The sequence below is a fragment of the Pseudophryne corroboree genome, unplaced genomic scaffold (genome assembly GCF_028390025.1).
Source record: "Pseudophryne corroboree isolate aPseCor3 unplaced genomic scaffold, aPseCor3.hap2 scaffold_1193, whole genome shotgun sequence".
Classification (NCBI taxonomy): Eukaryota; Metazoa; Chordata; class Amphibia; order Anura; family Myobatrachidae; genus Pseudophryne; species Pseudophryne corroboree.
Genome location: NW_026967818.1, coordinates 95229 through 167317, shown reverse-complemented (window position 1 = coordinate 167317; position 72089 = coordinate 95229). Strand labels below are relative to the sequence as shown.

The 72089-nt window shown below is 47.4% G+C and overlaps 1 protein-coding gene across 1 annotated transcript; it reads right to left on the bottom strand.

Moving 5' to 3' along the window:
* Positions 1-15839: 15839 nt before the first annotated feature.
* Positions 15840-50162, bottom strand: LOC134990741 (zinc finger protein OZF-like). Its single transcript, XM_063950715.1, has 2 exons — positions 49740-50162; positions 15840-17952 (listed from the first exon to the last, which is right to left on the bottom strand). The coding sequence occupies exons 1-2, from the start codon at positions 50086-50088 to the stop codon at positions 16790-16792; spliced, it is 1512 nt and encodes a 503-aa protein (XP_063806785.1). The 5' UTR covers positions 50089-50162; the 3' UTR covers positions 15840-16789.
* Positions 50163-72089: the final 21927 nt, after the last annotated feature.

Sequence of the window (72089 nt, the reverse complement as noted above, 5' to 3'; positions counted from 1 at the left end):
GTATGCAGTAGTAACGCTCTGCAGGGAGCACTTAGGTTGTATGCAGCAGTGACGCTCTGTATGGAGCACTTAGGGTGTATGCAGTAGTAACGCTCTGCAGGGAGCACTTAGGTTGTATGCAGTAGTAACGCTCTGCAGGGAGCACTTAGGTTGTATGCAGTAGTAACGCTTTGCAGGGAGCACTTAGGTTGTATGCAGTAGTAACGCTCTGCAGGGAGCACTTAGGTTGTATGCAGTAGTAACGCTCTGCAGGGAGCACTTAGGTTGTATGCAGTAGTAACGCTCTGCAGGGAGCACTTAGTTTGTATGCAGTAGTAACGCTCTGCAGGGAGCACTTAGTTTGTATGCAGTAGTAACGCTCTGCAGGGAGCACTTAGGTTGTATGCAGTAGTAACGCTCTGCAGGGAGCACTTAGTTTGTATGCAGTAGTAACGCTCTGCAGGGAGCACTTAGTTTGTATGCAGTAGTAACGCTCTGCAGGGAGCACTTAGGTTGTATGCAATAGTAACGCTCTGCAGGGAGCACTTAGTTTGTATGCAGTAGTAACGCTCTGCAGGGAGCACTTAGTTTGTATGCAGTAGTAACGCTCTGCAGGGAGCACTTAGGTTGTATGCAGTAGTGACGCTCTGCAGGGAGCACTTAGGTTGTATGCAGTAGTAACGCTCTGCAGGGAGCACTTAGGTTGTATGCAGTAGTAACGCTCTGCAGGGAGCACTTAGTTTGTATGCAGTAGTAACGCTCTGCAGGGAGCACTTAGTTTGTATGCAGTAGTAACGCTCTGCAGGGAGCACTTAGGTTGTATGCAGTAGTAACGCTCTGCAGGGAGCACTTAGTTTGTATGCAGTAGTAACGCTCTGCAGGGAGCACTTAGTTTGTATGCAGTAGTAACCTTCTGCAGGGAGCACTTAGTTTGTATGCAGTAGTAACGCTCTGCAGGGAGCACTTAGGTTGTATGCAGTAGTAACGCTCTGCAGGGAGCACTTAGTTTGTATGCAGTTAGTAACGCTCTGCAGGGAGCACTTAGTTTGTATGCAGTAGTAACGCTCTGCAGGGAGCACTTAGGTTGTATGCAGTAGTAACACTGCAGGGAGCACTTAGGTTGTATGCAGTAGTAACCCTCTGCAGGGAGCACTTAGGTTGTATGCAGTAGTAACGCTCTGCAGGGAGCACTTAGGTTGTATGCAGTAGTAACCCTCTGCAGGGAGCACTTAGGTTGTATGCAGTAGTGACGCTCTGCAGGGAGCACTTAGGTTGTATGCAGTAGTAACGCTCTGCAGGGAGCACTTAGGTTGTATGCAGTAGTAACGCTCTGCAGGGAGCACTTAGGTTGTATGCAGTAGTAACCCTCTGCAGGGAGCACTTAGGTTGTATGCAGTAGTGACGCTCTGCAGGGAGCACTTAGTTTGTATGCAGTAGTAACGCTCTGCAGGGAGCACTTAGGTTGTATGCAGTAGTAACGCTCTGCAGGGAGCACTTAGGTTGTATGCAGTAGTAACACTCTGCAGGGAGCACTTAGGTTGTATGCAGTAGTAACACTCTGCAGGGAGCACTTAGGTTGTATGCAGTAGTAACACTCTGCAGGGAGCACTTAGGTTGTATGCAGTAGTAACGCTCTGCAGGGAGCACTTAGGTTGAATGCAGTAGTAACACTCTGCAGGGAGCACTTAGGTTGTATGCAGTAGTAACACTCTGCAGGGAGCACTTAGGTTGTATGCAGTAGTAACGCTCTGCAGGGAGCACTTAGGTTGTATGCAGTAGTAACACTGCAGGGAGCACTTAGGTTGTATGCAGTAGTAACACTATGCAGGGAGCACTTAGGTTGTATGCAGTAGTAACGCTCTGCAGGGAGCACTCTTAGGTTGTATGCAGTAGTAACGCTCTGCAGGGAGCACTTAGGTTGTATGCAGTAGTAACCCTCTGCAGGGAGCACTTAGGTTGTATGCAGTAGTGACGCTCTGCAGGGAGCACTTAGTTTGTATGCAGTAGTAACGCTCTGCAGGGAGCACTTAGGTTGTATGCAGTAGTAACACTCTGCAGGGAGCACTTAGGTTGTATGCAGTAGTAACCCTCTGCAGGGAGCACTTAGGTTGTATGCAGTAGTGACGCTCTGCAGGGAGCACTTAGTTTGTATGCAGTAGTAACGCTCTGCAGGGAGCACTTAGGTTGTATGCAGTAGTAACGCTCTGCAGGGAGCACTTAGGTTGTATGCAGTAGTAACGCTCTGCAGGGAGCACTTAGGTTGTATGCAGTAGTAACGCTCTGCAGGGAGCACTTAGGTTGTATGCAGTAGTAACGCTCTGCAGGGAGCACTTAGGTTGTATGCAGTAGTAACGCTCTGCAGGGAGCACTTAGGTTGTATGCAGTAGTAACGCTCTGCAGGGAGCACTTAGGTTGTATGCAGTAGTAACGCTCTGCAGGGAGCACTCTTAGGTTGTATGCAGTAGTAACGCTCTGCAGGGAGCACTTAGGTTGTATGCAGTAGTAACGCTCTGCAGGGAGCACTTAGGTTGTATGCAGTAGTGACGCTCTGCATGGAGCACTTAGGGTGTATGCAGTAGTAACACTGCAGGGAGCACTTAGGTTGTATGCAGTAGTAACGCTCTACAGGGAGCACTTAGGTTGTATGCAGTAGTAACGCTCTGCAGGGAGCACTTAGGTTGTATGCAGTAGTAACGCTCTGCAGGGAGCACTTAGTTTGTATGCAGTAGTAACGCTCTGCAGGGAGCACTTAGGTTGTATGCAGTAGTAACACTGCAGGGAGCACTTAGGTTGTATGCAGTAGTAACGCTCTGCAGGGAGCACTTAGGTTGTATGCAGTAGTAACGCTCTGCAGGGAGCACTTAGGTTGTATGCAGTAGTGACGCTATGCATGGAGCACTTAGGGTGTATGCAGTAGTAACGCTCTGCAGGGAGCACTTAGGTTGTATGCAGTAGTAACGCTCTGCAGGGAGCACTTAGGTTGTATGCAATAGTAACGCTCTGCAGGGAGCACTTAGTTTGTATGCAGTAGTAACGCTCTGCAGGGAGCACTTAGTTTGTATGCAGTAGTAACGCTCTGCAGGGAGCACTTAGGTTGTATGCAGTAGTGACGCTCTGCAGGGAGCACTTAGGTTGTATGCAGTAGTAACGCTCTGCAGGGAGCACTTAGGTTGTTTGCAGTAGTAACGCTCTGCAGGGAGCACTTAGTTTGTATGCAGTAGTAACGCTCTGCAGGGAGCACTTAGTTTGTATGCAGTAGTAACGCTCTGCAGGGAGCACTTAGGTTGTATGCAGTAGTAACGCTCTGCAGGGAGCACTTAGTTTGTATGCAGTAGTAACGCTCTGCAGGGAGCACTTAGTTTGTATGCAGTAGTAACCCTCTGCAGGGAGCACTTAGTTTGTATGCAGTAGTAACGCTCTGCAGGGAGCACTTAGGTTGTATGCAGTAGTAACGCTCTGCAGGGAGCACTTAGTTTGTATGCAGTAGTAACGCTCTGCAGGGAGCACTTAGTTTGTATGCAGTAGTAACGCTCTGCAGGGAGCACTTAGGTTGTATGCAGTAGTAACACTGCAGGGAGCACTTAGGTTGTATGCAGTAGTAACCCTCTGCAGGGAGCACTTAGGTTGTATGCAGTAGTAACGCTCTGCAGGGAGCACTTAGGTTGTATGCAGTAGTAACCCTCTGCAGGGAGCACTTAGGTTGTATGCAGTAGTGACGCTCTGCAGGGAGCACTTAGGTTGTATGCAGTAGTAACGCTCTGCAGGGAGCACTTAGGTTGTATGCAGTAGTAACGCTCTGCAGGGAGCACTTAGGTTGTATGCAGTAGTAACCCTCTGCAGGGAGCACTTAGGTTGTATGCAGTAGTGACGCTCTGCAGGGAGCACTTAGTTTGTATGCAGTAGTAACGCTCTGCAGGGAGCACTTAGGTTGTATGCAGTAGTAACGCTCTGCAGGGAGCACTTAGGTTGTATGCAGTAGTAACGCTCTGCAGGGAGCACTTAGGTTGTATGCAGTAGTAACGCTCTGCAGGGAGCACTTAGGTTGTATGCAGTAGTAACGCTCTGCAGGGAGCACTTAGGTTGAATGCAGTAGTAACACTCTGCAGGGAGCACTTAGGTTGTATGCAGTAGTAACACTCTGCAGGGAGCACTTAGGTTGTATGCAGTAGTAACGCTCTGCAGGGAGCACTTAGGTTGTATGCAGTAGTAACGCTCTGCAGGGAGCACTTAGGTTGTATGCAGTAGTAACGCTCTGCAGGGAGCACTTAGGTTGTATGCAGTAGTAACGCTCTGCAGGGAGCACTCTTAGGTTGTATGCAGTAGTAACGCTCTGCAGGGAGCACTTAGGTTGTATGCAGTAGTAACGCTCTGCAGGGAGCACTTAGGTTGTATGCAGTAGTGACGCTCTGAATGGAGCACTTAGGGTGTATGCAGTAGTAACACTGCAGGGAGCACTTAGGTTGTATGCAGTAGTAACGCTCTGCAGGGAGCACTTAGGTTGTATGCAGTAGTAACGCTCTGCAGGGAGCACTTAGGTTGTATGCAGTAGTAACGCTCTGCAGGGAGCACTTAGTTTGTATGCAGTAGTAACGCTCTGCAGGGAGCACTTACTGTAGGTTGTATGCAGTAGTAACACTGCAGGGAGCACTTAGGTTGTATGCAGTAGTAACGCTCTGCAGGGAGCACTTAGGTTGTATGCAGTAGTAACGCTCTGCAGGGAGCACTTAGGTTGTATGCAGTAGTGACGCTCTGCATGGAGCACTTAGGGTGTATGCAGTAGTAACGCTCTGCAGGGAGCACTTAGGTTGTATGCAGTAGTAACGCTCTGCAGGGAGCACTTAGGTTGTATGCAGTAGTAACGCTCTGCAGGGAGCACTTAGGGTGTAAGCAGTAGTAACGCTCTGCAGGGAGCACTTAGGTTGTATGCAGTAGTAACGCTTTGCAGGGAGCACTTAGGTTGTATGCAGTAGTAACGCTCTGCAGGGAGCACTTAGGTTGTATGCAGTAGTAATGCTCTGCAGGGAGCACTTAGGTTGTATGCAGTAGTAACACTCTTCAGGGAGCACTTAGGTTGTATGCAGTAGTAACGCTCTGCAGGGAGCACTTAGGTTGTATGCAGTAGTAACGCTCTGCAGGGAGCACTTAGGTTGTATGCAGTAGTAACGCTCTGCAGGGAGCACTTAGTTTGTATGCAGTAGTAACGCTCTGCAGGGAGCACTTAGGTTGTATGCAGTAGTAACACTGCAGGGAGCACTTAGGTTGTATGCAGTAGTAACGCTCTGCAGGGAGCACTTAGGTTGTATGCAGTAGTAACGCTCTGCAGGGAGCACTTAGGTTGTATGCAGTAGTAACGCTCTGCAGGGAGCACTTAGGTTGTATGCAGTAGTAACGCTCTGCAGGGAGCACTTAGTTTGTATGCAGTAGTAACGCTCTGCAGGGAGCACTTAGGTTGTATGCAGTAGTAACACTGCAGGGAGCACTTAGGTTGTATGCAGTAGTAACGCTCTGCAGGGAGCACTTAGGTTGTATGCAGTAGTAACGCTCTGCAGGGAGCACTTAGGTTGTATGCAGTAGTGACGCTCTGCATGGAGCACTTAGGGTGTATGCAGTAGTAACGCTCTGCAGGGAGCACTTAGGTTGTATGCAGTAGTAACGCTCTGCAGGGAGCACTTAGGTTGTATGCAGTAGTAACGCTCTGCAGGGAGCACTTAGGGTGTAAGCAGTAGTAACGCTCTGCAGGGAGCACTTAGGTTGTATGCAGTAGTAACGCTTTGCAGGGAGCACTTAGGTTGTATGCAGTAGTAACGCTCTGCAGGGAGCACTTATGTTGTATGCAGTAGTAATGCTCTGCAGGGAGCACTTAGGTTGTATGCAGTAGTAACACTCTTCAGGGAGCACTTAGGTTGTATGCAGTAGTAACCCTCTGCAGGGAGCACTTAGTTTGTATGCAGTAGTAACGCTCTGCAGGGAGCACTTAGGTTGTATGCAGTAGTAACGCTCTGCAGGGAGCACTTAGTTTGTATGCAGTAGTAACGCTCTGCAGGGAGCACTTAGTTTGTATGCAGTAGTAACGCTCTGCAGGGAGCACTTAGGTTGTATGCAGTAGTAACACTGCAGGGAGCACTTAGGTTGTATGCAGTAGTAACCCTCTGCAGGGAGCACTTAGGTTGTATGCAGTAGTAACGCTCTGCAGGGAGCACTTAGGTTGTATGCAGTAGTAACCCTCTGCAGGGAGCACTTAGGTTGTATGCAGTAGTGACGCTCTGCAGGGAGCACTTAGGTTGTATGCAGTAGTAACGCTCTGCAGGGAGCACTTAGGTTGTATGCAGTAGTAACGCTCTGCAGGGAGCACTTAGGTTGTATGCAGTAGTAACCCTCTGCAGGGAGCACTTAGGTTGTATGCAGTAGTGACGCTCTGCAGGGAGCACTTAGTTTGTATGCAGTAGTAACGCTCTGCAGGGAGCACTTAGGTTGTATGCAGTAGTAATGCTCTGCAGGGAGCACTTAGGTTGTATGCAGTAGTAACGCTCTGCAGGGAGCACTTAGGTTGTATGCAGTAGTAACGCTCTGCAGGGAGCACTTAGGTTGTATGCAGTAGTAACCCTCTGCAGGGAGCACTTAGGTTGAATGCAGTAGTAACACTCTGCAGGGAGCACTTAGGTTGTATGCAGTAGTAACACTCTGCAGGGAGCACTTAGGTTGTATGCAGTAGTAACGCTCTGCAGGGAGCACTTAGGTTGTATGCAGTAGTAACGCTCTGCAGGGAGCACTTAGGTTGTATGCAGTAGTAACGCTCTGCAGGGAGCACTTAGGTTGTATGCAGTAGTAACGCTCTGCAGGGAGCACTCTTAGGTTGTATGCAGTAGTAACGCTCTGCAGGGAGCACTTAGGTTGTATGCAGTAGTAACGCTCTGCAGGGAGCACTTAGGTTGTATGCAGTAGTGACGCTCTGCATGGAGCACTTAGGGTGTATGCAGTAGTAACACTGCAGGGAGCACTTAGGTTGTATGCAGTAGTAACGCTCTGCAGGGAGCACTTAGGTTGTATGCAGTAGTAACGCTCTGCAGGGAGCACTTAGGTTGTATGCAGTAGTAACGCTCTGCAGGGAGCACTTAGTTTGTATGCAGTAGTAACGCTCTGCAGGGAGCACTTAGGTTGTATGCAGTAGTAACACTGCAGGGAGCACTTAGGTTGTATGCAGTAGTAACGCTCTGCAGGGAGCACTTAGGTTGTATGCAGTAGTAACCCTCTGCAGGGAGCACTTAGGTTGTATGCAGTAGTAACGCTCTGCAGGGAGCACTTAGGTTGTATGCAGTAGTAACCCTCTGCAGGGAGCACTTAGGTTGTATGCAGTAGTGACGCTCTGCAGGGAGCACTTAGGTTGTATGCAGTAGTAACGCTCTGCAGGGAGCACTTAGGTTGTATGCAGTAGTAACGCTCTGCAGGGAGCACTTAGGTTGTATGCAGTAGTAACCCTCTGCAGGGAGCACTTAGGTTGTATGCAGTAGTGACGCTCTGCAGGGAGCACTTAGTTTGTATGCAGTAGTAACGCTCTGCAGGGAGCACTTAGGTTGTATGCAGTAGTAACACTGCAGGGAGCACTTAGGTTGTATGCAGTAGTAACCCTCTGCAGGGAGCACTTAGGTTGTATGCAGTAGTAACGCTCTGCAGGGAGCACTTAGGTTGTATGCAGTAGTAACCCTCTGCAGGGAGCACTTAGGTTGTATGCAGTAGTGACGCTCTGCAGGGAGCACTTAGGTTGTATGCAGTAGTAACGCTCTGCAGGGAGCACTTAGGTTGTATGCAGTAGTAACGCTCTGCAGGGAGCACTTAGGTTGTATGCAGTAGTAACCCTCTGCAGGGAGCACTTAGGTTGTATGCAGTAGTGACGCTCTGCAGGGAGCACTTAGTTTGTATGCAGTAGTAACGCTCTGCAGGGAGCACTTAGGTTGTATGCAGTAGTAACGCTCTGCAGGGAGCACTTAGGTTGTATGCAGTAGTAACGCTCTGCAGGGAGCACTTAGGTTGTATGCAGTAGTAACGCTCTGCAGGGAGCACTTAGGTTGTATGCAGTAGTAACGCTCTGCAGGGAGCACTTAGGTTGAATGCAGTAGTAACACTCTGCAGGGAGCACTTAGGTTGTATGCAGTAGTAACACTCTGCAGGGAGCACTTAGGTTGTATGCAGTAGTAACGCTCTGCAGGGAGCACTTAGGTTGTATGCAGTAGTAACGCTCTGCAGGGAGCACTTAGGTTGTATGCAGTAGTAACGCTCTGCAGGGAGCACTTAGGTTGTATGCAGTAGTAACGCTCTGCAGGGAGCACTCTTAGGTTGTATGCAGTAGTAACGCTCTGCAGGGAGCACTTAGGTTGTATGCAGTAGTAACGCTCTGCAGGGAGCACTTAGGTTGTATGCAGTAGTGACGCTCTGAATGGAGCACTTAGGGTGTATGCAGTAGTAACACTGCAGGGAGCACTTAGGTTGTATGCAGTAGTAACGCTCTGCAGGGAGCACTTAGGTTGTATGCAGTAGTAACGCTCTGCAGGGAGCACTTAGGTTGTATGCAGTAGTAACGCTCTGCAGGGAGCACTTAGTTTGTATGCAGTAGTAACGCTCTGCAGGGAGCACTTACTGTAGGTTGTATGCAGTAGTAACACTGCAGGGAGCACTTAGGTTGTATGCAGTAGTAACGCTCTGCAGGGAGCACTTAGGTTGTATGCAGTAGTAACGCTCTGCAGGGAGCACTTAGGTTGTATGCAGTAGTGACGCTCTGCATGGAGCACTTAGGGTGTATGCAGTAGTAACGCTCTGCAGGGAGCACTTAGGTTGTATGCAGTAGTAACGCTCTGCAGGGAGCACTTAGGTTGTATGCAGTAGTAACGCTCTGCAGGGAGCACTTAGGGTGTAAGCAGTAGTAACGCTCTGCAGGGAGCACTTAGGTTGTATGCAGTAGTAACGCTTTGCAGGGAGCACTTAGGTTGTATGCAGTAGTAACGCTCTGCAGGGAGCACTTAGGTTGTATGCAGTAGTAATGCTCTGCAGGGAGCACTTAGGTTGTATGCAGTAGTAACACTCTTCAGGGAGCACTTAGGTTGTATGCAGTAGTAACGCTCTGCAGGGAGCACTTAGGTTGTATGCAGTAGTAACGCTCTGCAGGGAGCACTTAGGTTGTATGCAGTAGTAACGCTCTGCAGGGAGCACTTAGTTTGTATGCAGTAGTAACGCTCTGCAGGGAGCACTTAGGTTGTATGCAGTAGTAACACTGCAGGGAGCACTTAGGTTGTATGCAGTAGTAACGCTCTGCAGGGAGCACTTAGGTTGTATGCAGTAGTAACGCTCTGCAGGGAGCACTTAGGTTGTATGCAGTAGTAACGCTCTGCAGGGAGCACTTAGGTTGTATGCAGTAGTAACGCTCTGCAGGGAGCACTTAGTTTGTATGCAGTAGTAACGCTCTGCAGGGAGCACTTAGGTTGTATGCAGTAGTAACACTGCAGGGAGCACTTAGGTTGTATGCAGTAGTAACGCTCTGCAGGGAGCACTTAGGTTGTATGCAGTAGTAACGCTCTGCAGGGAGCACTTAGGTTGTATGCAGTAGTGACGCTCTGCATGGAGCACTTAGGGTGTATGCAGTAGTAACGCTCTGCAGGGAGCACTTAGGTTGTATGCAGTAGTAACGCTCTGCAGGGAGCACTTAGGTTGTATGCAGTAGTAACGCTCTGCAGGGAGCACTTAGGGTGTAAGCAGTAGTAACGCTCTGCAGGGAGCACTTAGGTTGTATGCAGTAGTAACGCTTTGCAGGGAGCACTTAGGTTGTATGCAGTAGTAACGCTCTGCAGGGAGCACTTATGTTGTATGCAGTAGTAATGCTCTGCAGGGAGCACTTAGGTTGTATGCAGTAGTAACACTCTTCAGGGAGCACTTAGGTTGTATGCAGTAGTAACCCTCTGCAGGGAGCACTTAGTTTGTATGCAGTAGTAACGCTCTGCAGGGAGCACTTAGGTTGTATGCAGTAGTAACGCTCTGCAGGGAGCACTTAGTTTGTATGCAGTAGTAACGCTCTGCAGGGAGCACTTAGTTTGTATGCAGTAGTAACGCTCTGCAGGGAGCACTTAGGTTGTATGCAGTAGTAACACTGCAGGGAGCACTTAGGTTGTATGCAGTAGTAACCCTCTGCAGGGAGCACTTAGGTTGTATGCAGTAGTAACGCTCTGCAGGGAGCACTTAGGTTGTATGCAGTAGTAACCCTCTGCAGGGAGCACTTAGGTTGTATGCAGTAGTGACGCTCTGCAGGGAGCACTTAGGTTGTATGCAGTAGTAACGCTCTGCAGGGAGCACTTAGGTTGTATGCAGTAGTAACGCTCTGCAGGGAGCACTTAGGTTGTATGCAGTAGTAACCCTCTGCAGGGAGCACTTAGGTTGTATGCAGTAGTGACGCTCTGCAGGGAGCACTTAGTTTGTATGCAGTAGTAACGCTCTGCAGGGAGCACTTAGGTTGTATGCAGTAGTAATGCTCTGCAGGGAGCACTTAGGTTGTATGCAGTAGTAACGCTCTGCAGGGAGCACTTAGGTTGTATGCAGTAGTAACGCTCTGCAGGGAGCACTTAGGTTGTATGCAGTAGTAACCCTCTGCAGGGAGCACTTAGGTTGAATGCAGTAGTAACACTCTGCAGGGAGCACTTAGGTTGTATGCAGTAGTAACACTCTGCAGGGAGCACTTAGGTTGTATGCAGTAGTAACGCTCTGCAGGGAGCACTTAGGTTGTATGCAGTAGTAACGCTCTGCAGGGAGCACTTAGGTTGTATGCAGTAGTAACGCTCTGCAGGGAGCACTTAGGTTGTATGCAGTAGTAACGCTCTGCAGGGAGCACTCTTAGGTTGTATGCAGTAGTAACGCTCTGCAGGGAGCACTTAGGTTGTATGCAGTAGTAACGCTCTGCAGGGAGCACTTAGGTTGTATGCAGTAGTGACGCTCTGCATGGAGCACTTAGGGTGTATGCAGTAGTAACACTGCAGGGAGCACTTAGGTTGTATGCAGTAGTAACGCTCTGCAGGGAGCACTTAGGTTGTATGCAGTAGTAACGCTCTGCAGGGAGCACTTAGGTTGTATGCAGTAGTAACGCTCTGCAGGGAGCACTTAGTTTGTATGCAGTAGTAACGCTCTGCAGGGAGCACTTAGGTTGTATGCAGTAGTAACACTGCAGGGAGCACTTAGGTTGTATGCAGTAGTAACGCTCTGCAGGGAGCACTTAGGTTGTATGCAGTAGTAACCCTCTGCAGGGAGCACTTAGGTTGTATGCAGTAGTAACGCTCTGCAGGGAGCACTTAGGTTGTATGCAGTAGTAACCCTCTGCAGGGAGCACTTAGGTTGTATGCAGTAGTGACGCTCTGCAGGGAGCACTTAGGTTGTATGCAGTAGTAACGCTCTGCAGGGAGCACTTAGGTTGTATGCAGTAGTAACGCTCTGCAGGGAGCACTTAGGTTGTATGCAGTAGTAACCCTCTGCAGGGAGCACTTAGGTTGTATGCAGTAGTGACGCTCTGCAGGGAGCACTTAGTTTGTATGCAGTAGTAACGCTCTGCAGGGAGCACTTAGGTTGTATGCAGTAGTAACGCTCTGCAGGGAGCACTTAGGTTGTATGCAGTAGTAACGCTCTGCAGGGAGCACTTAGGTTGTATGCAGTAGTAACGCTCTGCAGGGAGCACTTAGGTTGTATGCAGTAGTAACCCTCTGCAGGGAGCACTTAGGTTGAATGCAGTAGTAACACTCTGCAGGGAGCACTTAGGTTGTATGCAGTAGTAACACTCTGCAGGGAGCACTTAGGTTGTATGCAGTAGTAACGCTCTGCAGGGAGCACTTAGGTTGTATGCAGTAGTAACGCTCTGCAGGGAGCACTTAGGTTGTATGCAGTAGTAACGCTCTGCAGGGAGCACTTAGGTTGTATGCAGTAGTAACGCTCTGCAGGGAGCACTCTTAGGTTGTATGCAGTAGTAACGCTCTGCAGGGAGCACTTAGGTTGTATGCAGTAGTAACGCTCTGCAGGGAGCACTTAGGTTGTATGCAGTAGTGACGCTCTGCATGGAGCACTTAGGGTGTATGCAGTAGTAACACTGCAGGGAGCACTTAGGTTGTATGCAGTAGTAACGCTCTGCAGGGAGCACTTAGGTTGTATGCAGTAGTAACGCTCTGCAGGGAGCACTTAGGTTGTATGCAGTAGTAACGCTCTGCAGGGAGCACTTAGTTTGTATGCAGTAGTAACGCTCTGCAGGGAGCACTTAGGTTGTATGCAGTAGTAACACTGCAGGGAGCACTTAGGTTGTATGCAGTAGTAACGCTCTGCAGGGAGCACTTAGGTTGTATGCAGTAGTAACGCTCTGCAGGGAGCACTTAGGTTGTATGCAGTAGTGACGCTCTGCATGGAGCACTTAGGGTGTATGCAGTAGTAACGCTCTGCAGGGAGCACTTAGGTTGTATGCAGTAGTAACGCTCTGCAGGGAGCACTTAGGTTGTATGCAGTAGTAACGCTCTGCAGGGAGCACTTAGGGTGTAAGCAGTAGTAACGCTCTGCAGGGAGCACTTAGGTTGTATGCAGTAGTAACGCTTTGCAGGGAGCACTTAGGTTGTATGCAGTAGTAACGCTCTGCAGGGAGCACTTAGGTTGTATGCAGTAGTAATGCTCTGCAGGGAGCACTTAGGTTGTATGCAGTAGTAACGCTCTGCAGGGAGCACTTAGGGTGTAAGCAGTAGTAACGCTCTGCAGGGAGCACTTAGGTTGTATGCAGTAGTAACGCTTTGCAGGGAGCACTTAGGTTGTATGCAGTAGTAACGCTCTGCAGGGAGCACTTAGGTTGTATGCAGTAGTAACACTCTTCAGGGAGCACTTAGGTTGTATGCAGTAGTAACGCTCTGCAGGGAGCACTTAGGTTGTATGCAGTAGTAACGCTCTGCAGGGAGCACTTAGTTTGTATGCAGTAGTAACGCTCTGCAGGGAGCACTTAGGTTGTATGCAGTAGTAACACTGCAGGGAGCACTTAGGTTGTATGCAGTAGTAACGCTCTGCAGGGAGCACTTAGATTGTATGCAGTAGTAACGCTCTGCAGGGAGCACTTAGGTTGTATGCAGTAGTAACGCTCTGCAGGGAGCACTTAGGTTGTATGCAGTAGTAACGCTCTGCAGGGAGCACTTAGGTTGTATGCAGTAGTAACGCTCTGCAGGGAGCACTTAGGTTGTATGCAGTAGTAACGCTCTGCAGGGAGCACTAAGGTTGTATGCAGTAGTGACGCTCTGCAGGGAGCACTTAGGTTGTATGCAGTAGTAACGCTCTGCAGGGCACAGCTGTAAAACATTTTTTTTCTGAGATCACAATCCCGTTGTGAAAGGATCTCATACATTTGATAAATAAAACCTGTGTTTAAATCCCTTTTATATTTCACTTGCTTATATCAGTTATTGCTGTACCCATATACCCATACATAGGTAGTGCTGGTATATAAATGATTTTATATCTTTCATTCATTTGTCTTTCCAGGCTGACAATCAATTGCCTTATGTCATGTCTATTGAAAAATCTATCTTAAATAAAAATAATAAAAGTTATGTTTTAATTTATTAATGAAACATAAAGAAAAAAGAGTGCGCCACACATTAAGGCTTCTTTAGATATAAACCCACTAGTGTTTTTTCTAAACCCCCTAACCAGTCATCGCAATTTGCTTAATGTCGCACCTCCAACCAGATTAGCTAATCTTTGGTATTAACACTTTCGGATTATTCCCTCTATCAGTTGGTTCATACATAGAAGGATCATAAAACAATTATCATTTGGGCCTGTGCATAGTCCCTCAGACTTAACGTCTTCCCTGGAAATACTTGTGGATGGAGACCTTCATTCGCTTTGCCAGGATTCAAGGGTGGTCAATCTGTTGAAATCAGAGCACTACATTTTGGCCACTGTGCTCGATCCTAGGTTTAAAGCCTACATTGTATCTCTCTTTCCGGACACAAGTCTGCAGAGGTGGAAAGACCTGCTGGTGAGAAAATGGTCAGCTCAAGTGGAACGTGACCCGTCACCAGCTCCTCCTTCATTTTCTCCAGCAACTGGGGCTGCGAGGAAAAGCATAACATTTCCGAGCCCACCCGCTGGACACAAAAGTAACAATACAAGTGACACATTAACAGGAAATTGTTTCTGTCATCATAGCGACAATTATCTGGAAATAAGATAATACACAGACACATAAAAAGACTCAACGGAAATCTTTTGTTTTTAAACGACTTTATTTCATATCTTTGATACACAGATTTTTCTCTATATTTTACACTTAAAAAATACTTTACTCTGCACAACATGGATAAAATATCCTTAAAGCACAGAAACAATTCCAGTTACATTATAGTATTGCAGGTAAGCAAAACAGATACATATCAGGAGCCAAAACCCTATGGGGGTCATTCAGACCCAGCCGCAATAGCGGCCCGCAGCAGTTTGCTGGTGGTGGCAAAATGCACATGCGCAGCGGCCGCGCAGACACGCACATTGTGGCCGCATCCCTGAGGGGTGAACGCGGGCAGGCCAGGACCATTTTCCAGGGGCTGCGTGATGTCACATCTGCGATCATCTCTGATTAACCCCCTATAACAGTGTTTTTCAACCACTGTGCCGTGGCAGACTAGTGTGCCCTGAGCAGTCTCCAGGTGTGCCGCCATAGAAGCACAGCCAGGCCCGTCAGTGTTTTGCAGCTACTGTGACCTTGGAACGATCAAGACTGGTGGGTTTAGTGGTTGCAGAGCCAATTCTAATTTTGGGCCCAGGCAGTGTTGGGCTCTTCTTGCTTTCTCAGATGTGGCTCAGGCGTTACCTACTGAGAAGCTGCGACATGACATCCTAGGACACGCAGCTGCACCATGCATCGCCATTATATTTGAGTGTGCCTTGGCAATATTTAAATCTTGTTCAGTGTGCCGCGAGTTGTAAAAGGTTGAAAATCTCTGCCCTATAAGCTTCCAGAGTGCACCTCATATCTCATCTTTTCCAAGTTACTACAAATGATATGAGATCGGTAGCAGCACTACTTTCAGGATTATTACACAGAACACACATAAAGGCTGACACAGCAAATAACAGTAAAACATACAAGGGATTAATTAGAAAAAAGGAAGCATGATCATCATTATGTCTAATTATCAACTGGTTCTGTGCGGGACTCATACACCTCTTTACTGCCTCCAGCAGCCCCTGGTACTGTACTGCGGCCACCTACCCTGTCTCCTCCCACTACTGCCACCCGCCCTGTCTCCCCCCACTACTGCCACCCGCCCTGTCTCCCCCCACTACTGCCACCCGTCCTGTCCCCCCCCCCTACTGCCACCCGCCCTGTCTCCTTCTACCACCGTTTTCCCCCACTACTGCCACCCACCCTGTCTCCCCCCAACTGCCACCGCCATCTCCACCACTACTGCCACCGCCTTATCTCCCCCAACTACTGCCACCACCCCTGTCTCCCCCCCACAACTGCTACCCGCCCTGTCTCCCCCCACTACTGCCACCACCATGTCTCCTTCCACTCCTGCCACCCACCCTGTCTCCCTCCAACTGCCACCGCCATCTCCACCCCTACTGTCACCACCTTATCTCCCCCAACTACTGCCACCACCCCATCTACCCCAACTGCCACCCACCCCGTCTTCCCCCACTACTGCTACCCGCCCCGTCTCCCCCCACTACTGCCACCGTTCTGTCTCCCCCAACTACTGTATCCGCGCTGTCTTCCCCCATTACTGCCACCCGCCTTGTCTCCCCCCACTACTGCCACCACCCCATCTCCCCCCTACTGTCACCCACCCCCACTTCTGCCACCACCCCATCTCCCCCCTGACATCTCCGCACTGTTTGGGGATTCTTAGTACTGCTGGTAACAGTCCTTCATCTGCAGGTGGAAGAAAGCAGGGCAGTAAGGAGGCAGAAGCTGCTTCTGGTGCCATGTTATGTGGCAGGAACGGGCTGGTTAGGTAACAGCATGGCTGCTGCATTCTGTACAAGCTACAAGCGGTGCAATTCTTTTGCTGGGAGACCCAGGTAGAGGACATTGCTGTAGTCTACGCATGATGCTACAAGTACATGTATGACTGTAGGTAGATCTTCTGAGGGAATTACGTGCTGGAGTCTGGCTATGTTCCTCAGATGAGGATCTGATAGACATCAGTATCTGCCACAAAGTGTCACTCCACCATCCAGGACACCAAGATTCCGCACATGATCAGCATTATGTAACTCTGAACCCCCAAGTGTAAGTCTGGTTGGTTTGCAAAGCTGAGCTGTAGCCCTGTCCTTCTACCATAAAGACCTGTTTCACCAGGACTGAGTCACAGCCAACTGGCATCACCCACACCTGGTGCTCAGCTAGACAACCATTTAGGATTGGGACTGGGTTCTGAGTACCTGGAGCAAAAGATAGGTCATCTGCATAGCAGTGGTAGATGATGGCATGACATCTGATTATTTCACCCAGTGGTATTACGTATATTGCAAAAAAACATAGGAGAGAGGATAAGAAACTTGAAGAACGCATGGAAATAAGTATACTCCAGAAGATTAAAATTGTTCCTCACCTGAGTGATGTCTACTGTGTGCAATAAGAGCTGATTTATTTCTCAGAGTATGAAAATGACCTCTCACCTGTGTGACTTTGCTGATGTGTAACAAGATTTGATTTTTGTGTATAACATTTCCCGCACACAGAGCAAGAAAATGGCTTCTCACCTGTGTGACTTTGCTGATGTGTAACAAGTTGTGATTTCTGTGTAAAACATTTCCTTCACTCAGAGCAAGAAAATGGCTTCTCACCTGTGTGACTTCTGTTATGTCTAATAAGAGCTGATTTATGTGCAAAACATTTCCCACACTCAGAACATGGAAATGGCCTCTCACCTGTGTGACTTCGCTGATGTATAACAAGATGTGATTTTTGTGTAAAACATTTCCCACACACAGAGCAAGAAAATGGCTTCTCACCTGTGTGACTTCTGTGATGTATAACAAGATCTGATTTCCTTGTAAAACATTTCCCACACTCAGAGCAAGGAAATGGCTTCTCATCTATGTGACTTTTCTGATGTCTAACAAGTTGTAATTTCCGTGTAAAACATTTCCCACACTCAGAACATGGAAATGGCCTTTCACCTGTGTGACTTTGCTGATGTGTAACAAGATGTGATTTGCAGGTAAAACATTTCCCACACTCAGAGCAAAAAAATGGTTTCTCACCTGTGTGACTTCTGTTATGTCTAACAAGAGCTGATTTGTGTGCAAAACATTGCCCACACTCAGAACATGGAAATGGCTTTTCACCTGTGTGACTTCGCTGATGTGAAACAAGATGTGATTTGCAGGTAAAACATTTCCCACACTCAGAGCAAGAAAATGGTTTCTCACCTGTGTGACTTCTGTTATGTATAACAAGATATGAATTCAGTGAAAAACATTTCCCACACTCAGAACATGGAAATGGCTTCTCACCTGTGTGACTTCGTCGATGTGTAGCAAGATGTGATTTGCAGGTAAAACATTTCCCACACTCAGAACATGGATATGGCTTCTCACCTGTGTGACTTCTCTGATGTTTAACAAGATCTGATTTGTATGTAAAACATTTCCCACACTCAGAACATATCAGTGGCCTTTCACCTATCATACCTGTGTGTGGGTTAATAGGCTTTGTGTTCTGTGTAAAACATTTGGCATCTGTAGAACAGGGAAACACTGTATCTACTGTCAGAGCTGTAACAGATGCACCAATATCAGAGTGATCAGGAGAACATTTCCCAGGATCAGAGGGATCAGCTGATAGAGCTGGATGTATAATTGGGGTAATGGGGTTAGCACCTGGAGAATCCTGTCTACTGTCATTATCTTTTATGTCACAATCCTGGGATAACATTAGATGTCCTTCTGAGATATTCCTGCTTGTGTGTCCATCTGCTGGAAATAAAATACATTATGGAAATGTGAAATTTTCTGTAACAACATTAATCTTGTAAACAATAGGAGAAGACGACTCTCTGGGACACTTAATTGTAAATGTGTGTGTATAATAAAACATAACGTTTAATGAAGGCTTTATAATATTGTGTCTCAGATGATCATTGTGTCCACCCTCCTGAGAACACTCACAATAACAAATGTAATATTATAATAAGACTTAGATATCTCTCTCTCTTGTACTGGTAACTAACCATGAAGTATAAATGGAGATGTAGTCACTCGCCAAGTCCTATGTCAGCACCAATGTAAAACAATGGATGGGGAACATATCGTATGAGTTGGAGATTCTAGATGAACAATAACATCAGTCATATGAGCTGATGGATCAGAGAAATGTCTCCTAACGTTACTCCTGGAAGCATTGGTAAGGTAGCATTCCTTTACATGTGTGCTCATACGCTGGTAAGCCTGTACATGTGTTACTCACCCTTATATAAGGTATATTACTACAGCAGAGTAGGTGTGGAACAAGGTACTTTACATGCAATACACCATATGATACCCTGTAATCATCATCATCCTCTGCTAGGTTATAATCTACTTTCTCTTACGTCCTAGAGGATGCTGGGGTCCATTTAGTACCATGGGGTATAGATGGGTCCTTTGGGAGCCACTGGCACTTTAAGAGTTTAATAGTGTGGGCTGGCCCCTCGCTCTATGCCCCTCCTACCAGACTCAGTTTAGAAAATGTGCCCTGAGGAGCCGATCACAGCTAGGGGAGCTCTTAGGAGTTCTCTTAGTTTTTTATTTTCTAGAGTTAATTAGGTTACAGGAAGGCTGCTGGCAACAGCCTCCCTGCTTCGTGGGACTTAGGGGGGAGAAGGAACCAACTTCATGAAGAGTTAATGGTTCTCTACTCCGCTGACAGGACACTGAGCTCCTGAGGGTGCTGATCACAAGCCCCACGAGGCGACTGCTCACTCCCGCAGCACGGCCGCCACCCCCTAATAAAGCCAGAAGAAAGAAGAGTGCTGAGTACAGCGCCGGCGTCCCGGTTAGCAGCAGGGTATGGCGGTACAAGGGTGGGAGTGCAGCTCTGACAAGCTGCGCTACAGGAAGGCTCAGCAACCCACAGTGTAGGTGTTTTGAGGGGTGTCCTGAGCCAGCGCGGATAAACCCTACACTGGTCACACAGCTAACAGGCGCTAATCCCCCTGTTATCACTAAAATCCTCAGGCCAGTATAAACAAATTAGTTCGGGAAACCGCGCCATTACAAGAGGCGGGGCTTCCTCTCAGAGAGGATCCAGCACTCACCAGCGCCATTTTCTCCCTGCAGATCCTAGGAACTAGGACACTGACAGGGAGCGCTGCCATCCATATTAAAGTCAGCGCCGGGCTTTTATCATAACTGCCTACAGGGGCGCTGTGTGGCTGGCTCCTTATACTCTGTGACTCTCTGCAGGTACTCTGGGGGAAACTGTGTCTGACATTTTCCTGTGTGTGTGTGTGTGTGTGTGTGTGTGTGTGTGTGTGTAAGTGTATATCCACATTGCCATGTCTAAGGACTCTGTGTCCTATGCTGCAGAGTGTGTATCTTCTCCTGAGGAGTCTATTCCATGTACTCAGGACTGCAATGTGCTGTCTCAGCCTTCAGAATCCAAACCCCCATGGGTGGATTCTTTAAGGGGAATGATATCCCAGATTTCAACAAGGATGTCACATACTGAGAAAGAGACACAGTTTTTGAGACAATCTGTAGTGGGTTTGAAGTATTCAGCTCCCACTACATCTAAAACCCCACCTACATACCCCAAAAACATACACTTGCCCAGATAATGCAAGCTGACACTGATACCGACTCTGATACAGGGGACAGTGATGGGGATATGCAGGGGGGGGGGATGCATCCATTGCTAAAGGGGTGCAGCTAATGATTGAAGCCATTAGGGATGTTTTGCATATTTCTGAGAAGGTTCCAGAACAAGTAGAGGAATCTTATATTACAGTAAATAAGAAATCCTCACTTACCTTCCCTGCTTCTAAGGAGTTAAACTCTATGTTTGAAAAATCCTAGAAAAACCAAGAGGAAAAATTCCAGATCCCTAAAAGAATTCTCATTGCTTTCCCTTTCCCTAAAGAGGATAGGAAGTGGGAAAACCCACCTATAGTAGACGCTTCTGTATCTAGGCCGTCTAAAAAGGTGGTTTTACCTGTCCCTGGTTCAACCGCCTTAAAGGAGCCAGCTGACCGCAAGATTGAGACTACGCTCAAATCACTCTACACTGCTACAGCTGTGGCTTTAAGGCACACTATTGCTTGTGTGTGGACTTCTAAAGTCATAGTAAAGTGGCCAGGCACCTTACTAGAGGACTTAGAAACTATGAATAGGAGTGACATTGACTTGTTTTTACGTCACATACAGGATTCTGCAGGTTTCATGGTGGAGGCCATGAAGGACATTGGCCTGCTACTTCCATGGCTCTCTCGGCACACAGAGGACTCTGGCTACGCCAATGGACTGCGGATGCAGAATCCAAGAAAAGTGTGGATAACCTGCCATTCACAGGTCAAGCACTATTTGGGTACGCATTGGGTGCGTGGATTTCCACGGCGATTGCGGGTAAGTCGACATTTCTTCCCTCCGCAACAGCCCCAGCTAGGAAATCCTATCCTACACCTACACTGCAGTCCTTTTGGACTGCAAAATTAAAAAAAATCAAAACCCCCTCCCACCTTCTTTAGAGGAGGTTGGGGAAGATAAAAAAAACTTGCACCAACAGGTTCCTAGGAACAGAAACCAGGTTCTGCTTCTTCCAAATACTCAGAATGAAGGTGGACCTCTCAGCCTGGATATCAGGCAGGTGGGAGTGAGACTAAAAGATTTCAGTCACGTCTGGGTGTCATCATGCCTAGACCCCTGAGTAACGGATATTGTTACCCAGGGGTACAGACTGGAGTTCAGGAACTCCCACCTCACAGATTCTTCAAATCAGGCTTACCAGCTTCGCTGACAGAAAGTGCTATCCTACAGGAAGCCATTCAAAAATTGGTACAAACAAATGTCATTGTTCCAGTTCCACCTCACCCAAAAACCAAGGGTTATTACTCAAACCTGTTTGTGGCACCAAAACCAGACGGTTCGGTAAGGCCCAGATTGAACCTGAAGTCATTGAACCACTACTTGAGGGTTTTGCAATTCAAGATGGAGTCTCTGAGAGCGGTGATCTCAGGTCTGGAGGAGTGGGAATTCTTAGTATTCCTGGATATCAAGGATGCGTACCTTCATATTCTGATCTGGCCACCTCACCAGGCCTATCTACGGTTTGCTCTACAGGACTGTCACTATCAGTTCCAGACATTGCCATTTGGCCTCTCCACAGCACCTAGGGTGTTCACCAAGGTCATGGCGGAGATGATGCTCCTCCTACGCAAACAGGGAGTGAATATAATTCCATAACTGGATGATCTGCTGATAGAGGCATCTTCCAAGGAGAAGTATTGCGCTCACAACTCAACTACTCTGGGACCATGGGTGGATCCTGTACCTTCCAAAGTCACATTTGGAACTGACAGGGAGACTGCCCTTCCTGGGGATGAAATTTGACACGGAAGAGCAGAGGGTGTTTCTACCGGTGGAGAAAGCGTTGGTGATCCTATCAATGGTCCGGGATGTCTTGAAACCTCCCCAGGTATCAGTTCATCAGTGCATTCGCCTTCTGGGGAAGATGGTATCCTCCTACGAGGCTCTACAATACAGAAGATTACATGTACGTTTTTTTCAGCTGGATCTCCTGGACAAGTGGTCGGGATCGAATCTTAACATGCACCAGCGGATATTCCTATCACCGAAAGCCAGAACTTAACTACTCTGGTGGCTGCAAACTTCTCACCTGCTCGAGGGCCGCAGGTTTGGGATTCAGAATTGGATTCTTCTAACCACGGATGCAAGCCTCAAAGGTCGGAGAGTAGTCACCCAGGGGGAAAACTTCCAAGGAAAGTGGTCAAGCCAGGAATCGGTCCTTCCAATAAACATTCTGGAACTAAGGGCCATATAAAATGGCCTTCTACAAGCAGCTTATCTTCTGCAAGATCGAGCCATTCAGGTTTAGTCGGACAACGTCACAGCGGTGTCCTACATAAACAGGCAAGGTGGAACGAAGAGCAGGGCTGCAATGTCAGAGGTAACAAGAATCCTCCTCTGGGCAGAAAGACACACACTGGCACAGTCAGCGATCTTTATTCCGAGAGTGGCCAACTGAGAAGCGGACTTCCTCAGCAGACACGATCTCCATCCAGGAGAATGGGGCCTCCAACTGGAGGTATTCACAGAGGTAACACGCCGATGGGGTGTACCTCAGATAGACATGATGGCATCTCACCTCAACAAGAAGCTTTAGAGGTACTGTTCCAGCTCACGAGACCCACAAGCAGTGGCGGTTGATGCCGTGGTGACTCCATGGGTGCTCCAGCCAGTGTATGTATTCCCTCCACTTCCACTCATCCCAAGGATTCTCAAACTAATAAAAAGATCAAGAGTTCCGGCGATCCTCATTGCTCTGGACTGGCCACGGTGGGCTTGGTACGCGGATCTTCTGGCATTACTGCAGGAGGTTCCGAGGCCTCTTCCTCTTCGTGAGGACCTTCTACTGCAGGGGCCATCTGCCTATCAAGACTTACCGCGGCTACGTTTGACGGCATGGAGGTTTAACGCCAGATCTTAGCTCGGAATGGCATTCCGAATAAGGGTTATTCCTACTCTGATCCAAGCTAGGAAGGGGGTAATGTCTAAGCATTACCATCGGATTTGGAAAAAGTATGTGTCTTGGTGTGAATCCAAAAAGTTTCCTACGGTGGAGTTTCACCTGGGACATTTTCTCCTCTTTCTGCAAGCAGGTGTGGATGTTGGCCTACGCTTGGGTGGGCTCCATCAAGGTCCAGATTTTGGCTTTGTTTATTTTCTTCCAGAAACAATTGGCTGCTATCCCTGAGGTTCAGACTTTCTTGAAAGGAGTTCTGCACATCCAACCACCCTTTGTGCCTCCTTCGACACCTTGGGATCTTAATGTGGTGCTGCAGTTCCTGCAATCGGATTGGTTCGAACATTTACAGGAGGTGGACGTAAAATTTCTTACTTGGAAGGCGGTCACATTGTTGGCCTTGGCTTCTGCCAGATGTGTGTCAGAATTGGGGGCATTGTCGCACAAGAGCCCCTACTTGATTTTCCATGAGGATAGAGCTGAGCTCAGAACGCGTCAGCAATTTCTCCCTAAGGTTGTGCCGGCTTTTCATATCAACCAACCTATAGTGGTGCCAGTGGCTACTGACAACTCAATTACCTCAAAGTCCTTGGATGTCGTGCGGGCTTTGAAAATCTATGTGAAGAGAACTACTCGTCACAGGAAGTCGGACGCACTATTTGTACTTTATCATCCCAACAAGATTGGGTGTCCTGCTTCTAAGCAGACAATTTCATGCTGGATCAGGCTTACTATCCAGCATGCTTATTCCACGGCAGGATTGCCAGTTCCAAATCTGTTCAGGTGCACTCTACCCGTAAAGTGGGTTCTTCCTGTGCGTCTGCCCAGGGGGTCTCGGTTATTCAGCTTTGCTGAGCGGCTACTTGGTCAGGGTCGAAAACGTTTGCTAAGTTTTATAAGTTCTATACTTTGGCCTCTGAGGACCTCAAGTTTGGTCAGTCAGTTCTGCAATTACCTCAGCACTCTCCCTCCTGTACTGGGAGCTTATGTACATCCCCATGGTACTAAATGGATCCCAGCATCCTCTAGGACGCAAGAGAAAATAGCATTTTAATTACCTACCGGTAAATCCTTTTCTCGTAGTTCATAGAGGATGCTGGGCGCCCGGCCTGTGCTTCGTATTACTGCATTATTACTTGGTTCAGTATTGTTGGTTTAGCCGTCGCTGAATTGTTCCAAGTTGGTTAGTTTGGCTTTCCTTTTTGTTATGTGTGAGCTGGTGTGAATCTCACCACTATCTGTGTATTTCCTTCTCTTGAAGTATGTCTGTCTCCTCGGGCACAGTTTCTAGACCGAGTCTGGTAGTAGGGGCATAGAGGGAAACCAGCCCACACTATTAAACTCTTAAAGTGCCAGTGGCTCCCAAAGGACCTGTCTATACCCCATGGTACTAAATTGACCCCAGCATCCTCTAGACTACGAGAAAAGGATTTACCGGTAGATAATTAAAATCCTATTATTACATCCCCATCATCAGTGTCTTACCTCTATATTCTCAATAGTAATAAGGATGATGTGTGTACAGTAAGTATGATACAGAGAATTACATATCAGAATCTATACAGCTGCCGCCATACTTCTGCTTCTCACACGTGTGTTACTGGCAGCAGTGAACATCTGAGTGAGAGTGCAGGGAAGACAGCAGAGTCTGATGAGAAAGAGATTGGATCTGCCTTTGCAGGGATGTACCACATCTGTCACCCCTGTTAGTATATAAAATAATAAATAAGAGGAGCGTGGTCCATCCAGACGTGCTTTCTGGACCTCTCCTCACTAAGTGGCTTCTTATCTACCCCACCTGATAGCTCTCAGCCGCCGCTGGGACCAAGACCCAATCTATTAAGTCCCCCACTTCTACTGCCCTAAAGCCGCTCGCTCCGCTCACTCTGGGCACCGTTCACTGCCGCAGCCTGGTGACGCCTATGAAGCCATGGGCTGTATTCTGGGGCTAAGTGCGCCCAGACTTTCCTGCACGCTCCAGCCACCTGACTTGAAGGCGCTTTTGGCTCAGACAGGAGCACTTGCTCTTCAGATAACACAGGTGCATAGCTCCCGCTACTGCTGGGGACAGAACGGGCTGCCCACAGTCACCGGAGCCCGGCGGTGATATTGGGAAGTGAGATGGCTGCCATTTTGGATCTTGGTACCCGGCCATCACATGCTTTGATTCCAGTCTGTGATCACGTTGACCTCTAGTGGAATTTCTCAGTCATTACTGTGTTACTTGAGTTGCATTACATCATGTTTACTTGAAATTTTGGCTCAGATACCCCCGTCACCCCGACTAAGAATGTCATTTTGAACTAAGTAATCTTGATGTAACCTCCTGACAGCGTACTACTGCTCCTTTTATTTATAGATCGTTTGTATTTTCCTATCTCTGAGAGGTCAGTCTCTTTGTAGCCGGCTTACCATGCCTCCCAAAATTTTTCAAAGGTACCAAATCGGCCCCACCTGTCCATCTCTTTGGTATCTCGAATTCAGGTGGTCCTTCTGAGACCGCTACAACATCTGCTTCTTCTTGTCAGACGCACAGCCCAGCTGTAATGGCTGAAGACGTCTTAAGACACTCTAGATGGTCCTGTTACTCTACGCTCTATACATTCTATGTTATCTGCATTTAAGGACTGAAATAATCTCAGAATTTAACTGTAATATTCAAGCTTTGAGGTCTGATATCAGTGAGATTGGCACTCGTACAGACTAAGATGAAAGAGATTGTTGCGTCTCACAAAGATCTAATTTCAGCACATGACACCCTTCAGGAAGACATGGGCTCTATTCGTGATAAATTCATTGATTTAGAAAACAGGTCTCGGAGAAATAATATCAGAATAATGGGGGTCATTCCGAGTTGTTCGCTCGTTATTTTTCTTTCACAATGGAGCGATTAGTCGCTAATGCGCATGCGCAATGTCTGCAGTGCGAGTGCGCCAAGTAAATTTGCTATGCAGTTAGGTATTTTACTCACGGCATTACAAGGTTTTTTCTTCGTTCTGGTGATCGCAATGTGATTGACAGGAAGTGGGTGTTTCTGGGCGGAAACTGGCTGTTTTATGGGAGTGTGTGAAAAAACGCAAAAGTTTCTGGAAAAAAGGCGGGAGTGTCTGTGCGGACGCTGGGTGTGTTTGTGACGTCAAACCAGTAACGACAAGCACTGAACTGATCGCAGATGCCGAGTAAGTCTGGAGCTACTCAGAAACTGCTACGAAGTGTCTATTCGCAATTTTGCTAATCTTTCGTTCGCAATTTTGATAAGCTAAGATTAACTCCCAGTAGGCGGCGGCTTAGCGTGTGCAAAGCTGCTAAAAGCAGTTTGCGAGCGAACAACTCAGAATGAGGGCCAGTGGGCGTTCCGTATTCTGCTACAAATGCTGAGCTTTGTGATTATGCCACGGTTCTCTTTTCAGAAACTTTCACAGAAGGCTTCTGCCACAGACCTTCTTATTGATAGGATCCATATACTCCCAAAGTCCAAACAGGCCCCTATCCAAGCACCGAGGGACACTCGGCTCAGGGTCCACTTTTTTCATATTAAAGAAAGCATTCTACAGGCTGCTTTGCCTTCCTCATCCACAGCTGAGTGCCTGGATAATCTGCAGATATTTCCAGATATTTCTCCTGTGACACTGGCCAAAAGGAGTCTATTCCACCCAAGGAAATGTGCAATACAAATGGGGCTTTCCTACTAAGCTTATTGTAATGCGAAACGGAGCCTTCACAGTGATACCATCAACCAAGGATTTTAATACCTACCAATTATTCCTTTTCTTGTAGTCTGTAGGGGATACTGGGATGGTCTTAGTACCATGGGTTATAGATGGGGTCCATTGGAGCCTGGCAATTTAAAACTTCTTCAGAGTGTGCTGGCTCCACCCTTCTATGCGCCTCCTGTAGACTCAGTCCTGGAAAACGGTGCCCGAGGAGACGGACATGCTTTGAAAGGAGGAAAAGAGACAAGAAAGAGGTGAGAGAACGAACCAGCACACAACATAACAAGAGGATAGCAACGCTAACCACAACTTGAGAATAGGGACAGAAAAAGCAGACCCAAACTACAACACACAAGAACAACTCTTGCTGGAAAATATCAAAGCACAGAGGCGGGCGCCCAGTATCCCCTATGGACTACGAGAAAAGGATTTACCGGTAGGTATTAAAATTCTATTTTCTCTAATGTCCAAGGGGATACTGGGATGGTCTTAGTACCATGGGGAAGTTCCAAAACTCCAAACTGGGTGGAAGAGTGCTGAGACCCCATCAAAATTGGTTGACCAAACTGAAGGTCCTCAGTAGCCAAGGTGTTGAACCTTTAAAACTTTACAGCGTGTTCGAACCCAACCAAGTAGCTGCCCAGCATAACTGCAAAGCCGAGACACCCCGGGCAGCCACCTATGAAGAACTCACTGACCTGTGGAGTGGGCCTGAACAGACCTTGGCAGTGGCAAAGCCGCAGAAGAGTGAGCCTGTTGGATTGTACACGCAATATACTGCTTCGAAGCAGGACAACCAATCTTTGAAGCATCATAGAGAACAAACAGCGAGTCTGATTTTCTGAGACGAGCTGGCCTTTTGACATAAATCTCCAAAGCCCGAACCACGTCCAAGGACATTGGTGTAACAGACGTGCCAGTGACAACCAGAACCACCATTGGCCAATTGATATGAAATGCTGACACCACCTTAGGCAAGAATGTCTAGCGAGTTTTAAGCAACGATCTATCCTCATGAAACACCACAGATGGACTCTTACAGAATAAGGCCTCTAATTCCAAAACACGCCTCACTGAGGCCAAGGACAACATGATAGCCTGCCATGTCAAATACTCCATGTCCACCTTGTGTAAATGTTCAATCAAACCGATTGGAGAAAGGCCAGAACCAAATTGAGAACTCATGGCGCTGTGGGAGGAACAAAGGGTGGTCGAATATAAAGGACACCTGTCAAGAACATCTGGACCACTGGGAGAACAGCCAATTGTTCCCTGGAAGAAAAAGACAAGGCTGAGATTTGAACTTTTATGGAGCCTAAACATAGGCCCACATCCACAACAGCCTGCAGGAAGTGCAAGAAATGTCCCAGATGAAAATCCATAGCAGAATACTGTTGACCCTCACACCAAGAGACACATTTCTTCCATATGCAATGGTAATGTTTCGATGTGACCATCTGGCCGGTTTGGAGCATAGTCGAGATAACCTTGCCCGGAATCTCTTTCCTGGCAAAAATCCTCCCAATATACTTCCATTGCATCAAACGTAGCCGTGGTAAGTCTGGATAGATGAACGGCCCTTGTGTAAGACGATCATCCTGAATTGGCAGAGTCCAGGGGCCTATAAGTAATAAGGATAGAATGTCTACATACCAGGCCCTGCGGTGCCAGTCTGGGGCAATCAGAATTGCCTGAACCCTGTCCCTTTCAGTCCTTTGAGAACTCTTGGAATTAGAGGAACTGGAGGGAACAAGTACACTAACCGGTAAATCTACGGTGTCGCCAGAGCGTCCACTGCTGCGGCCTGTGGATCCCTCATCCCAGAACAGTAACGCAGAAACTTCTTGGTGAGCTGAGAAACCAACAAGTTGATTTGCGGGTAGCCCCACCGATTAAATATCTGCTGAAACACTTGCGGGTAGAGGCCCCATTCCCCCAGGTGCAGATCGTGTCTACTGAGGAAGTCTGATCACCAATTGTCTACTCCCGGAATTAATATGGCGGAAATGGCCTTGGGATTCCGCTCCACACAGAGGAGTATCTGTGATACCTCCCTCATTGCAGCTCTGCTCTTTGGACCTCCTTGTTGGTTTATGTACGCCACAGTTGGTGTGTTTTCCGACCATACCTGTATGGCCTAATACTGAAGGAAATAAAGAGGTCAGCAGAAGGGCATTGTAAATCGCCCTGAGTTCCAAAACATTTATCGAAAGGGAAGCCTCTTGATCAGACCACCTTCATTGGAACCGAGCCCTTAGGGTCACTGCATCACAACCATGGAGGCTTGCATCCGTTGTCAGCAGAATCCAATGATGAATTCCAAAGTGTAGACCCTCCGGAAGGGAGATCAGCAACCACCACAAGAGGGAAATCCTGGCGTTTGGTGAAAGGCATATCATCTGGCGCATGTGCAGATGTGACCCAGACCATTTGTCCAGCAGATCCAGCTGGAATGGTCATGCATGGAATCTTCTGTACCGAATTGCGTCGTAGGAGGCCATCATCTTTCCCAGTAAGCGTATGCAAAGATGTACCGAAACTTTGTTCAGCTTCAAAATGGAACACACCTGTCACGATCCGGGTATCTGGACGCCATTGCCTGCCGTTTAGGTGTCTTCTGAGACTGGCCCAGCATTCCAAGTCCGGATCTCATCTGTGTCAACACTCTGCACATCCCTCCTGTCATTCTGAGACAATACCATAGCGGCGCCATGTTTGAATCCAACATGGCATCTCCCGTCCTCCGCAGCCTCCGCCGATGTTCCTGTGTTATTGCTGCAGGCTCTTAGAATGGTGTTTCACGCCTGCCGCGGCCTTTGCTGCCCTCCAAGTGTCTCAGTATATAACTGTCATCTGGCGTCTCCTGTCCTCCGCGGCCGGCGCCGCCATTATCACCATGTTTGCACATTTCATTCCAAACCAGGTTTTCCCTCCAGGTTCCAGCATGGGCGCAGCCATGTTGGATTTGATCACATGCTCCAATTCCTCCAATCCACCATCCCTGGAAATCTGCATAATTGCCCAGCCAATGCCTGCATAGCTGCAGGTATAAGTATCCTGTGTCTGGGCCAGATAGATGTCAGTGCTTTGAATGTCATACCTTGTTCCAGTCTCTCTCTCCTGTGGCTTGTTTCTCCAGGTTCCAGTTCCTGTCTCCAGCATCCACAAAGAGACCCGCACCTGCTTTCCATCCTGCGGTGCAGCCTGACTCTACAGTCCTCCGTGGCTGTCCAGTTTCCAGCTATCTACTATCTGCTTCCAGCAGCCAGCTTTCAACAGATTCCAGCTTCTACTAAACACCGGTGTAGATCCAGCGGATCCTATCTTACCAGCAGTATCCACTACCACCGGTAATCATCTATCAGCTAATCTGTTTCTACGCTCCCAAGCATTTCACATCATCCACTCTGTGTTTCATCACCTGGCTGGTCCCATCCAGCATCCACTCCGTGACTTCAGTACCTGGCTGATTCCATTCAGCATCCACTCCGTGTCTTACCACCTGGCTGGTTCCATCCAGCTGATACAGCAGCTTACTCAAGTTACCAGTTTCACCTGTTACAACTACTGGCATGTTCTTCGGCTATCTCCACTACTACAACCAGGCCTGGTAAGGTTATTTCATCAAAGGACTATAACATCTGTTCTGAACCTACCAGTGGTCTGTGATACCTTCCATGGTTACGTGTTCCAGGAACTGTATTATTTGCCACTGTCATTGCTAACCTTGAATGCTGCTTGTCATTACACGGAGTCTGTTAATAAAGTTTTATTTTTAATTTTAAACTGGTTGTCATGGTCACACCTTCGGGTAATCATTCTGCACTTACATGTCCAGGGGTCTGATTAATCCTCCCAGGTTTAATTTCATCTCAGCCCCTACAACTGAGGCTTCCTCCCATCAGCCTAAAACCCTCAGTTGTGACAATACCATTATCTTAATTATCTTTGCCTTGTCCACAGGAAGGAGCACCTTCTGAGAAACCGTGTCCAGTATCATTACCAGGAACTGAAGCATCTGCGTAGGTTCTAAGTGGGATTTCTGCAGTTTGAGAATCCACCCATGATCCCTGAGTAGTCTGTGCTCTGAATATAGCCATTATGAGGAGATCGTCCAAGTATGGAACAATGTTCACTTCCTGCTTGTGGAGTTGTAGCAACATCTGTGTCATCACCCTTGATAACACCATCAGTGCCGTTGAGAGACCGAAAGGCAAGGCCTGGACCTGGTAGTGACTGTCCTGCAGTGCAAACTTGAGGTAAGCCTGAAGAGGTGGCCATATTGGGATGTGAAGATACGCATCCTTAATATCCAGAGAAACTAGGAATTCCCCTTCTTCCATGTCACGCTTGGCTTGAGTTGGGGATCTGATGGCTGATAATTGACTGAGGGAGCAGCTATCGGCAAAGGAAGGAAACGAGGTGGCTGAATGTAGTTCTTACTCATGGATTGAAGACTTAGGCCCGTGGATGTAGAGGGGTAGGCAATGAGGACAATGACAAAGAATGATACACTGAAGAAAGAGGAATTCAGTTTTAATGAGACCTCAATCATACACAACGACTAGGAGAGAAGTCTGAGAGAATTCTGAAAGATGGAAGATTAGTGATTTGTAAACGATGCTGAAGAATACCGAATGAAGAAGTGACTTGTGATTTGTAATTTATGCTGAAGAACACTGAATGAAGAGATGACTTGTGATTTTTAAAAATTGCTGAAGAGAGGATCGCTGTGAGCACCATCAGAAACGGAGACCCTCTAGCAGATAGAGGGCCCAGTGGTTAAACCACAAGAGCAGGTGGACTGGGAGCAAAGGACTGCAATAACAGAACTGACCACCAGGCGGACACAACAGAGCCAGGATACCAGGGGTTAACCTGGGAGCGCAGGGCACCTTACAGCAGCAAGTAACTTGAAGTACTGGCAACATAGCTAAGCATCAACCCCTTTTTATAAGGGAAGCCTGTACCGGATTGGCTGGACACGAACTGGGACACCTATTGACTTGGATTGGTCTCCAACATGGTGGCTCTCTGCACAGAGGACACATGTGGAACCAGCACACAGCCACTACCTCTGGCCCCAGCCTCCCAGACATCGCACTCCAGCAACAGGACACTTGGAAACAGACACCTCCGGCTGCCATGCTCCCCTCCCCAGGACCCGGACCCCTTGCTGCTGTAGCTCCTATCCATCGCAGCGACACCAGCCAGCTAAGAGGAAGGCCGCAGGGACCAGAACCGGTGGTAAGACTCTGGATGCTGACAGTACCCCCTTTTTTAGGGTGGTCTCCGAACACCCATGCTCCTTAGTGGGATTCTTGACATGAAAGGCACAACTCAGTCTTGGAACATGAACATCCTCTGCAGCAACCCAAGATCTTTCCTCCGGACCATATCCCCTCCAATCTATGAGATACTGGAGATGACCATACCTCTTGTGGAAGTCAAGAAACTTATGAACCTCAAATTCCTCATTTTGAGCAGCTTGAACCTTGGGAGGTTAAGGGAAAGCTGCCCAAAAATTATTTAGTACAAGAGGCTTTAGCAGAGAAATGTGAAAGGCATTTGGAATCTTCAAATAGGGAGGCAGTTTCACCTTGTAAGAAACAGGATTCAACACTCTTTTCATAGGATACGGACCGATGAATTTTACTTTCTGGTAGGAACTTTGAGTCTGAGGTTTCTGGTGGATATCCAAACACAATCTCCCACTTTGAGACTAGGAACAACCCTACGTTTCTGATCAGCATAGGTTTTTTATTTCTGGGAAGTCTTAAGTAGCGCCTTTTGAATTTGTCTCCAAATCTTAGTGAACTGACGAAAAGCGGATTCAGCAGCAGGAACCTCAAGAGGTGGGAGAGGAAGGAACTCGTGGATGAAAACTATAGTTAATTAAGAAAGGAGTGGAATTGGTAGAAGAATGATATAGGTTATAGTATGCAAACTCAGCAAATGGGAGGTAATCCATCCAGTCTTCCTGAGCAGGGGACATGAACATCCGTAAGAAAGTTTCCAGATCTTGGTCGACTCTTTCAGTCTGTCCGTCAGTCTGGGGATGGTAGGCTGAAGACAAGTTCAACTTGATTCCTAGGACAGAGCTGAGCGCTTTCCAGAACTTGGCGACGAATTGAGGACCCTGATCAGAAACTAGTTCCTGTGGAAGGCCATACAAATGAAAATTGTATGAGAAAAACAATTTGGATAGCTGAGGAGCAAAGGGAAGACCAGTGAGGGGTATGAAGTAAGCCATCTTCGAAAATCATTCCACAATGACCCAAATGGTGTTGTGCCCTCTGGAGACCGGCAAATCGACTATGAAATCCATAGTGATGTGAGTCCAAGGCTTTTGAGGTATTGGAAGTGGATGAAGAAGACCTGAGGGAGATGCTTGTGGATTTTTATGTTGAACACACTTAGAAAAGGCTGTTACAAATTCAAAGACATCCGTTTTAAGATGAGGCCACCAGTAGTATCGCTGAATGAACTTGAGAGTCTTAAGACCACCGCCATGACCCATGAAAGATGAAGAATAAGCCCACGTAAGCTATTTCCTGCAAAATTTTGGTGCTACAAAAGTTCTCCCCGGAGGAGGTAGAGGAACAGTACGTGTTGAAGCAAATGAAGCTGGAATCAGAATAAACTGTATCTCAGAGGAGTTGAGTGAATCATCCGTTTGAAAAGAATGAGAAAGTGCATCTGCTCTTTGATTTAAGGTTCCTGGGCAGTTAAAGAGTTTAAAGGAGAACTGAGAGAAGAAGAGAGCTCACCTGGCTTGCCATCGGTTTAAACAATGAGTTTAAACAATGGGTTTAAGCCATCATGGAAGGACTTGGAGGAGAAGACGGGATGGGAGAAGATTCTGAATGATCAGGACTGGGGCTCAGTGTTAGCTAATTAGGAAGAAGAAAAGGTTTCAAGTCAGTTTGAGAGGATTCCTGTTGAGGACGAGGTTTAGTTTTCTTATGAGATGATTTTCCATTTCTGCCCATTCTTCAGCACAACATTACGTAGATTAGAGAACAAGGCCAGGAGGCCAGTAGCGACATAGCAGAAGTACTGAAGTGTGGAAGTAGGGAGACATCAGTGAGCATAGACCCCCAGTGGCCATCGGTTACAGAAACATTGTGAGGTCAGTTGTTATGGGTAATGAAGATGCCATCCTTGAGCGGTAAAGTAATTTATAGGAGCCAGCAACTGGAGACTGCTACTGTCCTGGACACCTGGACTGTTACGTCGTAGCTATACTGATGCCCCCCAAAAGCTCTAATTGGATCTTACGGTGATTGAGGGGGGCAGGAGTAAAAAAAACCCCAGCAGCAAACAGTATGGAGGATGTAGTCAGCACAGTCTGCCACCAGAGGGAGCCGACAGAGCAGGACTGGAGGCCAGGCAATAATAATAATAAAAGCAGTTCAGGCGACCACTTACTGCCCAGGTAGGGCCACACCGGCAGAAGTCCCTGTCGGAAATCACCGAGACTGTAGTTAAGGGCACTGATCATGGGCTGGCAGTGTCTGTAGCTCCCAGAGAAGCGGCTGGTTTCAGGAGGGCATGTGGCTATATTGCCAGTTTTCAAGATGGCCACTTCTGGCAGGGAAGCCCAAATCAGAAAAAACTGGGCGGGTGAACCAGGTCAGTAATAAGGCAGGAGAGCAGAGGGTACTAGGATGCAGTGGCACAGGGTAGCGTATCTGGCTGCACAGGAATCCCACATGTATGTCCTCTATAATTCACAGCTCTTCCAGATTCCCCCATAGCACCATGGGTTAGGAGGAGAGGGGGAGATGCTGGGACACTGTTGGAGTGATGACAGGCAATCGCTGCGTGTATTCCCCGCTGCCACGACTCAGGGCTTCAACGGCCGGACAGTAGGAGAAGGTAGGCTGCAGGCGGGTGAGCTGACTAACCTGACACGTCCATGCTGAGGCCACCAATCCCCGTAGTATGCACTGCATCAGATGCCAGGAGAGCAGCTCCGCTCAGTGTCTCCAGCCGCGGTCACCGCTGATTCCCAGTCAGCCTCTCCACACGACTCCAACAGCACGGCTAGGCACAAGAGTGGACAGGGCGCACAACCCATGGTGAGTAGCAGTGCTACCTCGCTGAGGTCCAGTCTGTGGTGGGATCACTGCACAACTTCAGTCCGCAGCTTCGGATCCGGGTGTAGGCCGCAACCTGCAAAAGCCAAATGAATGGCTCCCTGGCGCCGCAACCTACACACCAGGGTGTCAAAACACACAGAGGGGAAAGAAAGGGTCTGGAAGAGCCCGTATGACAGCTGTAAAAGGCAGAAAGGACCTATATAAGCAGGTGCTCCTTTATCCTACTTCCTGCTGCCCTTCCAGTCAGACCACCCCTCCCCCCCCCCCGTGACATCTTTTATTGATGTTGAAAACAAAAGTAATGTAGATTTTCGGACCAATCTAAGACCTGCGAATCTACTTTGGAAGCCACCTCCCTTTTTTTTTTTTTAAAGAGTGCCCAACTGGACGAGGATAATTGGAATTCCATTTCTTGGAATTCTAACTTCCTACTGGGCATAACCCAAAATTTTCATCAGCTGTTTTGGGATGTTTAAACACAGTTGTCTTAGTTTTTATAGTTTTAAACACAGGCTCCGCTGCCTTTTCTAAAGATGGAATGGCTTACATAGAACTAATTAGCTCAGGTATGTCAGGTATGTCCAGACCTTCCGAAGTGTAATGAGTCCTCATCCTCCAATGAATCCTCATCTAAAACATGTGTAGACTGTGAAGATGTTGTATCATGTCTATGTGATTTACTTACCACCAGCATTTCAGCCTGCTGTTTTGAGAGGCTGACAATTCCCTAGGTGTATAAACCTCAGAATGAATGTTGCATGTAAGGGTTAATAAGGAAACCTATCACTGGTATAGGAGCTGGTATAAACTGCTCAGCTACATTGGATAATGTCTGTGCAAAGAAGCCCATGAAGGTTTACCAGAACCTGTGCCTGACTCACTGTACACGTGGGTAAGCGTTGTCGCGACCCGGCGGGGAGTTGTTGGAGCGACTCTACGGTGCGTATAAGATGCTTTTTTAGAAAGATCACTCAAAAAAATTTGTAATACTATAAAAATAAAATAAGAAAACTTATGGCTCCTGCCGCACCTGTTATGCACACCTGTGCCTGCAGGAATGTACTGGTGTCTGAACTGTTATGCACACCAGTGTCTGCAGGAATGTACTGGTGTCTGAACTGTTATGCACACCGGTGCCTGCAGGAATGTACTGGTGTCTGAACGGATAGGGATGCAAAACAAATTAACTCACAGACAGACTGGGGAATATGACATTAAGTACACAGAAGGTGATAGGGTAACAAAATAAACACAAAGTGAACAGAGAAGCCCAGAGGCTAAGAAACTGGGTGTCTCCCTATTATTAGGAATGCTTAGATGGAAAAAGCATACCCATATGCCCAGACCTGTGGGTCTCCTTGTAGCAAGGAAATCACTATGCCCACCCGCTGAATCTCCGACCCAGAAGACTGAGGCATAAGCCGGAAGTATAGCTTGCAGCTCTCCTTGAAACAAAAGAACTGCGAGCGATCTCCAGAAAAACGTTCCGGGAGATTTACTTTCGGCTCCTTAACCCCTGAAGGTGCTGCTGCTGCGGGAGCTCCGCCAACGGCCTGGGAGGTGTGCATTTTAATGGACAAATCATTAAATTGTCGAGTCAGGACCTGCACCTGATCGACCACCTGTTGCAACGTATTTTGAGGGGTATGCTCCATATTCCCACAAAATTTCAACAGGAGTATTAGGCTGCTGAATATGTTATGCACACCTGTGCCTGCAGGAATGTACTGGTGTCTGAACTGTTATGCACACCAGTGTCTGCAGGAATATACTGGTGTCTGAACTGTTATGCACACCAGTGCCTGCAGGAATGTACTGGTGTCTGAACGGATAGGGATGCAAAACAAATGAACTCACAGACAGACTGGGGAATATGACATTACGTACACAGAAGGTGATAGGGTAACAAAATAAACACAAAGTGAACAGAGAAGCCCAGAGGCTAAGAAACTGGGTGTCTCCCTAGTATTAGGAATGCTTAGATGGAAAAAGCAAGATGTTGTGTTTTAATACGTAGAGAACACGAAATGCTGTTGCTAAGGGCAACAGCAAAACCCTAAAGGGTTACCAACGGGTGTGGCAGTAAACTCCTTGGTCAGAGATGGAATGATAGACACAAGGAGAGTCTCCACAATCCTAATCCTCACTTGCAGTGCACAGGTTCAGCTTACTGCCACTAAACTGACACCTGAACACCTTGCACAATGAGACAGGATTTAGGCAGGCAAGTCTGAGAATACAGCCGCAAACTTGCTAAGTTCACAGAGTAGCAAAAGAACCCCAGCAAGTTAAACGACTGACTCCAGTCTTACTGCTAGGTCTGGATTGGCAGAGTGTAGTACCAAATCCCCAGGCCTATTTGCAGTAAGCAACAACAAATACAAAGCTACACAGTACTGGCTAACTTTCAGGAACTAACTAACCAACAAAGATCCAGCAGCATCTGCTTAACCTGAGAAGAGGGTTTATAAAGCAGGTGCTGTCCACGCCCCACTCAGACCTCACAGACTGTGAGCACAAAAACCAGCACCGGATCCCCTGCCGTGCACAGAGCCTGTAACCACTGCACAGCAAAAGTCCCGAACCGGAGTATCAGCTGCGCTCAGGTTACTCCGCTAGCACTTGTCTCCCGGTTGCCATGACGACGTGGCAGCACAGGGCAAGAGACCCTAACAGTACCCCCCTCTGAAGAGGGGTCAAAGAACCCCTACCACTATCGGGGAACTGCGAGAAGAAAGAGCGTATCAGTCTGGGGGCATGAAGATCACAACTGCGCACCCACGACCGCTCCTCCGGGCCATACCCCTTCCAGTGCACCAAAAATGACAGCCGACCCCGAACAATCTTGGAGTCAAGAATCCTTACAACAACAAACTCCCTCTGGCCACGTATCAGAAGAGGGGAAGGTCTTCCACTGGAAGAAGGATTACTAATCGCCCGTTTTAAAAGGGAACAATGAAATGTTTTATTGATACCCAAAGAACGGGGCAGATCTAACTGAAATGCCACCGGATTGATAACCCTGGTGATCTTATAAGGGCCGATGAACCGGGGGCCTAACTTATGAGATGGCTGTCTCAACTTCAAATTCTTGGTAGACAACCAGACGAAGTCTCCTAATTTGAAGCTGCAGGGTCTTTTCCGCTTATCAAAAACCCTTTTGGTCACTAATGACACAGACACAAGGGCTTTCTTCACTTTCCTCCAAATACCTCTAAGGACCGAAACCACAGAGGAACCACCAGGCATGGAGTCCAGGGGGTCAAAAGAATTGGCCTTAGGATGATGCTTATACAAACAAAGGAAGGGAGAGATCCCTGTAGCAGAGTGAGCCGAGTTGTTATAGGCAAACTCCGCCATGGACAGATGAGCAACCCAGTCAGTCTGACACTTGGAGACATAACACCTGAGGAACTGCTCCAAGGACTGGTTCACCCTTTCAGTCTGCCCATTAGACTGCGGATGGTAGCCTGACGACAAGCTGACAGAAATCTGGAGATCGGAACAAAATGCCCTCCAGAATTTGGCCACAAACTGGGATCCGCGGTCAGAGACCACATCAAGTGGCAACCCGTGGAGATGCACAACATGCAGCATAAATAATTCAGACAGGCGTCTGGCCGATGGCAGCCCAACCAGTGGAACGAAGTGCGCCATCTTCGAAAACCTGTCAACGACAACCCAGATGGCTGTCATCCCCGAGGATTTGGGCAAGTCCACCACAAAATCCATTGAAATGTGGGTCCATGGCTTAGATGGGATAGAGAGTGGATGTAATGGGCCAACAGGAACCCCTCTAGGAGTCTTATTTCTGGCACAGATGTCACATGCCCGAACCCACTGATCCACATCCTTAGCCACCGAGGGCCACCACACCGCCCTAGATAGCAACTCCCGAGTTCTGGCAATACCCGGGTGACCTGCCGACTTCTTGGCATGGAATTCCAGGAACACTCGCTGTCTTAACCTAGGAGGCACAAACAAAAGACCTACCGGAAGGTCTGGAGGAGCCTGCTCCTGTGCTCTAAGGACTAATGACAAGAGGTCCTGGGTAATGCCCACTTTAATACATGATGGGGACACAATGGGCAACGGCTCCTCTGTGGTCTCCTGGATTGGAGCAAAACTCCGCGAGAGCGCATCAGCCTTGATGTTTTTTGACCCAGGGCGATATGTTATCAAAAAATTAAAGCGAGCAAAAAACAAAGCCCATTGTGCCTGCCTGGCATTGAGACGCTTCGCTGACTCTAAATATGCCAGATTCTTATGGTTGGTGATAATTGAGACCACAAACTTAGCCCCCTCAAGCCAGTGTCTCCACTCCTCGAGTGCATCCTTAATAGCCAACAATTCCCGGTTACCCACGTCATAATTCATCTCGGCAGGCGAAAATTTACGGGAAAAGTAAGCACAGGGATGAAGGCGATTATCAGACACTCCCATCTGAGAGAGCACTGCCCCAATACCCATCTCAGAGACATCCACCTCCACCACAAAAGGACGCTCTGGATCTGGGTGTCGCAGCACCTTGGCCGAGACAAATGCCCTTTTGAGACGGGCAAAAGCCGCTTTAGCCTCACAAGACCAGTGAGCAACATCCGCCCCTTTCTTAGTGAGTGCCACCAAGGGCGCCACTATAGACGAAAATCCAGCGATAAATCATCTATAAAAATTTGCAAAGCCCAGGAAACGCTGAAGCGCCTTCAAACTAGTGGGCTGCACCCAATCCAGGACTGCCTGTACCTTGGAACCCTCCATTTGGTAACCTTCTGGGGAGATAATATATCCAAGAAATGCGATTTGCTGAACTTCAAATTCGCACTTCTCCAGCTTCGCCCCAAGCCGGTGGTCTCTGAGTTTCTGGAGGACTAAGCGTACATGCTTCCGATGTTCCTCCAGGGAATGGGAGAAGATTAGGATGTCATCTAAGTATACAAATAAGAATCTATCCAAATATTCCCTGAGCACATCATTCATGAAATCCTGGAAGACTGCCGGGGCATTACAGAGCCCAAAAGGCATCACCAAATATTCATAATGCCCTGAGTGGGTATTAAAGGCAGTCTTCCATTCATCCACCTCTCTTATTCGGATTAGATTGTACGCCCCGTGTAGGTCAATCTTAGAAAAAATGGTGGCAGTACGAAGCTGGTCAAACAACCCCGAAATGAAAGGCAGTGGGTATGAGTTTTTAATCGTGATACGGTTCAATTCCCTGAAGTCGATGCAGGGTCGCAACGAACCGTCCTTTTTACCCACGAAGAAGAACCCCCACCCAACTGGAGACTGTGAAGGTCTGATAAATCCTTTAGCCAAGTTCTTCTGAATGTACTCTGCCATAGCCTGAGTCTCAGGACGTGACAGGGAGTACAACCTGCTCTTGGGAAGCTTAGCATTTGGCAACAAATCAATGGCACAGTCATAGGGGCGATGGGGAGGTAGTACCTCTGCAACTTTTTTGGAGAACACGTCCGCAAAATCTGCATAACACTCTGGCAATCCTGGCAAACTTGGCTGCGAGAGCCTGACTGGAAGGCTCAAGCAACTCCTGAAACAATCAGTACCCCAACTAAGAATCTCCCCAGAGACCCAGTCAAATTGAGGATTGTGGGCCCTTAACCAGGGTAACCCCAACACCAATGGGGCAAAAGTACAAACAGTCACATAAAAGGACAATTTTTCAGAGTGTGTGGCTCCAATAAACAAAGAAATCTGGCTAGTGCAAGAGGTAATTTTACCTTGGGATAATGGTTCCCCGTTTAACCCACAAATCTCAATTTCCGATGCCAAGGGTACTAAGGGAACAGAGTGTTTCAGGGCGAATTGGCGGTCCATAAAAACCCCGTCGGCCCCACTGTCCACAAAGGCCTCAGTCTTGACAGTTTGACCGAGGATCTTCAAGGTCACCGGAATGATAAAAGTCTTCTTGGGAAATTCTGACTTCTGGCCTGACATGATATTTCCCATCACCCTCAGGCCCTGAAGTTTTCCGGCTTTTCTGGGCATGATACTACCACATGACCTTTATTCCCACAGTACAAACACAACCCCTGCTGTCTCCTCCGCGTCTTCTCACGCGAGGAGAGGCGGGTAGCCCCAATCTGCATAGGCTCCTCGGAAAATTCCTCAGAGTCTGAGGTTCCCTTGGGAAAGAAGGAAACCTCGGTCTCCCTATCAAGCCTACGCTCTCTCAGCCGTCTATCCACCCGGATGGATAACTGCATGAGCTGATCCAAGCTATCAGGCAAGGGATATTGTACCAGTTGGTCCTTTATCTGGTTAGAAAGACCTCTTCGGTACTGGTGTCTCAGGGCTGGGTCATTCCACTGGGTATCATGGGCCAACCTCCGAAACTCCGTACAGTAAACCTCAACTGGCCTTCGCCCTTGCTTAAGGATCGAAATCTGAGCCTCGGCTGAGGCCGTCTTGTCAGGGTCATCATACAACATGCCCAGTGCCGTAAAAAAAGCATCAACACTTTTAAGCGAAGGACAGTCAGGCTGCAACCCATATGCCCAGACCTGTGGGTCTCCTTGTAGCAAGGAAATCACTATGCCCACCCGCTGAATCTCCGACCCAGAAGACTGAGGCCTAAGCCGGAAGTATAGCTTGCAGCTCTCCTTGAAACAAAAGAACTGCGAGCGATCTCCAGAAAAACGATCCGGGAGATTTACTTTCGGCTCCTTAACCCCTGAAGGTGCTGCTGCGGGAGCTCCGCCAGCGGCCTGGGAGGTGTGCATTTTAATGGACAAATCATTAAATTGTCGAGTCAGGACCTGCACCTGATCGACCACCTGTTGCAACGTATTTTGAGGGGTATGCTCCATATTCCCACAAAATTTCAACAGGAGTATTAGGCTGCTGAATATGTTATGCACACCAGTGCCTGCAGGAATGTACTGGTGTCTGAACTGTTATGCACACCAGTGTCTGCAGGAATGTACTGGTGTCTGAACGGATAGGGATGCAAAACAAATGAACTCACAGACAGACTGGGGAATATGACATTACGTACACAGAAGGTGATAGGGTAACAAAATAAACACAAAGTGAACAGAGAAGCCCAGAGGCTAAGAAACTGGGTGTCTCCCTAGTATTAGGAATGCTTAGATGGAAAAAGCAAGATGTTGTGTTTTAATACGTAGAGAACCTGAAATGCTGTTGCTAAGGGCAACAGCAAAACCCTAAAGGGTTACCAACGGGTGTGGCAGTAAACTCCTTGGTCAGAGATGGAATGATAGACACAAGGAGAGTCTCCACAATCCTAATCCTCACTTGCAGTGCACAGGTTCAGCTTACTGCCACTAAACTGACACCTGAACACCTTGCACAGTGAGACAAGATTTAGGCAGGCAAGTCTGAGAATACAGCCGCAAACTTGCTAAGTTCACAGAGTAGCAAAAGAACCCCAGCAAGCTAAACGACTGACTCCAGTCTTACTGCTAGGTCTGGATTGGCAGAGTGTAGTACCAAATCCCCAGGCCTATTTGCAGTAAGCAACAACAAATACAAAGCTACACAGTACTGGCTAACTTTCAGGAACTAACTAACCAACAAAGATTCAGCAGCATCTGCTTAACCTGAGAAGAGGGTTTATAAAGCAGGTGCTGTCCACGCCCCACTCAGACCTCACAGACTGTGAGCACAAAAACCAGCACCGGATCCCCTGCCGTGCACAGAGCCTGTAACCACTGCACAGCAAAAGTCCCGAACCGGAGTATCAGCTGCGCTCAGGTTACTCCGCTAGCACTTGTCTCCCGGTTGCCATGACGACGTGGCAGCACAGGGCAGGAGACCCTAACAGCACCAAACAAAATAGATGTTATGCTAAGAACTTACCGTTGATAAAGTGATTTCTCCTATGTCCACAGGTATCCACAGGATAACATTGGGATATGCCGAAGCAACAGCGGAAATAGCACCAAACAGTCACAAGCTTTCTGGCCTTCCAGGATGCATCGGGGCTCTTGCATATAATCCCGCCCACTGACTCAGTCAAATCAGTTGTTTCCACAGCAATTTAGGCAGGAACACACATGCACACCCTTCCATACAAGAGGGAAGAGGTTTAGTGATTGTAAAGATCCTCAAATCAGGTGCGTAAGGGTGGGATCCCTGTGAACATAAGAGAAATTACGTTATCAACGCTAAGTTTTTACCATAATGTCTACTTCTCCGGCTGGGTCCACAGGTTATCTACAGGTTAACATTAGGATCCCCAAAGCCATTTTTAGTGGTGGGGACGCTCCTGATTAGACATCAATGACTCATTGATGTAGCGAAAGAAGTTTGGATCCAAGATTTTTTAAAGTATCCAGGATTTTGGATGGCTTCCTTGAGAGTTCAGGTATCAGCATTAACTTTATGGTTTCAGAAAAAGATTGCTGACTTACAGGAAGAAGAATATGGGAGATGGAGTTCTGCCCACCTTAGCATGTGAGTTACTGCCTCCATCAATCTTTTGCTGTGAGTTCCTCCCTGATGATTGAGGTATGTTACCGCTGTAGCATTGTCTGAACGGATCTGGACCGGTCTTCCTTGCAAACTGTCCTTTGTCTGAACTAGAGCCATGTATATGGCCCTTATTTCCAACAGATTTATTGGCAGGCGACTTTCCCTTATGGTCCATTTTCCCTGGAACCAGAGGCTTTCGAACACCACTCCCCAGCCCTGAAGACTGGCATCTGTTGTCAGGATTTGCCAATCCATTACCCAAAAAGGTCTCCCCTTGCTTAGATGGTCTGTCTGTTGTCACCAAGCTAGAGACCTTCTTACGTCTACTGGAAGATTAATCATCTGTTTTTTTATTGTCTGATGTCTTCCGTTCCATCGGGTCAGAATGAGATGCTGTAGAGGTCTGGAGTGGAACTGTCCATATTCCACCATGTCGAAGGTTGACACCATCAGACCCAACAGTCACATTGCTGCATGGACTGATATTGTCTGACTGTGCAGCAACTCCTGAGTCATTACTTGCACCTGCGATATCTTTTTCCATGGTAACAAAATTCTCTGTAGACCTGAATCCAACATGGCCCCACATGAACCATCCGTTGTGACGGACTCAGAGACGACTTTTCCCAGTTTATGAGCCACCCGTGTCTTTGTAGACAAACTATTGTCTGTTGAAGATGGCTCAAAAAGTAATTCCTGAGATTGTGCCAGGATTAAAAGACCGTCAAGGTATGGAAATATTTTTATCCCCTGCTTGCGGAGATAAGCTGCCATCACCACCATAATTTTGGTAAACACCCTGGGGGCTGTTGCTAGCCCGAAGGGCAAAGCCTGGAACTGAAAATGTTGCTGTAGGATGGCAAACCGGAGGTAACACTGATGAGACTGTGCTATAGGCACATGTAGGTAAGCATCCTGTATATCCAGAGATACCATGTAATCTCATGGTTCCATGGAAAAAACTATGGAGCGTAATGTCTCCATGTGGAACCTTGGAACCCAAATATATTTAAAATTTTGAGATTGAAAATGGGTCGGAATGACCCATTTGGCTTCTGCATCAAAAAGAGATTGGAGTAAAACCCCTGTCCCCATTGTGTCGGGGGTACTGGGATAATTACACCAGACTGAAGCAATTTTTGAACCGCTTCCTGCAGGGCACTGGCCTTCGACTCTATTCGAGACGGACTGGTGCAAAAAAACCTTTGAGGAGGCTGCCTCTTGAAGGGGAAACCATAACCGAGAGATACCACCTTCTGCGCCCAAGCATCTGTCGTCGACTGCTGCCATATATGTGCAAATTGAAGGAGTCAGCCCCCAACCCTGGAATCCTCCAGGCGGAGGCCCGTACCCTCAGACTGATGGCTTCTGTTCTAGCTTAGAGCCGGCCGTCTATTGGCCCATTGCTTCCTACCCCTAGTTGACTTATTGAACTGGGGTTGCTTAGGTTCCTCTTTCCATTTTGCTCTGCCTTGCCATCGAAATGGCCGAAATTTCTAACCCCTAGTCTTAGGGTTCTAACTAGCCGGAAATCTGACCTTCTTGGATTCAGCTTCCGATTCTAGAATATCTGTCAATTGTTTTCCAAAGAGAATATCACCAGCGAAAGGCAGAGCTTCCAGAACCTTCTTGGATTCTACATCCGCTTTCCAAGTACGTAGCCAAACTGCTCTGCGAGCAGCTACTGTCAAGGCTGATGCTTTAGAAGCAATTGTACCCATATCAAGTGCTGCTTCTTCCAAATATTGCGCAGCTTGTTTTATACGGCCTAAAAGAGATTCCGCCTCCCCTGTGGAAGGGAAGAGGCCTTTTTCTAGTTTCTCCGCCCATTCTACCATCGCTCTCGTCATCCAGGCTGAAGCCATAGCTGGCCTTACTACAGCCCCCGAGAGAAAAAAAAATATTTTTCAATAAACCATCTATTCTTCTATCTGTGACATCATTCAGTGAAGTAGACGGCAATGGTAAAATAGATTTACGCACAAGTCGCACAACATGTGCATCTACTTTAGGAGGAACTTCTCTTTTTGAACAATCCGCAGCTGGAAAAGGATAATAAGAATCCCATTTTTTCGGAATCTTATATTTTTTACCAGGCGTAGCCCAAGGTCCTTTCATCATTTCCGTCAGATCTTCTGATACTGGAATTTCAGTCCTAACTGTCTTTGTTCATTTAAACACAGGTGCTTTAGATTTTGACACTGTCTTGGCTGATTCCTCCAAAGAGAGAATAGCCTTCATTGCATCAATAAGCTCAGCTATATCCTCTGAGCTAAAACCCTCCGACTAATCATCATATGGGGTATTAGAATACACTGTATTCTCATCTGTTGTATCATCTTGTGTAGTCTGGAAAATGGATGTATCTACCATGGTCCTAACAGCCTGGCTATTGTAGAAGCTACTGGAACCAAATCATAAGGAGGGAGCTGCATGTATGGGTTAATAGTGTAACCTATTCCCTGGGGTGGAACTGCAGGAGTTAATCTGTACAATATTGCAGACAAGGTCTGCGCGAACATACTCCATGATGACTCTACTGGTTGTTGAACTGGAGCCTGCTTTTTACTTTGCCGATACGCATAACAGTTTGTACATAACCCATCATAAGTAATAAACTGTTCCAATCCTTCTAAAATCCCCGTTATACAAAATAAACATCTTAAGGATGTAGGAGTGCCTGATAAATTATCGTCACTTTTGCCGCTCACAGACATAGTCAATTTTTCCGTGTTTACCAACTACACAATTTGTGACTGAGAATCACACACACACACACACACACACACACACACACACACACACACACACACACACACACACACACACACACACACACACATAAATATATATAAGTGAAATCAATCTGACCACAACCGTGCACCTGAATTGAGGTTCAGAATAAAACTGACAACATATAAAAGTCAGCAATCATACTAGCATTCAGTCACATGTTAAATATTAAACATTGTCATATGAGAATATAATCAACCACAAACAATTACTTTACAAGTAAGTAGGAGTACAATTGCTGTATTTATGTTTTAACAGCTATTATAACAAGTTTTTCAGACATTTTAGTAGAAAACAACAGTAGTGTACAGGCCTCATATGCAATATGTACCAAAATTAACAATTCATACTAACAAGTAGAAGGAATCTTAGTACTGTATAACCCTTACTCAGTAGAGTGGGATACAGGGAGACTCAACCCACTTCCATGATCGATCAATACGCTCGAAAGACGCTGAATGGATTCAGACGCTACTATTGTACACTACCGCTCCGGTAACTGATGAGAGACACAGACGCTCAATAACGGACACAGACGCTCAGAGAACGATAAGTGTATGCAGACGCTCCTGTCTGCGACCCGGTCTAGGTGGAAACTCTAGTGTACACCATTGCAGTGGCCCAAGCTGCGACCGAGTACCCTCGTTGTAGCGTCTGAGACGGAAGTGAGGCCATCAGTTCATGGACGGGAGACGCACGGAAACTGGTCATGAACTGGGGGGAGGGGCGACCAGGAGAACGCCTGACTCCCCTTGTTGACATAAACTCTAGGGATCGCAGCCTCAACCTAGTCCTGGCGCCTATGGTCCCTAAAGCATAGCGCTGTCGCACTTAAGAGTGGTGGCGCATCAACCACTGTTTGTAGTCTCCTCCAATACAGCGAGGCTGTGTCCGGAAATCCCTAGTAAAAGGAAACCGATGTACTTACCGTCCCCCCATGCTCCGGCCACAGCCTGGTAACGTCTGCTAGACCTGCTAGAACATCCGTCACAGACGCCCGCCGAGACAGCACTGTACCGCGAAGGTAAGCATTGTTGCGACCCGGTGGGGAGTTGTTGGAGCGACTCTTTCTAGTATGCGTTTAAGACGCTGTTAAGAAAGATCACTCAAAACAGACTATAAAAATAAAATAATAAAAGCTTAGGGCTGCCCTAACAGCAGCCCTGTGACCATGGTCCGGCTCCTGCCGCACCAAACAAAAAACTGATTTGACTGAGTCAGTGGGCGGGATTATATGAAAGAGCCCTGATGCATCCTGGGAGGCCAGAAAGCTTGTGACTGTTTGGTGCTATTTCCGCGGTCGCTCCGGCATATCCCAATGTTATCCTGTGGATAACCTGTGGAACCAGCCGGAGAAAAACTGATTTGCCTGAGCCAGGAGGCGGGGATAGATGGACAGGCCCGTTGCATACTGGGAGGCTGAAAGCTTTGACAGTTTGTTACAAATCTCGTGACTGTTTGGTGCTATTTCCGCTGTCACGTCATCATATCCCAATGTTATCCTGTGGATAACCTGTGGATCCTGCCAGAGGAACATATATATATATATATATATCTAAGAGGATAGAATTTGATCGGTGTTGTTACACTGTTTTGTTTGCAGGTTACTTGATACTTTTGTCCCCATTGGTTACTATAGGTCACGTGGACGAGGTTCTCTCCGTGTCCCCGGACGTAGCGTGTGTCAGATGACGTCACTTTGATGCGCTGGAGTGAGCGACGGATGGCGACATGGACGGTTCCACCGGGTATATTAACGACACGGGACATGCACATGCGCGTAGATGGTGACACTAAAACTACTGCATGATCATTGTGAATGTCTGAGGTATTCATAGATGTGTCCAGCACATTTTATTAGGGGGTGCACCGTCGGAGGGGTGTATCTAGCCTTTTGGGCGTGTCTAGCACCATCTATTGACGGTCAACGCAATACAAAATATCCACCCTTGTATCAATCCTAATAAAGCAGATACATTGTCAGATGTTGTGGTGTGCACCAAGCAAACACCCCTGATGCCACTCACTGCAATTACACTGCTCCTCCTCAGCCTGGTCTGGCTCCCCCTCTTTTTCCCCTGCAAGCTGCAGCAGCTTACTTACAAGTCAGTCACTCACTGACACTGACAGTCGCAGACTAGTACTGCTGCTGCTGAAAAAACGAATGATGTGTCAATGTTGCCGCCGACCGCCTGCCAGTATTGAATTTGTCTTCCTAAGAGGAACGCTGGCTGCATGCTGATCCTCATCAGTGGCTGGCGTTGGCATAGCATAGAAGGAGAGAGGTGGGCATGTGGCGGGTGGGGGTGCGAGCAGCATGATGTAATCACATCACATCATGTTGTTTTTGTACATGGAGGTGGAGCCGGGAGTTTGAAAGCCGTGGCAGTGGCACCCTTGATTAACCCAAGCATCCGGTCAGTAATGCAGTCCTGACAGGGTGCAGCGCAGAGGGGACAGTAATCAGCCTGTTCGGCGATCGCTGCATCAGGCATGTGAGATCGGGATGCCAAATATTAGGGGGGTGCCTGTGCGCAACAAGGACCCCCCCTGCGCACACCTATGGAGGTATTGATACAATGCAAATTTGTTGAGATATTGTTTCTTTTTCAGATGGAACCATGGGTCGTGCACGTGATGCAACTGGAAAAAGGGAGCCACTGGTTTTGTCCGAGACCGGCATTTGTTTGTTGGTGATCCCTTGTAGACAGTGAGTAGTATGGACACCAAGAATGTCAGCGGCAGAACAGTGGACGAAAGTAGATCATGACAAATCGGGACCACAGGCATTTAGGGCGCCTAGCAACCACCAATCGTTCCAAACGCATCAGGAACTGCACAAACAGTACAATGCCGGACCCAGCCAAACAGTCCCACAGTCCCAGATCTGGTGAATTGGAGGGCCACGTGAGATGTGGTGGCACGTCAGACTGGTGCTCTGAAAACCAATCCAAGCCTTTCAGCCACTGTTCTGCCGCTGAGAGCAAACCTAAAGTTTAACACTAATGTGATAGCTGTTTTTATTGTAATTATTTTCAGCAATAGAGTAGGACCTGCAGTATAGCGGGGTTCCTTGACGGGGGCTGCAGGCTTAAATGCATTGAGTAATACATGAACTAAAACTCCACTGTTTATTATTGTTAGTTAATATAGTAATGCAAGACACATTTATGTATGTAGTAAGGCTACTTAGATTGAGCAATATTTGATCTGACCATTACATTCCCTAAAGTCATAACCTCAGAACTGCACAGAGCAGGAACTATTATTCACAAGTAATTAGGAATGTGTTCATCATGAACAAGTCCACAATTACCATCTGAAGGTTACACAATTATTTCAAGTCTACACAATTGATATTTGAGGATAAAGCCTTTAACAGAAAACACCCCTGAAGAAGTCACTATTGACGAAACACGTTGGGTGACACACAATTTGGATTTAGAGTGAATTGGAGTGGATAAGAACAAGCCAACCCATGTAAGGGTGACAATTGAAAAATGCTTGTCTTATGATTATACAGATATGTACTTGTGATAAGCTTTTAATCTGTTTTACTTGTAGTTCTAGATTCAAATTTCATTTTATTTCTGAATCTCTTACGAACTGTATTTGGTGAGCTCAGGTCTACTGTATAGCAGGAAATATTTCATACCTGCATCATCTAACAAAATGCATATAAATTAGGCACTCCACAAAAAACTTTACTAATTATATTTTATACATATATACACATTTATATATAATCACTAATAATAAACTTCTGCTTGTTACTTTTAATAACATTATAGTGATGTGTGTAATAACTCTCTACATGTGATATTTGTCATGGATAGCCTTGTGTTAGAAACACCCAACTGAAAACAGGGCTGATGGCGGAGGAGGGTGTAGGATAAGAGATTGCTGTAGTGACTGAGCAATGACAAAATGTGACTTCTGTAATAAGTGTTTATTACTCACCTGTGCTGATATCTGTAGGGATCTCCTCCTCCTTACACTGCTGATCACCCCTCACATACGTCTCTTCTTCTCCCTCTATATCTTCTGTCTTTATATCAGTCACATACGTCTTTTCTTCTCCCTCTATATCTTCTGCCTTTATATCAGTCACATACGTCTTTTCTTCTCCCTCTATATCTTCTGCCTTCATATCAGTCACATACGTCTCTTCTTCTCCCTCTATATCTTCTGCCTTTATATCAGTCACATACGTCTCTTCTTCTCCAACAATATGTTCTGCCTTCATATCAGTCACATACGTCTCTTCTTCTCCCTCTATATCTTCTGCCTTTATATCAGTCACATACATATCTTCTTCTCCCTCTATATCTTCTGCCTTTATATCAGTCACATACGTCTCTTCTTCTCCCTCTATATCTTCTGCCTTTATATCAGTCACATACGTCTCTTCTTCTCCCTCTATATCTTCTGCCTTTATATCAGTCACATACGTCTCTTCTTCTCCCTCTATATCTTCTGCCTTTATATCAGTCACATACGTCTCTTCTTCTCCCTCTATATCTTCTGCCTTCATATCAGTCACATACGTCTCTTCTTCTCCGCCTATATCTTCTTCCTTTATATCAGTCACATGTGTCTCTTCTTCTCCCTCTGTATCTTCTGTTTTAATATCAGACAGACTTTCTACCTATAAAAAAAAAAAAAAACTATAAAGACATTTGCATACAGTCAGACTAAACTGAGGTGAAACAGTATAATATCAGTGTATAAGACACACAGCTCCTCTACACATTATATAGTGACAGTCACTTTGGTATATTGGGGAGACACTAAATCCCACCTACCTGATCCTCCTGTGGGATCCTGTGATTCTCCTCTGTACAATCCTGGGAATACAGAGGACGGGGACATCTCTCTGGGGTATCTCTGTTACTGGGCCCATCTGTAGGAGACACACAGTGACTGAGTACAGTGTATATATTTGATTATCAGATGATGTGTGTATATAGGGCCCCCATACCTGCTCTCCCCTGTACAATACATGACAGTCTCCTCTTACCCAGTGATGTGAGGGTCCGGTGATTCTCCATCGTCACGTCCTTGTACAGACCCCTGTGTTCCTCTATATACTCCCCCTCCTGCATGGAGACATAGACAGTGACATCCTGACACCTTATAGGAACCTGACACACACAGTGATACAGTCATCACCCAGACACATCCCCTGGTGTTACTGTATAATGTCCCATTCCCAACAGTCACCTCTCCAGTCATCACCCAGACACATCCCCTGGTGTTACTGTATAATGCCCCATTCCCAGCAGTCACCTATCCAGTCATCACCCAGACACATCCCCTGGTGTTACTGTATAATGTCCCATTCCCAGCAGTCACCTCTCCAGTCATCACCCAGACATGTCCCCTGGTGTTACTGTATAATGCCCCATTCTCAGCAGTCACCTCTCCAGTCATCACCCAGACACATCCCCTGGTGTTACTGTATAATGTCCCATTCTCGGCAGTCACCTCTCCAGTCATCACCCAGGCACATCCCCTGGTGTTACTGTATAATGCCCCATTCCCAGCAGTCACCTCACCAGTCATCACCCAGAGACGTACCATGGTGTTACTGTATAATGTCCAATTCCCAGCAGTCACATCTCCAGTCATCACCCAGAGACGTACCATGGTGTTACTGTATAATGTCCTATTCCCAACAGTCACCTCTCCAGTCATCACCAGACACATCCCCTGGTGTTACTGTATAATGCCCCATTCCCAGCAGGCACCTCTCCAGTCATCATCCAGAGACATACCATGGTGTTACTGTATAATGTCCAATTCCCAGCAGTCACCTCTCCAGTCATCACCCAGACACATCACCCGGCGTTACTGTATACAGGGCCGGTGCAAGGTTTCTCGGCACCCTAGGCAAAATTTCTGCCTACACCCCCCCCCCCCCCTTCCCCGCCTCCCGGCCCTCCTCTTCCCCTGTTGCTTGGACAGTGGAGTGATCACGTTATCTAGAGGCTGTGTTAACAGTATGTTGATCCTCCTGAAGCAGCCAAATAACAGCAACAGAAAACCTGACAAATATTATATTAAATACACACAAGTTAAAAAGCATCCAGCCCCACATCCATATATAGTATAATACCACAGTCTGTTGTTTTATACAGTATTATCGTACGGTGAGGTCATTGGCTGGGGAGGTACTAAGATTTTATATATATATATATATATATATATATATATATACACACACATACACATGCACACACATACATATACAGTGGTCGAAGTGGACATTTTGAAGTGGGGGTATGGAAAGGTGAAGGTTGCAATTATGCGTGCGCCTCCGGAAGAGGGGGTGTGGCTACTCAAATGGGGCGTGTCCTTCAGTGTAGTGGGACCCCTTATACTATCTAGTACTGGCGCCCCTTTCACCTGATACCACACAGTATGACCCGAAATTCACATTACAGCACAAAAAATGAGCCGAAATTCACATTACAGCACACTGTATGACCCGAAATTCATATTTTACCACACAGTATGAACCGAAATTCACATTACAGCACACCGTATGAGCCGAAATTCACATTACAGCACACGGTATGAGTCGAAATTCACATTACACCACACGGCATGAGCCGAAATTCACATTATAGCACACGGTATGAGCCGAAATTCACATTACAGCACACGGCATGAGTCGAAATTCACATTACAGAACACGCTATGATCCAAAATTCAGATTTTAACACACTGTATGAGCCGAAATTCACATTATAGCACATGGTATGACCCGAAATTCACATTACAGCACATGGTATGACCCAAAATTCTGATTTTACCACATGGTATGAGCCGAAATTCACATTATAGCATACGGTATGACCCACAATTCATGGACAGGGAGAGAGAGTGACAGCAGGTACTGAGAGATTGACAGCAGTGACTGAGAGCGTGACAGCAGGGACTGAGAGCGTGACAGCAGGGACTGAGAGAGTGACAGCAGGGACTGAGAGAGTGACAGCAGGGACTGAAAGCGTGACAACAGGGACTGAGAGAGTGACAGCAGGGAATGAGAGATTGACAGCAGGGACTGAGAGAGTGACAGCAGGGACATAGGGTAACAGTACCTGATATGTGCAGCGGAGGTGCGGAAGGGACTGTGGTTGTTGGTGGCGTATGAGCCCATGGTCTGCGGGGGATGCGGCGGTACTAAGCTGTCCTTCGTCGTTGCGTCGTTGATGTCCCTCTGACCACCGCCAGTTGTGGTCTGCGGTGGTCAACTTTCAATGGCGGTGCAGCGTGCGGCAGTGAGCGCTGGTCAGCGGTGGGCGGCGGGCAGCTATGATATAAATATATCATTTTTTTACGTTTATTTTATTTATTTTTCCCTGTCCCTGCGTCCAAGTGATCTGGGGGTGAGCTGGAGTGGACTGCAGCTCACCCCCAGATCACTTGGACTGCAGATCACCCCCAGATCACTTGGACTGCAGCTCACCCCCAGATCACTTGGACGCAGGGACAGGGAAAAATAAATAAAATAAACGTAAAAAAATTATATATTTATATCACAGCTGCCCGCCGTCCAAGTGATCTGGGGGTGAGTTGCCCAGACACTTACCACCAAGCACAACTCCCCCCCCCCCTCGCCTTAGTGGTCCTGGTTCCTCAGTCCCGGAGGAAGCAGATGCTGCTGGAGATGCTGAGGGCAAGGAAATAGAGGTAACAGCGCTGCCCGTTGTCTCCGGAGCTGCCGCTGCTGTAGGCAACTCCAACATCGGGTCCCGCCGCCGCTGTCCCCTGCCGCGCTCCTGAAGTGGCAGGCAGCTCCACTGTAGCGTCGGGTCCCGCCGCAGCTTGACCTCAATGCCTATGGGTGATTGGACCAGCGGATCCAGTACTGGATCCGCTGTCCAATCACATCTGCCTCGCTGAGAGGGGCAGGTTTTCCCTGTCAACGAGGCACTGGCATATGTGCCGCTTCCCCCGCAGTTATTTAATGGGCTTTTACAACCTTGTGCTTGGCCCCGCCCCCCTTTCTCTCCCATTCAAATTGTTAACGGGAGGCACTGCTATCTGTGCCTCCCAAAGTGATTTAAAGATTTAAAATGTTTATCATAATATAAATAGATTACTTATGACACAGAATATGTGTCATAAGTATCTTCTTTATATTATTTTAATCATTAATGGCAGGGGAGGCACTGCCTCCCCTGACTACACGTCCCTGCTTTGTGGGCCCCCGTAGTAGAATCTTGAAAGGGCAGCATCGAGGGGATAGGGAGACACAGGATGATAGGGAGACGCAGGGCGCCAGAGAGTGGATCGGGAGACGCGGGCGGCAGGGAGGGGATAGGGAGACGTGGGGCGGCAGAGAGTGGATAGGGAGACATGGGGCAACAGGGAGGGAGGGGATAGGGAGACGCGGAGTGGGAGGGAGGGGATAGGGAGACGCGGAGCTGCAGGGTGGGGATAGGGAGATGCAAAGCTGCAGGGAGGGGATAGGGAGATGCGAAGCTGCAGGGAGGGAGGGGATAGGGAGACGCGGGGCGGCAGGGAGGGAGGGGATAGGGAGACGCGGGGCGGCAGGGAGGGAGGGGACAGGGAGACGCGGGGCGGCAGGGAGGGAGGGGACAGGGAGACGCGGGGCGGCAGGGAGGGAGGGGATAGGGAGACATGGGGCAACAGGGAGGGAGGGGATAGGGAGACGCGGGGTGGGAGGGAGGGGATAGGGAGACGCGGAGCTGCAGGGTGGGGATAGGGAGATGCGAAGCTGCAGGGAGGGGATAGGGAGATGCGAAGCTGCAGGGAGGGAGGGGATAGGGAGACGCGGGGCGGCAGGGAGGGAGGGGATAGGGAGACGCGGGGCGGCAGGGAGGGAGGGGATAGGGAGACATGGGGCAACAGGGAGGGAGGGGATAGGGAGACGCGGGGTGGGAGGGAGGGGATAGGGAGACGCGGAGCTGCAGGGTGGGGATAGGGAGATGCGAAGCTGCAGGGAGGGGATAGGGAGAGGCGGGGTGGCAGGGAGGGAGGGGATAGGGAGACGCGGGGCGGCAGGGAGGGAGGGGATAGGGAGATGCGGGGTGGCAGGGAGGGAGGGGATAGGGAGACGTGGGGCGGCAGGGAGGGAGGGGATAGGGAGACGCGGGGCGGCAGGGAGGGAGGGGATAGGGAGACGCGGGGCGGCAGGGAGGGAGGGGATAGGGAGGCGCGGGGCGGCAGGGAGGGAGGGGATAGGGAGGTGCAGGGCAGCAGGGAGGGAGGGGATAGGGAGGGGATAGGGAGGTGCGGGGCGGCAGGGAGGGAGGGGATAGGGAGACGCGGGGCGGCAGGGAGGGAGGGGATAGGGAGATGCGGGCGCCAGGGAGGGAGGGGATAGGGAGACGCGGGGCGGCAGGGAGGGAGGGGATAGGGAGATGCGGGCGGCAGGGAGGGAGGGGATAGGGAGACGCGGGGTAGCAGGGAGGCTTCTCTTGCCTTTCAGATGCAGTAGACATCACCATCAGCAGCGTCTCCCCTCTGCCCATTCTATGCTTATCTTGGGGCTTCCGGCAGCAGTAATGATGATAATGTTAGGGGAGGGATCATCGATGGCAGCCAGAGGGGAGAACTTGAAGTGCTGTCTCCTCCGCATAATGCTGACAGCCCTGCCCCTGCTCCTCCTCTCTAAAAATGATATTTTCCATGGTAAACGGTAATCCCAGACCAGGGGCGGCCGCGGCGAGGGGCTAGCCTGCCATAGCCGTCCGTCACCTCACTAACGCCAGTAGGTGTGATTTTCCTGCTCCATGATGTCTCTAAGAGAAATAGACGGAGCTGCGCGTATGAGAGAGCAGGGCAGGAGACGGGCGCCGCACAGGGTGTTATTCACAAGCGCACGGCTGTTAGTGCTGTGCTGAGTGCTGACGGCGCCTAGGATGTGTCAGTGTGGGCGCCGGCGGCGCCCGTCTCCTGCCCTGCTCTCTCATACGCGCAGCTCCGTCTATTTCTGAGACATCATGGAGCAGGGAAATCACACCTACTGGCGTTAGTGAGGTGACGGACGGCTGTGGCAGGCTAGCCCCTCGCCGCGGCCGCCCCTGGTCTGGGCTTACTTAGCAAAATATAATTTTTTTAGTAAAATAAATTTAAGTTGAGCATGCCGCCCTCCAGTGGCCAGCGCCCATAGGCAGCTGCCTAAAGCTGCCTAATGGTAGCGCCGGCCCTGACTGTATAACACCCCATTCCCAGCAGTCACCTCTCCAGACATAACCCAACACGTCACCCGGTGTTACTGTACAATGTTCCATTCCCAACAGTCACCTCTCCAGTCATCACCCAGACACGTCCATTGGTGTTACTGTATAATGTCCCATTCCCAGCAGTCACCTCTCCAGTCATCACCCAGACACATCCCCGGTGTTACTCTATAATGCCCCATTCCCAGCTATCACCTCTCCAGTCATCACCCAGACACATCCCCGGTGTTACTCTATAATGCCCCATTCCCAGCAGTCATCTCTCCAGTCATCACCCGGACACATCCCCTGATGTGACTGTATAATGCCCCATTCCCAGCAGTCACCTCTCCAGTCAGCAGCTGAATGATCTTGTTGGTGAGTTCTAGTATCTTCTGGTCATTGTGTCTCTTATGTATTAGTGTGTCAGTGAGTGAGGTAGAGGCACCGTGATGGGGCTTTAGGTCTGGCTTAGTCCACCTGCAACACGAGGATGGTTGCTGGGGGTCTCACGCTTACCGGATGTCTTCTTCACTATGGTGCAGTCCTGCTAAATGGGGGAGACATCAATATCACTGTAAATACTCCCAGATCTCCTCACCTCCCCAGTCATGTCCCTGTATTATTATTATAGATAATAGGATTTTAATACCTACCGGTAATTCCTTTTCTCTTAGTCCGTAGAGGATGCTGGGGATGCTTCAAGAACCATGGGGTATAGACGGGATCCGCAGGAGACATGGGCACTTTAAGACTTTGAATGGGTGTGAACTGGCCCCTCCCTCTATGCCCCTCCTCCAGACTCCAGTTTAAGTAACTGTGCCCAGGAAGACGGCCATTACGAGGAAATAATTTATTGTTAAACCACGGTGAGCATCTTACCAGCTCACACCTCCAGTATGCCGCAGAACGTTCCATTCAATAGAACACCAGCCGACGGCATGAAGAATATGAAGCAATATACTGACATAAAGCATAACACAACCTGTGGGTAAACACAACCAATTACAGCATAACGCATGCCACAGCATGAATAACGTCAGCAACAGGCTGACTTAAACGCAACACACCATGTGTGTAACCATACCCAATAACTGCAGATACAGTACGCACTGGGACGGGCGCCCAGCATCCTCTACAGACTAAGAGAAAACGATTTACCGGTAGGTATTAAAATCCTATTTTCTCATACGTCCTAGAGGATGCTGGGGACGCTTCAAGCACTATGGGGTTTATACCAAAGCTCTAGGACGGACGGTATAGTGCGGATGACTCTCCGATTGGCCCAACAAGAGGTCCTCATCAGCCAGGGTATCAAACTTATAAAACTTTGCAAAGGTGTTTGAACCCGACCAAGTAGCTGCTCACCAAAGTCGTAATGCCGAGACCCCTCGGGCAGCCGCCCAGGATGCACCCACCTTTCTGGTAGAATGGGTCTTCACCGATTTCGGTAACGCCAATCCAGCCGTAGAAGGAGCCTGCTGAATCGTATCACAGATCCAGCGTGCAATAGGCTGCTTGGAAGCAGGAGCCCCAATCTTGTTGGGATCCTACAGGACAAACAGAGACTCTGTTTTCCTAATCTGAGCCGTTCTGGCGACATAAATTTTCAAAGCTCTGACCACATCGAGAGACTTCTATTCCGTCAAGACTTCAGTAGCCACTGGCACAACAATAGGTTGGTTCATGTGAAACGATGAAACCACTTTTGGCAAAAAATTGCTGATGAGTTCTCAACTCCGCTCTATCCGACTGGAAGATTAAATAGGGGCACTTGCGGGACAAAGCCACTGATTCAGACACCCGCCTTGCGGATGCCAAGGCCAACAGCCTGACCACTTTCCAAGTGACGAATTACAACTCTACCTTACGTAAAGGTTCAAAACAATGAGACTGCCGGAACTACAACAGCACGTTAAGACCCCATGGAGCTCCAGGGGGGCACAAAGGGAGGATGGACGTGCAACACTCCTTTTACGAAAGTTTAAACTTTTGTAAAGGAGGCCAATTGTTTTGGGAATAAAACCGATAAGACTGAATCTGAACCTTAATCGAGCCCAACTCAAGACCCGCATCCACACCACCTTGTGAAAAAAGGAGAAAACGATCCCACTGGAATCTTCCGTAGAAGCCTTCTTGGATTTGCACCAAGACACATATTTTCCCCAAATATGGTGATAATGTTTTTACGTTACTCCTCTACTGGTCTGACGAAAGTAGGGATGACTTCACTGGAAATATCCTCTCGGCTAGGATCCGGCGTTCACCTGAAGATCCGGATACCAGGTCCTCTTAGGCCAGTCAGGAACAATGAGGACCACTTGAACCTTTGTTCTTCTTATGATCTTTAGCATTTTTGTGGGAAAAATGAAAGCGGAGGGGATGCATAGACCGACTGAAACACCCACTGAGTCATCAGGGCGTCCACTGCTATTGGTTGAGGGTCCCTTGACCTGTAACAATATCTCTGAAACTTCGTATTGAGGCGAGACGTCATCTTGTCAATTTTAGGAATCCCTCAACGACTTGTCACTTCTGTGAAAACCTCTGGATGAAGACACCACTCTTCTGGATGGAGAATGTGTCTGCCAAGGAAGCCTGCTTCCCAGTTGTCCACTCCTGGAACGAACATCGCTGACAGAGCGCACATATGATTTCGTCGCCAGCGGAAAATTTTTCTGGCTTCTGCCATTGCTCCTTCGGTTTTTGTATGTAGAAAACCGTTATAAATGGCCCTTACATCTAGACCGTTAATCTGGAAGTTTTCCTCCTGTGTGACAGCTACTCCGCCTCGAAGGCATGCATCCGTGGTCCACAGGATCCAGTCCTGGAACCCGAACCTGCGCTTCTGAGAACTGCGCCGCTACCACAGGAGTGAAATTCTGGTCTTGAAAAAACAGGATAATCCCAGGTGGGAACCGGACCACTTGTCCAACTGGTCCCGCTAAAAACACTCTGGCATTTAACCTGCTCATTGAATGGCCTTATAGGCCGGAACCATATTTTTCATCAACGGAATGTAATGATGGATTGACCCTGTTGCAGATCTGTCCCGACTCTGGATCCTTCACTGGAAGAAAAACTCTCAACAGTTCTGTATCTAACAGTATTTCCAATGCCGACAACCGCGTCGTTGGGATCAACAGTGATTCTGGCAAGTTCAGGAGCCAACCACTTTGTTGAAGAACTGTCAGGGAGAATGCAACGTTTAGCACCACTTGGTTTCTTGACCTCGCCGTAATCAGGAGAGCGTCCCAGTACAGAATAATAATGACTCTTTTACTATCGAAGGAAAACCATCATACCGCCATCACTCCAGTGAATTGGTAATGACAATCCTGAATAGCAAACCCAGCTAAGCCTAATGCGGAAGAAACCGTAATTAGACCCCCTTTCTCCTTTTCCAGATTGGACATCCCTGCCCTGAGAGATGCCAGCTTGTAGTTCAACTTCTTAAGTAGAAATTTTTGGGATTTTAGATATAGGATTGTTCTGACCGAGTCGTCCGGCCTCAGGAGCACGAAAAAGCTTGAATAACAGCTTTTTGGTTTTTGTGCCCGGGACAGCAGGACAATGACCTGATCCTGACACAACTCTTGTATGGCGTTGCATACTACCTCCGCATCCACAGGAGAATCGGTAAAGTCTATTTGAAATATCGGTGAGGGGAAACGTCTGGAAACTGCAGTATGTCCCCCTTGGGACTCTATTCTTAAACTCACTGGTCCATGTCCGTTCCAGGACTGACTGAAGAGTATTATACGTGGTCCCACCAGTGTGGGCTCCCGCAAGATAGACCCAGCGTCATGCGGAGGATGTGGCAAAAACAGAGGAGGATTTCTGCTTCAGCAAACTTGAAAAGGCTGCTGACCTCTGACCTTTTCACCTTCCTCTACCTGCAAGGAAAGGGAAATCCGTATCTATTCAGTCAAAATGACTGCATCCTACAATAATGCGTCACCAACCGTTGTGAGGGAACATAGGTCAAGAAGGTAGACTTACCAGTGGTATCTGCCGAGATCAACTTAACAAGACCATCCCCAAACCAGGTTTCACCTTCATAGGGAAGATACTCCAGTTCTTCTGGGAGTCAGCCTCAGCATTCCATTGGTGAATCCACAACGCCCTCCTAGTCGAGACCGCCATGGAATTGGCCCGCTAACCCAAGAGTCCTATATCCCTTGTGGTCACATAGCAGTCTGCAGCAATGTTATAAATATGACACAACTTCAGGAGTACAACTACTCCCCCATGCGCACGTAATGCAAGTATAATCAACGTACACGCGGACACATAATTAGAGTATCACATATCTTGCTGCATACGATCCTTTGTGACAGGGCTCCATGCAGAACAGGGGGTGACTCTCACTTTATTCTATCCACGGCGGAAAAAGAATAAACACTCGGAATCCTCTTGAGGATTTGAAAATATCTGGTCACGGCCACTCAGCACATGAGAAGGAATAACTTTACCTCAGCATTCATTATAATTTTTTATATATATATATATATATATATATATATATATACCTTTAAATATAGCTATACACACAAATATATATATATATATATATAACTCATATATAAATATCCCTTTTGGACAGGAACAGCAGGGTTCCTGGTGACGTTAATACGTTCTTAATGTGTATGAAACATGTACTGAATGCTGATTTTATGGATCTAGTCAGGAAACATCATGGTCGACATAAGAAACAGTATTCGTGTTGATCTCCGGGAGTAGTAACTGGGCAAAGTATCGGACTTCTGGCTCTGCAAGGGGGGGTGACGGCGGGCTCTGGGAACGAACATTTAGGAGTACCTAGCGATTAGACCCTCTGGAGCTAATGGTGTCCAGTAGCCAAAGAAGCAGAGCCTTGAAACTCACAAAAGTAGGTCTGCTTCTCTCCCCTAAGTCCCACGATGCAGGGAGACTGTTGCCAGCCGTGCTCCCTGAAAATAATAAACCTAACATAAAGTCTTTTCAGAGAAACTCAGTAGAGCTCCCCTGTGTGTGACCAGTCTCACTGGGCACAGAATCTAAACTAGAATCTGGAGGAGGGGCATAGAGGGAGGAGCCAGTTCACACCCATTCAAAGTCTTAAAGTGCCCATGTCTCCTGCGCATCCCGTCTATACCCCATGGTTCTTGAAGCGTCCCCAGCATCCTCTAGGATGTATGAGAAATTAGTAATGTCATGGTGACATTCCAAGATCCCCTCACCTCCCCAGTTATGTCCCTGTATTATTACTATAGCCATAACTGATGTCACTGTCACATTCCCAGATCCCCTCACCTCCCCAGTCATGTTCCTGTATTATTACTATTGATATAAGTGATGTCAATGTGATGCTCCCAGATCCCCCTCACTTCCCCCACTCATGTCCCTCTATTACTACTAATATAAGTGAAATCACTGTGACATCACCACCACTCCAAATGTATAATAATAATAATAATAATAATAATAATAATACTACCAGGACACCACAAGCTGCTGTCCCTGTATAATAATAACCATACACAAAAACCTGCTCCCCCCGTATTATACTAATAACAACAGGACACCCCATTCTGCTCTCCCTTTATAGTAATAATAAAATGACACCACAGGCTGCTCCCTCTGCAAAATAATAATAATAATAATAATAATAATAATAATAGGACACAGCAGGCTGCTCCCTTCTGTATAATAATAATAATAATAATAACAAGAACAACAGGACAGCACAGCCTGCTACCCCTGTATAATAATAATGACAGGACACCACAGGCTGCTGACCCTGTATAATAAGTGAACGCCGCTAGCTACTCCTTCTTTATAATATTAATAATAGGACACAACAGGCTGCTCCTCCTGTATAATAATAATAATAATAATAATAATAACAAGTCACCACAGGCTGCTCCTCCTGTATAGTAATAATAACAGAACACCACAGCATGCTTCCCCTGTATAATAATAATGACAGGACACCACAGGGTGCTCCCCCTGTATAATAATATTAAGTGGACACCACTAGCTACTCCTTCTTTATAATAGTAATAATAGGACAACAAAGGCTGCTCCTCCTGTATAATGGAAATTACCAAGAACGGTACTCGGGCGCAATATGGGCTGTTGTTCTAAGGCTGCTGCTATATAACAGGATTAGTCAATCCTGATACCTAAGCATACACAAAAAGATACCAATAATAGCAGCGCTGAATTCAATTAATACTAAAAATTAAAAAATTAGATGGATTGAATGAAAACAGATTAAAATTTTTATTAATAACTCTGATTAATAACCAATTAAAAGTGAATGTGACCACCGGCAGAATAAGTGAACCAGAAATGTCCGTTCCTTTTAAATAACTGGACACCAGTTTAGGCAGAATATACAGGCTTAGGAGCTGATTGCACAGTCCCGAAAAGGGTTATTACCGCTTCTTAGGCCGCTGGAGGCTGCTCCCCTGTAAAATTATAACAACAACACCAATGCACACCACAGGCTACTCCCCCTGCATAATAGTAATAATAATAACAACAACAACAACCACAACAACAACAACAACAGCAACAGGACACCACAGGCTGCTCCCCCGGTATTATAATTATAATAATAATAATAATAATACTTCCCCTGTATAATAATAATAGGACACCACTGGCTGCTCCCCCTGTATAATAATAATAATAATAATAACTGTACACCACAGACTGCTCCCTCTGTATAATAATAACAACAGGACAACACAGGCTGCTCCTCCCGTATAATATCAACAGGACACCACAGGCTGATCCTCCTGTATAATAAATATAATAACTGTACACCACAGGCTGCTCCCTCTGTATAATAATAACAGGACACCACAGGCTGATCCTCCTGTATAATAATAATAACAACAACAACAGGACACCACAGGCTGCTCCCCCTGTAGAGTAGGATGCCACAGACTGCTCCTCCTGTATACTATGACAACACAAGATGTTACCCCTGTAAGTTATGACTATACAGGCCACTCCCCCTGTATACTATGACAACACAGGATGCTACCCCTGTATATTATGACAACACAGGCCACTCCCCCTATATACTATGACAACACAGGATGCTCCCCCTGTATACTATGACAGCACAGGATGCTATCCCTGTATATTATGACAACACAGGCCACTCCCCCTGTATACTATGACAACACAGGCCACTCCCCCTGTATACTATGACAGTACAGGATGCTACCCCTGTATATGACAACACAGGCCACTCCCCCTATATACTATGACAACACAGGCCGCTCCCCCTGTATACTATGACAGCACAGGATGCTACCCCTGTATATTATGACAACACAGGCCGCTCCCCCTGTATACTATGACAACACAGGCCACTCCCCCTGTATACTATGACAGTACAGGATGCTCTATTATGGGAACGGCGGGGTATGCGCCACCTGTATTACGGTAAAGGCGGGGTCTGCGCCACCTGTATTACGGTAAAGGCGGGGTCTGCGCCACCTGTATTACGGTAAAGGCGGGGTCTGTGCCACATGTATGACGGTAATGGCGGAGTCCCTGCCCCCTGTATTATGGTAATGGCGGGGTCCGCGCCACAGTATTACGGTAACAGCGGGCTCCGTGCCCCCTGTATTACGGTAACTGCGGGGTCTGCGCCACCTGTATTACGGTAACGGCGGGGTCTGCGCCACCTGTATTACAGTAATAGGACACTAGAGTGTCAGCCACCTGTACAGAGATAATGCAGCACCAGAGGCTGCTCCAGCTGCACTATAACAAGGCACCAGAGGCTGCTCCCCCTGTAGTACAGAACCTGACACCAGAGCTGCTCAGCCTATAGAATAATAATAATAATATCATTACCTGCTGCCAGACACAGCAATGGCTGCTCTCTGCTCCTGCTGCCTTGTGGGAATGATAGAAGGAAGGCGGAGCTCAGACCAGGGGAAAATGGCCGCCGCTCCTGACGTCACTATAAGGCCAGGGAACCTATTGCTGCTGCCGGACTTGTCTACAACAAAATGGCCGCCGGCCTCCTGAACTGAGGACATGTGGGTTAACATTCATTACATAGGCCGGGGCTGTGGGCGGGGTGTAGTAGGGGAGGACCCAGTAACCAGTAAGCAGCCTTGCCAATCATGCCCTACTTCCTGCCTGTGCGTTCCACCTTACTTCCGGACTGTGCGGTCCACATGCAGGAAGTGAGTTTTCATCGACTGCTGCAGTCTCCCAGGGTCCGTGGAAATCAGGTAATGGCGTCTTACTATACAGGGGGAGCAGCATGTGGTGTCCAGATATTATTATTATACAGGGGGAGCGGCCTGTGGTGTCCTGTTATTATTATTACACAGGAGGAGCAGCCTGTGGTGTCCTGTTATTATTATTATTATACAGGGGGAGCAGCCTGTGGTGTCCTGTTGTTATTATTACACAGGGGGAGCGGCCTGTGGTGTCCTGTTATTATTACACAGGAGGAGCAGCCTGTGGTGTCCAGTTATTTTTATACAGGGGGAGCAGCCTGTGGTGTCCAGTTATTATTATTATTATTATTATTATTATTATTATTATTATTATTATTATTATACAGGGGGAGCAGCCTGTGGTGTCCAGTTATTATTATTATACAGGGGGAGCAGCCTGTGGTGTCCTGTAATTATTATTATTATACAGGGGGAGCAGCCTGTAGTTTCCTGTTATTATTATTATACAGGAGGAGTAGCCAGTGGTGTCCAGTTATTATTATTATACAGGGGGAGCAACCTGTGGTGTCCAGTTATTATTATTCAGGGGGGTAGCCTGTGGTGTCCATTTATTATTATTATTTTTATTATTATACAGGGGGAGTGGCCTGTGGTGTCCTGTTATTATTACACAGGAGGAGCAGCCTGTGGTGTACAGTTATTTTTATACAGGGGGAGCAGCCTGTAGTGTCCTGTTATTATTATTATAAAGGGGGAGCAACCTGTGGTGTCCAGTTATTATTATTATTATTATACAGGGGGAGCAGCCTGTGGTGTCCTGTTGTTATTATTATTAATGTACAGGGGGAGCAGCCTGTGGTGTCCTGTTATTATTATACAGGGGAGCAGCCTGTGGTATCCTGTTGTTATTATTATTATACAGGGGGAGCAGCCTGTGGTGTCCTTTTATTATGCAGGAGGAGCAGCCTTTGGTGTCCTGTTATTATTATACAGGGGGAGCAGCCTGTAGTGTCCTGTTATTATTATTATAAAGGGGGAGCAACCTGTGGTGTCCTGTTGTTGTTGTTATTAATAATAATATTATAATAATACAGGTTGAGCAGCCTGTGGTGTCCTGTTGTTATTATTATTATGCAGGAGGAGCAGCCTATGGTGTCCTGTTATTATTATAATACAGGGTGAGCAGCCTGTGGTGTCCTGTTATTATTATACAGGGTGAGCAGCCTGTGGAGTCCTGTTGTTGTTATTGTTATTATTATTATTATTATTATTATTATTATACAGGGTGAGCAGCCTGTGGTGTCCTGTTATTATTATTATTATTATTATTATTATACAGGAGTAGCAGCCTGTGGTGTCCTGTAATTATTATCATTATTATACAGGGTGAGCAGCCTGTGGTGTCCTGTAATTATTATTATTATTATACAGGGTGAGCAGCCTGTGGTGTCCTGTTATTACTATACAGGGTGAGCAGCCTGTGGTGTCCTGTTATTATTATACAGGGTGAGCAGCCTGTGGTGTCCTGTTATTATTATACAGGGTGAGCAGCCTGTGGTGTCCTGTTATTATTATACAGGGTGAGCAGCCTGTGGTGTCCTGTTGTTATTATTATTATTATTATTAGTATTATACAGGGTGAGCAGCCTGTGGTGTCCTGTAATTATTATTATTATACAGGGTGAGCAGCCTGTGGTGTCCTGTTATTATTATACAGGGTGAGCAGCCTGTGGTGTCCTGTAATTATTATTATTATTATTATTATTATTATTATACAGGGTTGTTGTTGTTATTAATAATAATATTATAATAATACAGGTTGAGCAGCCTGTGGTGTCCTGTTGTTATTATTATTATGCAGGAGGAGCAGCCTGTGGTGTCCTGTTATTATTATAATACAGGGTGAGCAGCCTGTGGTGTCCTGTTATTATTATACAGGGTGAGCAGCCTGTGGAGTCCTGTTGTTGTTATTATTATTATTATTATTATTATACAGGGTGAGCAGCCTGTGGTGTCCTGTTATTATTATTATTATTATTATTATTATTATTATTATTATTATTATACAGGAGTAGCAGCCTGTGGTGTCCTGTAATTATTATCATTATTATACAGGGTGAGCAGCCTGTGGTGTCCTGTAATTATTATTATTATTATTATACAGGGTGAGCAGCCTGTGGTGTCCTGTTATTACTATACAGGGTGAGCAGCCTGTGGTGTCCTGTTATTATTATACAGGGTGAGCAGCCTGTGGTGTCCTGTTATTATTATACAGGGTGAGCAGCCTGTGGTGTCCTGTTATTATTATACAGGGTGAGCAGCCTGTGGTGTCCTGTTGTTATTATTATTATTATTATTATTATTATTATTATTATACAGGGTGGGCAGCCTGTGGTGTCCTGTTATTATTATACAGGGTGAGCAGCCTGTGGTGTCCTGTAATTATTATTATTATACAGGGTGAGCAGCCTGTGGTGTCCTGTTATTATTATACAGGGTGAGCAGCCTGTGGTGTCCTGTAATTATTATTATTATTATTATTATTATTATTATACAGGGTGAGCAGCCTGTGGTGTCCTGTTATTATTATACAGGGTGAGCAGCCTGTGGTGTCCTGTTATTATTACACAGGGTGAGCAGCCTGTGGTGTCCTGTTATTATTATACAGGGTGAGCAGCCTGTGGTGTCCTGTTATTATTATACAGGGTGAGCAGCCTGTGGTGTCCTGTAATTATTATTATTATTATTATTATACAGGGTGAGCAGCCTGTGGTGTCCTGTTATTATAGTGTTCCTTCTAGGCTGTCTCAGCAGGGTGCTGCCCCCTGCCCTGTCTCAGTGCACCCTGCAGGACCATAAATCGCCCCCTTGTATACAGAATGCAGCAGTCAGAGCGCAGGTTACAATGTTGTCGTCTACTCCTTGCCCACCTCTGAAACTGGAACACAATTTCTATCCTTAGTGAACTGGATGGCAGAGGAGTCACTGTAACTAACACAGCACTCTGATAAAGAGGAAAAGAACAGGGAAAGCAATGAGCATGTACTGCTTACAGTATTTCCCCAGTAGAACAGACTTATTTTTTTCCTATATATTTTAACCCATTGTTTAACTTTTCTGATTTATAACACATAGAAGACTGGACATATACAGGATGTTTCTCAGTACAGATGTTAGGTGTCTTATATGTATGTATGTATGGGTATATGATTTACTAAAGGCAAAATGTATGTACAAAAACTATAAACATATACGCTATGCTTTGTGTGCAAAGCGTCACATCAAAAATGTACCCCTCAAAATAACAATGTGCCCTTCAAAACAAAAATGTGCCCTTCAAAACAAAAATGTGCCCTTCAAAACAAAAATGTGCCCTCTTCAATGCTCAGCACCCTGCCCTAAAAATATCCTAGAGTGAACACTATATTATAATACAGGGGGAGTAGCCTGTGGTGTCCTATTATTATTATTATTATTATTATACAGGAGGAGCAACCTTTGTTGTCCTATTATTAATATTATAAAGAACGAGTAGCTAGTGTTATTTTTATACTGGGGTGCAGCCTTTAGTGTCGTTATTATTATTATTATTATTGTTATTAATTTTATTATATGTAATTGTGGGGATTGAAAATATTGCTCAAATTCTAGGATATATTAAAGCAAGGACCATAATATCCCTGGCATGTGTAACAGATGATAATTGGAGCAGTATGAAGCAAATGTATATCACACTCCTGGAAGTGTCACTGTGACATCACTTATATCTATAGTAATAATACAGGGAAATGATTGGGGAGGTGAGAAGGTCTGGGATAGTCACTCTGATGTCACTTATATATATATATATAGAAATAATACAGGGAAATGACTGCGGAGGTTATGAGGTCTGGGATAGTCACTCTGACGTCACTTATATATATAGAAATAAGACAGGGACATGACTGCGGAGGTGAGGGGATCTGGGAGCGTCACAGTGACATCACTTATATCTGTAGTAATACTGGGACATGACTGGCGAGGTGAGGGGTCTGGGAGTGTCACTTTGACATCACTTATATATATAGTAATAATACAGGGACATGACTGGGCAGGTGAGGGAATCTGGGAGTGTCACTGTGGCATCACTTATATCTATAGTAATAAAGGGACATGACTGGGAAGGTAAGGGGATCTGGGAATGTCACAGTGACATCATTAATATCTATAGTAATAATACAGGGACATGATTGGGGAGGTGAGGGGGACCTGGGAGTGCCACAGTGACAAGAGAAAGAAAGTAGACTTCTTTGTGGGTGCACTCTTGTGAAGAAATAATGAGATATTATCAACGAATAAAACTTAACTTTTATTACAAATGATTAAGAAATTATGCAATCTCCTGAGAACAAATAATGTCTCTTGCCACCTTCCCCCTGCCTTTCTCCTGCCGCCTTCCCCCTGCCTTTCTCCTGCCGCCTTTCCCCTGCCTGTCTCTTTCCGCCTTTGCCCTGTCTGTCTCTTGCCGCCTTTTCCCTTGTGTGTCTCCTGCAGCCTTTCCCTTGCCTGTCTCCTGCAGCCTTTCCCTTGCCTGTCTCCTGCAGCCTTTCCCCTGCCTGGCGCCTGCAACTTTTTCCCTGCCTGTCGCCTGCAACCTTTCCCTTGCCTGTCTCCTGCAGCCTTTCCCATGCCTGTCTCCTGCAGCCTTTCCCATGCCTGTCTCCTGCCGCCTTTCCCCTGCCTGTCTCCTGCCACCTCTGCTACACCATCGGCTGGATGTGTGAGGTCACAGAGACTGTATGCCGCAGCTCCATGAATGAGGCCATGAAATTTCCATCAGGAGACCCTGTCCCTTCACAACCAATTCTCACCCTTACACCACTTCATGGCTGCAGCCATACTCGTCTGACAACTCAGGACACATAGAGCACATGCTCCGTACGGGTCGTGCACATGAGCGGTGTACCGAACATCAGTTCATTGTGACTCCACCCACAATAGCGCTACACTCTAGATCAGGCCCACTATGCAGTACATCCTTATGGGGCTGGGTCACCGGAACCTCGGAGACACTGACCAGGACTCTATGGCTGTGGGGAAATAGGAGACTTAATGACCACTCTATTCCACATTTACTATGTTACATGTGCAATATGTTTTATGTATTATATTTATTCCAGGAACTCCAGCTGTGGGGAACGGACTCTTTATTACACATCACACGTTCTGTATTCTCTCTGATTCACCAAGGATGGACAAGGACAGGAGTCACAGGACTGAGAGGATAATAAATATCACCCTGGAGATCATCTACCTACTGACTGGGGAGGTGAGTGGATCTGGGAGCGTCACATTGACCTTATATCTATAGTAATAATACAGGGATATGACTGGGGAGGTGAGGGGATCTGGGAGGATCACTGTGACTACTTATATCTATAGTAATAATACAGGGACATGACTGGGGAGGTGAGGGGTCTGGGAGTGTCACAGTGACCTTATATCTTTAGCAATGATACAGGAACATAACTGGGGAGGTGAGGGGATCTGGGAGCGTCACAGGGACCTTATATCTATAGTGATAATACAGGAACATGACTGGGGAGGTGAGGGGATCTGGGTGCGTCACTGTGACATCTCTAATATCTATAGTCATAATACAGGAATATGACTGGGGAGGTGAGGGAATCAGAGCATCACAGTGACATCACGTATATCTATAGTAATAATACAGGGACTTGACTTGGGATGTGATGGGATCTTGGAGCTTCATAGTGACGTCACTCATCAATAGCAATAACACAGGGGCATGATTGGGGAGGTAAGGGGATCTGGGATCGTCACAGTGGCATCACATATCTATAGTAAATACAGGGACATGACTGGGGAGGGAAGGGGATCTGGTAGCGACGCAGTGATGTCACATATCTATTGTAATAACACATGGACATGACAGGGGAGGTGAGGTGATCTGGGAGTGTCACAGTGACATCACTTATATCTATAGTAATAATACAAGGACATGACTGGGGAGGTGAAGGGATCTGGGAGCATCACGTTGACGTCACATATATCTATAGTATTAATACAGGGACATAACTGCGGAGGTGAGGGGTTTGGGAGCGTCACAGTGATGTCACTTTTGTCTATAGTAATAAAACAGGGACATGACTGGGGAAGTGAGTGAATCTGGGAGTGTCACAGTGACATCACTTATATCTTTAGTAATAATTCAGGGACATGACTGGGGAGGTGAGGGGATCTGGGATCATCACAGTGACATCACTTATATCTATAGTAATAATACAGTGATGTGACTGGGGAGGTGAGGGAGTCTTGGAGCCTCACAGTGACATCACTTATATCTAAAGTAATTATACAAGGACATGACTGGGGAGGTGAGGGAATCGGAGCATTATAGTGAGGTCACTTATATCTATATTAATGATACAGTGATGTGACTGGGGAGGTGAGGGGGTCTTGGAGCCTCACAGTGACGTCACTTATATCTATAGTAATAATACAGGGACATGACTGGGGAGGTGAGGATCTGGGAGTGTATATATTGATATTTGATGTCTCCACCATTACACAGGATTACACAATAGTGAAGAAGACATTCAATGGGTGTGAGACACCCATCAGCCATCCCCGTGTATCAGGAGGACTGAGAAGAACCCAGAGCCCAATCATGGTGCCTCCACCTCACTCACTGACACATGAGAGACACAATGACAAGAAGATCCTGGAACTCACCAACAAGATCATTCAGCTGCTGACTGGAGAGGGGACTGCTGGGAATGGGGCATTATACAGTAACACCAGGGTATGTGTCTGGGTGATGACTGGAGAGGTGGCTGCTGGGAATGGGACATTATACAGTAACACCAGGGTATGTGTCTGGGTGATGACTGGAGAGGTGACTGCTGGGAATGGGGCATTATACAGTAACACCGGGGGACGTGTCTGGGTGATGACTTGAGAGGTGACTGCTGGGAATGGGGCATTATACAGTAACAACTGGGGACGTGTCTGGGTGATGACTGGAGAGGTGACTGCTGGGAATGGGACATTATACAGTAACACCGGGGGATGTGTCTGGGTGATGACTGGAGAGGTGACTGCCGGGACTGGGGCATTATACAGTAACACCAGGGGATGTGTCTGGGTGATGACTGGAGAGGTGATAGCTGGGAATGGGGCATTATACAGTAATACCAGGGGATGTGTCTGGGTGATGACTGGAGAGGTGACTGCTGGGAATGGGACATTATACAGTAACACCAGGGGATGTGTCTGGGTGATGACTGGAGAGGTGACTGCTGGGAATGGGGCATTATACAGTAACACCAGGGTATGTGTCTGGGTGATGACTGGAGAGGTGACTGCTGGGAAAGGGGCATTATACAGTAACACCAGGGGACGTGTCTGGGTGATGACTGGAGAGGTGACTGCCGGGACTGGGGCATTATACAGTAACACCAGTGGTTGTGTCTGGGTGATGACTGGAGAGGTGATAGCTGGGAATGGGACATTATACAGTAACACCAGGGGACGTGTCTGGGTGATGACTGGAGAGGTGACTGCTGGGAATGGGGCATTATACAGTAACACCGGGGGATGTGTCTGGGTGATGACTGGAGAGGTGACTGCTGGGAATGGGGCATTATACAGTAACAACTGGGGGCGTGTCTGGGTGATGACTGGAGAGGTGACTGCTGGGAAAGGGGCATTATACAGTAACACCAGGGGACGTGTCTGGGTGATGACTGGAGAGGTGACTGCTGGGAATGGGACATTATACAGTAACACCGGGGGATGTGTCTGGGTGATGACTGGAGAGGTGACTGCCGGGACTGGGGCATTATACAGTAACACCAGGGGTTGTGTCTGGGTGATGACTGGAGAGGTGATAGCTGGGAATGGGGCATTAT

Coding starts and splice junctions, on each gene's coding strand:
- LOC134990741 (XM_063950715.1), bottom strand. CDS start 50,088: ATGTATGTGACTGATATAAAGGCAGAAGATATAGAGGGAGAAGAAGAG. Junction 17,953..49,739: donor CCCTACAGATATCAGCACAG/GTGAGTAATAAA, acceptor TTTTATTTCCAG/CAGATGGACACACAAGCAGG.